Consider the following 72089-nt stretch of genomic DNA (forward strand, 5'->3'; position numbering starts at 1 on the left):
CCTTTAATTTAAAAAATACATGTATTAGTAGGTTACTAAACTATCCCTTTTATTATCTATATTAATCCTTAAAGACTAAATAAACACTTCAGCAAAAACTAAGGGGCATATTTAAAAGAAAGTGGTGCATCTGTCCCGATGCGCCACTTTTCTTGCGGCCCCCCTAACAACACCATTATTGCACCGTATTTACAATACCGCACACCATAGCGGTCCTTACCACAACAGCATCAAAATTCTTGTGCTGTTGTGGCGCTTTGCTGCACTAGCGTCAAAAATGTTGCAGCTAGTGCAGCAAAGCACAGGGAAGCTCACAGACCAATACAGGAGCATCACTTTAATGCCTGTATTGGGCAGGCGTTAAAAATGATGGAAAAAACGGCACAGTGATATCCATGCATTGCGCCACTTTGTAAATATGGAGCGGGGCTATGGCCTCCTTAACGCCACCTTAGCGTTAAAAAAATTAGGCTAAAGTGGCACAAGACTGCAGTAGGGGCTTGTCAATATGCCCCTAAGTACAGCAAACGAAAACCACAAATTCCATATTCGTAAACCTGGACAAAGGCACTTTCAAAGTAATTGAAATAAAAACAGGTTTGAAGATAAAACAACACATATATGTTAAACTTAAATATGAATCCACACCACACTCTAAAACTAACCAACCCTGTAGTTTAAACATGAAACTAAAACAAGCATTTTCTCACCAACAGAAAAGGAATGTCTACCTCATCCAAATCTCAGCTATATTTAATAATGTAAAATATTTGGAAATGTTTTTAGATTATACCAGCAAACATAATAAACCTTTTTTACATAAGTATTAATTTAAAACTTATACTAATTTTAGACAGAATGGCCACATATCATGTCACAGAAAGGCTTTCAATTTCTTTCCACATGGAATACACATGCAGCGAGGACATGACAAGCACTGAGAACGTGAATTGGAAATGTACTAAATTATATGTGATTGTAATTAATACCAGAGAACACAACCACTTCTCAAATGTAACAGAGATAGAAGCAAGGCATGTATTTCAATTTTTAAAAGAGGCAAGCATTAGTCCTTATTATTTCCTATGGAATTTATATTTCAGGGGCGGGATATCTGTCACTGTTGTGATGGAGTAGACTATCCACCAAGAACTAAATCAGGCCCAAATTCTCCAAAGTACTGAAGTATATCACAGGTCAGCTACCAGAAATTCCTACTTTAATACTACTAATATCACATACTAAAAAATTCACAAATTAAACCCTAGCTTCCTCTAGACCAGAAGTCTTTACACAGTGGGGCCTCTTCCCCCATGGGTCCATTGCTGCATTCCCAGGGGTGGGGATGCAAATGCCTCAGCAAACACATGTAAATGAAGATCGACTGGAACTGTGACCTTCTTTTTTTTTAGTGCTCTAGGCTGTCTTCATTTACAAACAGACCTTGAAGTGCATAAAAAAGTATTGCAACTGTTATCAGGAGTGCCAAGAGGGCAGGAGTCATTGAATGTGGGGGCAGGGTCAAAGAGGTCGCTAAAAAGAACAAAATATTCTGTTAGTACTTTAAGTTTTTTTTTGCCTTCACCTAACTGCAGATAAAATGACCGCACACAGTGACATGAAAAAAAAGTCTAAGCTAAACATCTTAAGATTCTTTGTTTTTGGGGCGTGGCCAAGATGGCAACCGGTGTGGCAGCATAGTTCTTGAGCTCCGCACCCGGTCCACGTAACTCCTGAATCCAGGCAATCGCCGGCCTTCCCCGGTTGATCGCCGTGATCCCTGTTGCCCTTGGGCCACCGCCGGGAGAGCAGCGCAGTTGCAGAGCAGATTTTGGTGCGGTGGCGGCGCCGCTGCTGGGACGCGACCTGGGCCTTGCCTTGGAGGCCCGTGGAGACGAGGCACGCTGCCTCTGTCGGATGCGTGGAGCGGCGCTGCTGTGGCAGGACGTAGCCCCTATAACTGTGAGCACCTGGAGGCGGCTTGGGGGCCTGACGCAGCTGGCGACAGGAGAGGCACGTGTTTTGGTGCCTGGGCAGCCTGAGATCTGGGGCGCAGGACGTGGGCCTCTGCGGCGCTTCTCGGGCCGCGGCAGGCACTGTTCCTGGCTGCTCCTGGTTCGGTTGATTGATGGCACCTACCGCCCACTTTAAGGGGACCCTACAGACACCGCGGCACTTGGCACTTTGGAAGTGCGGCTACTGGGCCGTTGTGAACTTTTGCTGGGCCCAACTGGGGGAGCGCGGTGGGTGCCCTGACCCTGGGGCCCGGTTTCAGGTCCCTAGATGGCCCTGCACTGAGGGGACCCCACAGGCTTACGTTGTCCTTATGTCTCTCCAAAGGAGCTGAGGTAAGCACCCACGAAGATCTGCCAATTAGTCTGAGCTGCAGATTGAGCACCACGGTCCATTACTAGTGCTGGCCACCACATGAAGAGCGGAACTTGGCCAACAAGAATCAGGGGCCCACGCCGAGATCCGCTGTTCGCCTGGGATTGCATGCTTCCGCCTCACTAGGCGAGTGCGGTCCACACCACATTATTTGGAGTGTTAATAGTAGTGCCACCCACCCAGGGAGAGCTCTGGCGTTTGGAGCTCAAATGGGCAAACCGAGGCCTACCTGACCGCCGCCAGCGACCATGACTACCCCAGACGCCCCACCTGTGAGCCCGGACGTGACCTCTCAGGCCTTACAGCAAATGGATGCCACATTACACATACACACATCGCAGTTTGACAAGGTGCTGTAGGCCATATTGGACACCAAAAACACTCTGGAATCAAAGATCGACACAGTGTCACTAGATGTTAACCTTCTGAGAGCGGATCACCGCACGTTGTCTGAGAGAGTCACAGAGACAGAGAAAGTGGTGGCTGAATGGCACCCAGCCATGAAGGAACTCCAAGAAAAAATGCTTTGCTTATCTACCGGAGGTAGACACACTAAGACGCAGAGCGGAGGACGCAGAAGGGAGATCACGGCGTAACAACATCCGCATGGTGGGCTTCCCGAAGCGGGCGGAGGGCCTAAACGCAGAATTATTCCTGAAGCAATGGCTTTCTGACACGGTCCTACAGGACAAAATTCAGAAAAAAAATTCAGTGGAGTGGGTGCACCAACTTCAGGGCAGGGCCCCTCTGCCAGGTGCCCCCCCCGCTCATTGATTGCCTGCTTACTCAATTACCGGGACAGGGACATGGTGCTGCAGCTTTTCCAAAAAGAGGGTCCGCAGAGATTTGAAAATGCGCTTATCTCTGCCTACCCTGACTTTACCACTGAATTCCAAAAGAAACGCGGCTCCTTCTACCAGGTGAAGCAACGCCTCCATGAGCACAACATAAAGGGGGTCATTCTGACCCAGGGTCGGCGGGAGCACCGCCGACTGACCGGCGGTGACCCGCAGGGCATTCTGACCGCGGCGGTTCGGCCACGGTCAGATGCGGGAAACCGGCGGTCTCCCGCCGGTTTCCCGCTGCCCTGCAGAATCCTCCATGGTGGCGGAGCGCGCTCCGCCGCCATGGGGATTCTGACACCCCTTTACCGCCATCCTGTTCCTGGCGGGTCTCCCGCCAGGAACAGGATGGCGGTAGGGGGTGCCGCGGGGCCCCTGGGGGCCCCTGCAGTGCCCATGCCAATGGCATGGGCCCTAAGGGGCCCCCGTAAGAGGGCCCCACAAAGTATTTCAGTGTCTGCTATGCAGACACTGAAATACGCGACGGGTGCCACTGCACCCGTCGCACCTTCCCACTACGCCGGCTCAATTCTGAGCCGGCGTCCTCGTGGGAAGGTTGATTTGCCCTGGGCTGGCGGGCGGCCTTTTGGCGGGGGAACTTCCGCCGCCCGTCGAAGTTAGAATCAACCCCAAAGTACGCCCTCCTGTACCCTGCAAAACTGCGCATACAGGATGGCCCCAAGGTACAAATCTGCGCCTCCTCGGAGGATGCCTGGACTTGGCTTCATGCTAAGGGGCTGGCTCAACCAACAAGATAGTGGGACTCGGAGGAGCGGTGGACATCCCCCAGGGGGACACGCCGGAAGCAGACGAGAACCGGGCCCTCACCGGCCCAGGCGGTGGCGGACCACTCTTGCTTGCTGCTTGAGACTTCACAGTTTGTTTCCAACCCATTTACTGCCGTGCGAGAGCCCGAAGTCACAGACAATGATCAGGGAGACCGCTCCGACTCTGTCCGATCACTGTCCATTGAGGGTGGTTTTAGGTCGGGCCGTCCAAACGCACGGATATCTACATGGCGCTGACAGGTAGAGGCACTGTCTGACCCCCCCTTTCGCGCAGAGCTCGCCACATGTTTAACCACGTATTTCACACATAATACTAACACTACAACACTCCGTGCTACAGAATGGGACGCACATTAAGTGGTGGTGCGAGGTCATTGCATAGCTGTCTCCCTAGGGGTCTGGCGTACGTTGGTCCGGGAACTGACCGAGTTGGAGTCGAGCATGCGATCGGTCGAAACTACCGTGGCCAGGGGTGAGATGTCCCTTGAGGAGCTTCACTCCTTGCGGACTAGATACAGGGAGGCTGACGAGTGCCTAGGCAGACACGATTACAGACACTACATGACACGACAATACACAGAGGGTGACAGATCAGGCCGCCTGCTGGCATGGCTAGTCCGCGATACACCATGCCATTCATCCATTTGGGCTATCAGGTTGGAGTCGTACGTAATAGTGAACATCAAGGCAGCGATAAATGAAGCGTTCTACACCTATTATCAGGGGCTGTACGTGCCCCCTCCCCACCCCCCATCGGGGCGGGTGTCCGCCTTCCTGGACTCTCTTCCCCTGCGGCACATACAAACGGAGGGGGCAGCTGCGCTGGACAGCCCCGTTAGTATGGAGGAGCTGGGTCTTGCACTTTCCCAAATGGCCGAAAACAAGGCCCCTGGCACGGATGGCCTGCCAATCGAATATTATGTGGCCGAGCCGAGTCATCTCCTGCAGCCTATGCAGGATATGTTTAATGAGGCGTGCAATCGTGGACAGCTACCCGCCTCTCTATGCTAGGTCTTGATACCAGTGCTTCCGAAGGCTGGCCGTGATCCCCTAGATGTCAGATCATACCAACTGCTCTCTTTGTTAAATACAGACTGTAAAGTATTGGGGAAGATTCTAGCCAAAAGACTCCTCCCATTTATTCCACAGCTGATCCATGAAGATCAGTCCGGATTTGTCCCGGGCAGGAACACTTTCCAGAACTTCAGGCGACTGCTTCGAATATTGCATAATAACTCGGTAACCTATCATCGGGGAGTAGCTGTATCATTGGATATTGAGAAGGTGTTTGATACTTTTATCTGGGATTTCCTCATTAAAAACCTGGGCCCCATGGGATTCGGTAAGGGGTTCATAGCATGGATTACTACCTTATACTCTAACCCTTCGGCTCGGGTTAAAACTGGGCAGATTATTTCACTCCCCTTCCCCATACACAGGGGCACTAGACAGGGTTGCCCGCTCTCTCTACTTTTGTTTGCCATAGCCATAGAACCCCTAGCCGCTAAGCTTCGTGAACATGCACACCAATGGGGCATCCCAGAATTACATACATTCCATATTATGGCAGTCATTATGAACACGGCGGGAAAGACTGCCGACCGCCTTGGCGGCGGTGAACAGAATCCTGCCGTTGACGGTGAATGGAAACCCACCATATAATGAACGAAAATCCCAACCCCGCCAAAAATCACCAGACCACCACTCCCCGCCATGACTCTGTCAGCGGGAATCCCAGACCTCCCCACCCTGCCACCGCCAAGCACACCCACATCCCACCATCCAAATAATGATGCACAAATCACCTCGGCGGACAGTGGAGTTCGGACGGCCATTGGCGGCTGCGACCGCCACTGGCGGCAAGTGGACTCAACAGCAAGAAGTGCACACATTGGATAGGCGTATGACCCACACACCTGACACACATCCAGAACCCCTTAAAACACCCCCAGACACACCCCACAATCCCTTGCAACGAAAGCAGGACAAGAAGACGGAGAGCACCAGAGGCAGACAGCGAACACCAGCATACAGGACACTCACACCGACCCACAGAAGAGCACCCTTACCTCGCTCCCAGCCCCAACACCATTCCCAACAATCACCATGTCCCCCCCAAACATCCACGCTTCACCGAAAGGGAGTTAAGGACCATGGTAGATGAGATCTTGAAGGTGGAGCCCCAGATATTCGGGGCCTAGGTGCAGCACACACCCATCGCAAGGAAAATGGAGCTGTGGCAGACCATTGTGAACAGGGGCAATGCAGTGGGACACCATCCATGAACCAGGGACGACATCAGGAAGAGATGGAACGACCTGCGGGAAAGGTCCGGGGCATGGCATCAAGGCACCACATCGCAGTGCAGAAGACTGGGGAAGGACCGCCACCAACGCCACCCGACTACACTGACTGGGAGGAAAAGGTACTGGCCATCCTGCACCCAGAGGGACTCACTGGACTCACTGGAGGAATGGACTCAGGTAAGTGATCTACAATTACCCCATATCCACCACACCTGTAATGCATGCACCATCCCACACCACCCACACCCACCAGGACCTACACCCCACCCAGGAATCAGCCACTACATCCACCCCCCTGCATGACCACAAACCCACTAACAGGCCCACATCCCTCCCGCTGTGCACAGTCACCCACCCCTGCACGTACCCACAATGGAACGACACCCCCCACCACAATGCAACCCCACACTGGCGCAAAAAGCAATGTCAACCTGTCAAAGGCACACTGGAAGGCCACTGAAAGTAACACCAGCACAAAATAGCCCAGACCTGTTCCCCTCAAACGTTCATGCAGATGTAACAGACATGTCTATGTCCCCCAACAGGCATCACCACCCATGCAACCCTAGCGGAGGGGACAAGGAGTGCCAGTGCCCTCCAGCGATACAGAGGCACCTCACAGGACACTGGTGAAGGATCCCTGGACACTGATGAGCAGGCAGGCCCCTCACACAGTCCTGGACTCTCACCATGCAGCACCCCCACCCAGGAAACCACTGCCACCCCTACCACCCAGTCAAGACCAGCATCCCAGGGCAGGTGTCCCCACACCAATGTACCCAGGGCACAGACTGGTGGAACACAGGTACAGAGGCCACAGTCTCCCACTCCCAACATGCAGGAAGGCGAGGGTCCCAGTACAAGTGGTACTGCCAGACCTGTGCAGGGAACACAGGCACAAGGGGCTAGGGCAAGTCCAAGGGTCGCAGTGGGCCATGGAGGAGGCCACAGGATGGATGCAGCAGCCGAGGAGGTGATATCAGAGGTTTTGAGGGCCTACCAACATACCCATGACTGGTTGGCACAGATTGTGTCCACCCTGGAGCACAGTCAGAGGATGCAGCAGGAACACCACCAACAGGCCATGGAGCAGTGGAACGAGCACAGTGCCACAATGGCCACCATCGCAGGAGCACTGCTGCAGCTGGTCAAAAACCAGTCTGACACCCACCCCGGACAAGAGGCCCCCACAACAGCACCAGACAACCAGCATCAGATGACCCCGGCAGCAGAAACATCCCAGGAACTACCCTCACAGGAAACGCAAGGGCCTACCATGTCATCCCATGAAGCTCAACAGCAGGCGCCCAAACTGACCCTCAGGCCAAGATATGGCACTGGAACCCCAGCTAAGAACAAGGGCCCCTCCAAAAATTAACTCTGCAACAAATGCAAAGCAACCATCCCACCCAATCACCAACCACACATTGCTAAGAGGCAATATGAAGTACTGTTAGGCAAGATGGACCCATCAATACTACCAACAAGGCTGCCACCATGTTGGTCTTGAGGACCCCCCACCCTTACCACTTCCCATCACTGTAAATTGCACAATTCACTCACTTCAACCAATAAAACACTTTTCACACCTGTAACACTGTCCCCTGTGTTAAATTGTGGACAAAGTGGAGTATGGATGCAACTGGCAGAGAACAACTTTATTGTCGAATCTGTGCATGATGGGAGTCCTGTGTGCCCAAATGGTGGCAAGGAGGAAATGAGTATATTTTCAGTCAGTACCATGCAGAAGTGGGCCATGTTTCGCCTATCATTACTACCCCCCCCTATATGACAGAGCACACTGACAGCATTAGTCACTAACCCCAATGACAGGCCTAAGTCCCACACAGTTACTGGAAGTAGAGTTGTATCAGTTGATTCCTGGAATTGACATCTTCCCCTTCCTCATCATCACCATCACTCTCCTCATCTCTCTGATGTAGCTGATCAGGACCTATAGCACTCTCCACCTCCAAGAGGGGGATAGAATGTCTCACTGCCACGTTGTGCAGCATGCAGCAGGCCACCACTATTCTACACACCTTATCAGGACCATAGGCCAGGGAACCCCCAGAGATATCTAGCCTTCAGGAGACCTATAGTTCACTCTATTACCCTCCTAGTATGTACATGGGCCTGTAATTTCTCTCTGCATCCGTCCTGGGATTCCTCACTGGTGTCAGGAGCCAACACAAGTTTGGATAGCCAGAATCACCTAGAAAATGGTGCAATACAGACTCGTCATTGGTATGACCCTTAGTCAGACAGGCTGGTTTTCTGCAATGTGTCAGTTACTGACAGGCACACTTACCTATGATCCACCCTCTGTCCTCTTGTAGTTGTTCCATCTTCTGTGGCACACTACTGTTCCTCAACACAAAGGAATCATGGACTGAACCTGGAAACATGGCATTCACATGTGAAATGTACTGGTCTGCAGTACATACCAATTGGATGTTCATGGAGTGAAAGTTCTTTCTGTTTCTGTACACCTGTTCACTCACTCTTGGGGGGATGATAGATATGTGGGTGCCATCTATGGCACCTATGACATAGGGTATGTTGGCAAAGGCATAGAATTCTGACTTGATGGCAGGTAGGTCAGTACTTTGGGGAAACCTCATATAGGACTGCAGATATCAGACAAATGCATTCAGAAATCTTGTCAGTACCTGGCTGAACATTGGCTGTGAAAAACCAGCCCCCATGCCCACTGTCACTTGAAATGAGCCCGTGGTCAGGAAATGGAGTGCGGAGAGCACCTGCACTTCAGTTGGAATGGCATGCTGATTACGATTTCCTGGAGTTAGTGCATGATCCAGTAATGCACAAAGGTCCTGAATAGTTGCACGTGTGAGTCTGTAAGTGATTATGATCTGATGCTCCACCATGGGCCCCATAACCACAAGTGGTCTGTACACCAATGGTGCCCTTCCTTGCCACAAGGGTCGGTACCTATGAGGGGTTACAAAAAGGAGGGATGAAGACACATACATAGGCACACTTGTCATCATTTGTGCACTGCATTGTTCATTGTAGCGTCTCTACAATAACTGCTACCTGACAGATATACATGCACATCACAAGGAGGGAACAGAGTATTTCATGTGTGCTACAATACTGAATGGACAGAGGCCTAGGTGCTTCATGTGGCTAGTAGGGCCTGCATTGTGAGTAGTAATTAATTCTAGATGCGTAGGTGATGGCAAAATGTCTGTCCACTGTAGATCTGCCCTTTCGTTGTGGAAGTGACCTCTTACCGCTAGTGGTTGACGTCACAGCGTAAGGCGGTGTTTACCGCTGTTCGCACTCTCATTGGCTAACATGGATGCCAATGGGGAATCCTGGCGTATCATGATCGCCGCCGGCGGTGACGGTGCATACCGCCGCAGCACATTCGCGCGTTCGTCATCGTTTGATCACTTGACTCCCTGATCTCGTGCAGACAGGCACTCCACTCTGTGTACTGCTGTGGCCTGCCTCTGGCTATGGATGTGCCACGTGTTGCAGCGGAAAGTGCCCCGGCCTTCACCCAGGAGGAACTGGAGAAGTTAGTTGACGGGGTCCTGTACAGACGGCCAGAGGTACAGGTGAGTCTGGGTTGGGGGGGGCACTGTGTGTGTGTGTAATGGATTGTGTTGATTGCACATATGTGTGCACCTCTGAGCCTGCATGGGCCATGGTGCATGGCATGCTGCTGTGACTGTCCTGTAAGTCTGAGAGTACTGTCTGTCCCATAGTGGACATTTAGCAAGCTGTTTCTATCGTGCAAGTGCCTGACCTCTGTGTTCCATTTCTGTGTCACCCTTTTAGGTCAGCACCCACCAGAAGAGGGCACATTGGCATGCCATCGCCAAGGAGGTGCGGACATTGGGGGTCTGCAACCGGCAGAGCACCCACTGTAGAAAGAGGTGGGAGGACCAGTGGTGCTGGGCGCGAAAGATCAGTGAAGCCCAGCTGGAGAAGTCCTCCCACGTGGAAGGGGTGCCCGTCAGGCACTGACCCCCCCCCCTCATGCGATGGATCCTGGCGGTAGCGTACCCAGACCAGGATGGGGCATGAAGGCTGCACAGCAGTCACAAGGGGGTAAGTACTCATTTCACATACTTCAGTCTGGAAGGATGTCTGGGTGTGCATTAGGGTTCATGCTGCTTAGACGCAGGGACTTTGACTGGTGTCCATCTACTTTATGGTCCCCAAAGGGTGTAGGGGTGTCTTTGTCAGGTCTCCCATACGTCGCTTCCTTAGGTAGTCCAGGGGATGGGTGTAGAGCAGTATTCTGGTCAGTAGTCAGGGGCATGGCCATGGGCATAGTGAACGGTGCTGCCTGTTGGGTGTGTCTTCTGGGTGGGTGTAAGTCTGGCCATTATGTACCTGCATTCAGCTATTTACAAGTGTCTCTCCTGTTTTGTCTCCCCATCCCTGTTCTCTTGTGTTAGTTTGGTACAGCATCAACATCAGGCGAGGGAGCTGAGGCACCGGCAAGTGGGGAGGCAGCGGCCCAAGGATCCTCCAAGGCAGAGACACCCTACGCCCAGGGGACCAGTGGGTGGGAGGGCGAGGGGAGTTCCACAGGGGAGGCTACTACCACAGGAGGTAGTGACTGTGAGACCTCCGATGGGGCTCCCTGGCGGTGGTGAACCCTAGTGCACACACCACTACCGCAACATCTTCCACCACCCCCATTCCATCACCGCCCTCCCTTCTGCTCCCCACCGAGTTGCCCGTGCCCGCCCACCCAGAAAGGTGGGCGTCTCCTTCGCCCCAGGCACCTCCTCCCCTGCCCCAGTCAGCCCTGCTGCCCTCACAGAGGAGGCTATTGACCTCCTGAAAACCATCTCTGTGGGCAGACAACCATTGGCAATGCCATCCAAGGGCTAGCATTAGAAGTGCAGCAGACTAACGCCTATCTGGATGGCATTCACGGTGCCATGTCTGCCCTACAGAGATCTTTTCAGGCTCTGGCCTCCTCGCGGATGGCAGCCAGTTTCCTTGCCCATTCCGTCCCCCCTCCAACTTCCTCTACCCCTTCCAGCATCCCACTCCCTTCACCCGTCCAAGGCACACATTCAGACACCCAGTCAAGCACATCAACACACAAGAAACACACTTCCAAACACAAGCACCACACCTCCCACCACAAGCATTCACACAGCCAACAGACACCTGCACACACAACAACGTCCACTTCCCCCAGTGTGCCCACTTCTTCCGCCTCCCTGTCTGTCCCCTGTACATCCACACCCTCATGCACTGCACCTTCACTCACTGTTGCTGCTCCTCTTCCTGCACTCACCACAATAGCAGACAGCCATACATGCACCCCATACACCTTACCTGCACTCATCACCACTACTGTAGTTGGCACATGCAGCACACTCACCAGACTTGCAAACACCCACACAACATACATCCACACTAGCTGTCTGTCTTCTCCCACTGTGTCCACCCCGCCTCCTCCCAAAACACACAAACGCACCAAGACACCCACCTATCAGACATCCACCACACCACAGCATACTGAGCAGTCACCTGCACCCACTACACGCACCCCTACACCACATACATCCACACCCTCTGCATCCACTCCCACGCCCTCATCCATGCCCACCCCAATTGCCCCAAAGAAACTTTTTCTCTCCCTTGCTGACCTCTTCCAACCCACTGGCCCACCCTGTCTTGTCCCCAAACGTGCTCACCTCCTTGCCCTTTCCGTTCCTTCCACATCACAGCCCACCCCTGTCCGCCTTTCACATTCCTGTGCCCCTTTCCCAGATTTAAAAAAAGGCCCGGACTGAGCCTAGGCTATCTAGCTCCACCCGATCCAAACAGCCCCCACCCCCTTCAAAGGACAACCCACACCCCTCCACCTTCCAAACGAAAGTCAAAGGCCCACCCCCACCGAAAATCCCCACCCCCACCTCCCTCTGCCCCCCTTCCGTGAGGTGCCTGGATGCCCATATGGTGCCCCATGACGTGGAGTACCATGCACTTGTGGGAGTCAGGTTGGGCCCATTGTCGCCCATGGCAATTGTTGCCATACGGACTGGCCATTGGCCCCGTTTAGACTGTTTGGCTCAGTGAGCTTCATATTAAAGTTTCTGTGTGGCCTGTGTTTGGGCTGCACGCCGTTGAACCCTGGTCTTTTGTTTCATTTGTTATGGGTGTGGGGCATTTGTATGTACTATGGTCATGTTGGATTAGCCTTCGGTCGGGTAAGTACCTCTTGTTGTGGGGGGTATGGGTTGTGCTGCTGTGAAGGGTTGGGGGGGCGTTGCAGGGTAGGTGGAGTGGGTGGGTTTGTGACTGTGCCCTTTCTTCCCTTGTTCAGACGGTTGCGGTACTTACCGTCGTCATCTTCGTTAGCGGTCTCAGTCGTGGAGGTATATGGCAAGGAGCAGGGCTGGCATGATCTGCAGCTCTCTATCCATGTCTGACGCGGCGTGTTCTGCGGGACTCCGGTGAGTGTTTCCTTATATTTGGTTCATTTCCGCCTGGCTTTGTGTGGCGGTGGTTCCCGCCCCGGAACTGGTGGCGGAATGGTGGTTCATAATTTGATGGGCGGGTTGGGACTTTCCAAAGGCTTGTGGGTGGACTCTGCCGTCATCGTCGGCACTCCTCTGCTGGCAGTGGGTGGTCCGCGAGATGCCTGACTTTCGTTTGGTTCATTATTTGGCGTTCCGGCCCGCTCCTCTGTTGGCGGATTCTACCGCCACCGCCGGTGGAGCGGACCGGACTGCCATGTTCATAATGAGGGCCTATATCGTTATATTCAGATGATGCTCTGATCTACCTACAAGACCATATGGTCTCTATTCCCGGGATCATGGAGGTACTTTACTCATTTGCTGTAATATCTGGACTCCAAGTCAACTGGTCTAAAACCTGCATATTCCCCTTAATACATGTCCCCCTGGATCTTCAACCAGACCTACTGGTGTACCAATTGTCTTGGTGCCACACCACCTTTAAGTATCTGGGAATTCAGGTGTATCACACCATGGAGGTCATTAAGGAGGGCAACATAGACAGAGTAATTTGTTCAATAAGGTGCTCTCTTCCCTTCTGGGGTTCTCTCCCTTTGTCGCCCATGGGCAGAGTGGCCATAGCCAAATTGCTCATCCTCCCTAGACTATCATATCATTTTGCGGCGCTGCCGGTAGTTCTTCCCCGCTCACTTTGTCAGTCCCTACAGAGCATTCTAACGAACTGCTGTGGAGGATGAACAGACGTCGTGTAGCGTTAACCACAACACAAAATACACAGGACAATGGGGGTCTAGGTATGCCTAACCTCGAACTATATTATGCTGCTGCTCAATTGCAGTGGCCAACTAGCTGGCTGGGGGGGTCCCTTCTTAACTGAGAGGGAGGTGCTGATGGATTTGCTTGCCCCGACTCCGCCGTTGGCTTGGTTATTGGATAGAACATGCCCGCACCTCGGAGTCATATCATATTAGACACTGCTAATACATGCTGGCTACGATATGTTCACGGTAAGGGCCCTCACATACCATACTCACCGTTGATCCCACTGCTGCAATTTCCTGGAGTCCGCGACCTACTGGTGCACCACAACATGGCCCCTTGGCGGGAGGTGGGGCTCGTGAATGTGGGCGACTTCTATTCGGAGGCTACACTACTGACGTTCAATGAACTGGTAGAAACCACAGGGATACATACCTGTGGGAGCTTTTTTGACATACTTTTCAATACATCACTTACTGTGCCTCACTTGGGACTTGGGGGATGACGAACCGCGGACATCACAAATCCTCACGGTGATTCTTTCCTTCAAGGGCACAAAAAAAAATGATAACACAGATATACAACAGACTACTGCCTGAGGTCTGTCCGAGCTTGGAGCGCGCTCGTGCCCGCTGAGATGCCTCTCTCCCTGCTCCCCTGTCGCTAGCAGCTTGTAACACTGCACTTGCTTCCGTTAGGCACGTCTCACAGAATTCCAGACTTCGCTATACCCAGTTTAATTATCTACACCACACTTATTTGTCTCCCTCCCGCATTAAACGCATGTTCCACCGCTTCAGACCCATCATGCCCCCGAAGTGCGAAGCCACTAGCAGACTTTTACCACATGGTCTGGGACTGCCCGCCGCTGGTGGAGGCATGGGGACATATCACTACTATAATAGCGGAAATCACTGCTCATGCCTTGACTCCATCTCCGGAGTCCTGCTTGCTGGGGCTGCGTCGTTGTGCGGAGGGAGACAAGCATCTCCATAGATTTGTGGACTTGGCTTACATCACGTTTAAATGCCTTATAGCAACTCATTGGAAGGCCCCACGTGCCCCCGCACATACAATTTGGCTGCAGGACTTGCTTCAGCGGTCCCAGGCAGAAGTACAAGCCTTACGACTACTACATTCAAGGGGCCTGCTAGATGGTGGTTATGAAATTTGGGATGCATTCATAGTACACAGTAAAGCCAAAAACGACACACACCCCCCCGAATGCTCTGAGACTACCTCCATCTCCTTTTGAATATTTACGAGGCCCCCCTGCACTCTGGTCCACCATGCCCCACTGGGGGGCCTACGCTGGTGTTCCCTGAGTGTGCCTCCCGGCAGTGTGCTCGTCCCCCCCAAAAGGACCGATAACCGGTCTCCCTCAATGGCACGTTCGCGCATGCTGTGAGCCGCTTTGACCCCCGTGGGTTCGGTTCCTCAGGAGTGCTTATGCTCCTCTCGGGGGTCAAGTCCTTATGCTGTCTCACTATAACACATTAGACTTTGGTGATTGGGTTGTTGCCCCCCTGATTTACTTGTCGCCTGCATCTCCTGTAGGACTATTAATTTACGATACGTGGCACGGTTATATGTTGTATCTGACATTGTTTTGCCTTTGTTGTTTTTCTACCTTTTATTTATTGCTGTGTGTGGTTATTTCTTGACTACGCTACTCTCAATAAACAGATATATGAAAAAAAAGATTCTTTGTTTTCCATGATATTCTGTTATGGAACTGGCTCAATAGACCTGTCAAGCAGGATTTGACACTGTAGTGTCAAAAGGATGCTTACAGCCCTCATCCTGCATAGTCTGTAGAGTTTAGAGGTGTCATTAATGTCAATTTAGGTCAGGCTATTCTTTGGTTCTAAGTGGCATTGCACACCTTTTTTACACCTCTTCAAGGCTGAGCACAGGCTGAAAGCTTGCTGAGACTTAGGGCCTAATTACGAGTTTGGTGGTCACACCGTAGTACCACCGCAGCAGCGGTCCAAAGAAGACTACTGTGCCAGTGGTATCCTGTTACTGTATTAAGATGTATGCATCCTAAACCGCTGACCAAGTTGAAGGAATGCTACCTGTCAGTGTCATGGCCACAGCTAACCACCAAGCTGATTACGAAAACACTTTTGTACTGGCGGTCCCTTTGCGGCGGTAACCTGACAGTGGTAGGCTGTCGAGGCAAGGACTCAGCAAAGCACCAGAACAGTGCCTATTCGATGGATCCAAAAACAACACAACTGACATCCACTAGCCCAAGTGGACACACTTGCAAATCATACTATAAAACACACCCCATCCCAGACCATGATCCTTTGCCGTTCCACTGCAGCACAGCAAGACAGAAACCACACTTCATTATTTTATTTTTTGTGAGATAAGGTAGCCCTTTTTTCCCATCCCATTTAACACTTTCCATGTATTTCTTCTCTCTTCCCTAATATCAGTTGTCTTGTTTTTTTGTCCTTGTCACCTACTTTAATTTATAGTCATGTCACGTTCTAAAAATCCATGTATTTTTGAGGCTGAGTTGACAGTCACGGTGGAGGAAATCATAAGAGTAGCTCCACAATTGTTTGGATCCAAAACCCAACATACTCCTCTCAGTAGGAAAATGGAAATGTGGCAAAGAATAGTTGACAGAGTGTGTGCTGTAAGCACCACCTTGCACACAAAGGAGGATATAAGAGGTGGAACAACCTGAGGGAAACGGTGCATTCCCTGGACTCCAAGCAACAGATGGAGGCCCAGAAGACTGGTGGTGGTCCTCTCAGCACCCCATTTCGACTCTTTCCCTGGGAGGAGAAGGTCTTAGCCATCCTGCCTTCTTGAGGGCTTGACAGGAATAGCTGGAGGAGCTGAGTTTGCTAAGTTACACCACAACAACTATTACAAAACATTCAATGTCCTGTATGCTCTCATACTAGCTTTTGCCATTGTGTTGTCCATCTACTTTCCTAACATGCATTACCTGAAGTATCAAAGACGTTAGATTGTCAATGTGCATTGTTGTATATAAGATGAGTTATATAAATCTACATTACATGCCATATATTGGAATGGAGTCTGTAAGTGTGTTACTATTAAAATATTAACCCAGGACCCATGGTATGTGTCACTATGTAAATGTATGGCCCAACCTAACTGCAGTTTGGTAACAGGTATGTAAGACTAGCCATTTGTCAAGTAGGAAGTGTGACATGACGTCAACCACCATGAGGTCCAGTTGGTGTAACTCAAAACGAGAGGCTATTGCGCTCTTGCCGATTTTCACTTGTTTGTAATGTCACAATTGATGTTCACTTATCATGGAGTTTATCATGTGCCTAGTGTTGAGAGTTAGAAAGTGACATGACTACAACTACAGTGAAGGCCTGTTTATGTAACTCAAAGCAAGAGAAAATTGTGTTCTTGCCCATTTTCACTTCCTTGCCATGTCACAACTAATGTTTACTTATCATGGACTGAGCAATCTACAAATCATGCTCTACTCAGAGATGTGTTTGCCTACCTAGCTTGATGTTGTCCTGGTCTCCTCAACTGAAACTATTGATGGCATGAATGACACCTTACCAAGTATGTACATCATTTATTTGTAAGGCATTAAGCTGCTTCAGCCGATGGAGGTGGCAGGTAACCCATTTACTCTGCACAGCTCACATGATGATTAATGCTACATATACAACCAAGTTGTGTGTTCACTTGTATCGTTCACAACTAGGCCTTGGAATGTTCAAATACACATGTTACTTCCCCACTGCATTGGCTTAACTGATTTCTAGTTGTCATGTTCATTTCTTCATCTAAAACACAACTTATCAGCACATCTAATGAGCTGTTCAATACTAATACATTTTGCAACCTCTACAAATGTCTTGTCAACAAGTTCAATACCATGGAAATATATCACAATATTATGATTTTCCAGGGACTCTACTTACTGTGAGACAAAACATTTGGATGTAGATTCCACACTTCCACCAATAACAATGTTCTCTATTTCACAACAGGTCAATCTGGTACAGCATCTGGGCAGAGATTATTCACCGAACAGACTCCCAACCCACCCCCGGAAGAAGTCCTCAGTGATGACAATGCTCCTGGACATGTGGACATGAATGACATACCTTGCACATCCGGTCAGTCTGAGCAGACGCAACAGTGAGTCTCACTGTGCCCACACCAACACCTCCCACCCCAGTTGCAACATCTCAGCCAACATTTCCCCCAATCTGTGTACCTAACACAGTTAGTCACATCTTGTTCCCCCCCAGTCCTGGATCCTGAAGTGCAAATCACCAGCCCTGACACAGAGGGACCAGGACCCAGTTGAAGAGGGTACCCTGGGCCAAGGGCACAGGCTCGTGGAGTAGGGTCAGTGGGAGGGATGCTGTGGGCCAGCAGAGTGAGGCCATTGGGGCCACTTATGACCAGGACACGATCAGCCAAGTCTTGGGTGTCTGTCAGGAGTCCTAAGACGAGATGGGCCAGGTACTTATCGAACTCTGGGAAATTAAGCAGCTGCAGAGGGACATGCACAAACAGATGGAGGCCCATAACTCCAACATGGGATCCCTAACAGGGGCGCTGATGGACATCGATACAACCCTGGGCAGGGTATTTCCACCACCATCTACCTCTTCCTAGTAATGCAACTACATCAAGCCTATCTACATATGTGGCAGCCACAGGAGGGGAGGCTCTGCCAGAAGAAGAAACACCTTCAGATACCTCTGCCTCTGCAGCCCCCCTGCCCTCGCAAGAGGGGTTGTCCATGTAAATATCCAGGAGTTCTGGATGGCAAGACACCCACCACTGCCAGCAAGAAACCTCAACCTTAATTTCCCCCATTGTGTGTCACACATTGACTCTGTGGACTAATTCTGTGACAATATTCAATTTCTGCTGGGAGAAGTAATCTGGACTTTGGATTTCAGATGATTTGCCATCTACATCTATGGTTTCATTCACCATGACTGACTACTTCACTTTTTTATGTTTGTTTTTGCACCAAGTATGCCTTCACCTTTACCACTTTAATAAATTCACACGTCACAAACTCATTGTCTGCTGTAGTAAATTTCACATTTAGCAATGTAGATACATCATACCATGTGAACAATACAATGACAAAACATGCTACATGTGAAAGCATGGACATGTTGCATGTTCACAATGTTTACCTCAGGATCACAACCATGTCACACCAACACATACATACAAGTCTCTTGTCTTATGACATTTTTTATTACATTGTTCCAATCATAGGGTGGCAAGATGAAATATAGCAAATGACTGAATTATACTGTGTAAGTGATCACATTTTTATGTACAGACTTCCAGAACAATGAAGGAAGGGATATATCAGACACTGTACAGTAGAATAGGTAAAAAATGAAGTTGGTTGATGTCATCAGCTGGAGCCATATCGCCTACCTCACAAAAGGAATCCTACATCATGTAAAGCAAGACTTAGAGAGATGACAGTACAACAGTTTCTGATCACAGTGTCATTACAATACAGTGCTTCTGCATCTGGTGGTATGTCACAAATAAATGTCAGTGATGGGCCACATGCAGTTTGGCCTACAATGATAAAAGACATTAACAGCTACATACAGTTCATACAAATGGAGTATTTAGCTAATGTGAAAGGAAACTAACATGAATTGGGCCTACAGCTACGTATTGTCTAAGCACATGATGACACACATAATTCATTAAGTCCACCACACGACAAGGAACAAGTCCAATGGAGTTTTCTTAACTTCCATCCTATCACTGTGCAAGCTGTCTTGGCACAGGTTTTGTAAACCCAAAATCTGTGACATACATTCCCTGTAACAATCCATGCCCACTTCGTATGTCCCAACTGCATCATCTACCTGCTAATGCCACAACTCTGAAATGAGCAAATGAAGGTGCCATGGTGAAGGTACCTAAAAAACACCAAAACAGAGAGACAACTTGCACATTGATAGAATGGAAGTGCTTCCTGTTTTGATAGACTTGTGCACTGGCTTGCGGTGTTACTAATGCAATATGCGTGCCGTGAATGGCTCCATCCATATATGAGAGGCGACCACATCCATAGAAGTTAACCTTCACATTGGGTAAATCCTCACATTTGAGGAACCTGATATAGCTGTCGATGTGTTTCATCATTGCTGATAGCACGTCTTTTAATATTCTACTGAACATAGGTTGTGACGTACAACCAGATATAGCTACTGTATATTGAAAGGATCCTGTGGCCAGAAAGTGTAATACTGCCATGAGTCTCACAATAGGTAGTATACATGTTGGATCAGTGTTTTGAGGCACGAGGTTAGACTCCAACTGACAACATAAATCTTGTATTGTTTGCCTATTCAGATGAAACTTCTTTATAGTATCCCTTTCTTCCATGTTCTGAAGTTCTGGAAATGGGTGGTACACTGGAGGTTGTCATTTCCTCCTCCTCACCGTGTACCTATATGTGGAATCAGATAAACTGGATCACTGGTCACATTGTCCAGCGTAACATATATAATGTGTAAGCCAAAAGTCATGTGGCAAAACATAACTGGCTCAAAAAACATTACACATATTTCACATTACATTTGTCTACTACACAAAATCCAGCTATAATCCCTATTGTGGTCTATTTATGTGTCTACAACATATATGTGCACATTATACACCTAAATGTTTCCCATGAGCACCTTGATATTGTAAAGTTTGTTTTGTTCTCTCAAAATACCATCACCTGAGGTGAATAGTGCCCTGCTGTTATATGGCGTTTATACCCAGTAACGCACAATCCTGATGATTTTATGAAAAAATAAATTACCAATCATAGGAGTAGTATATATGTAAACATGTTACAACACATTTGTAGTGGTGGTGATGCATTTACCAGTCACCAAAACCGTAGTTTCAACCACTAAAATGGCGGATGCCTAACCTCGTAAATTGGACTTTGGAAGCTGCCGGCGGCGGCTAAATTCAACCGTGCAGTAGGCGGTTTCATCCACGGCTGACCGAGCCACAGGCTAATGTTATTGACTGTGATGGTTGCAGGCCAATGCTGTGCCCGCCTCTGTGGATGACTTTGTACGTGGCGTACATGTACGCCGTGGTTTGAAAAATAACTCACTTGCCTCTTGACAATGCTGATAACAGTCTCCACTTTACCTGCTGTCTGCCCCCTCTGGGAGAAATCATGCCAGGCCAAGCAGGTGAGAGGGCCCTGCTTTCTCTCCAGAGTAGCTGGGGAAATGTGTTGAAGAGGTCCTTCCCCTGTATGATCAGCTCTATGGTTCACCAGAGGAGCAGGTAACTATCTCATATACACATTTGACTCTGTTCAACACCATCCTTTCCTTTCTCACAGGCTACAATATGCTTCTGAGAGAGATTTTTAGATTACTGTGGTTACATTTTGTGGTCCATACATGGATTGTGGAGCCCTGTACTTTGTGTTGTGTGATGTGTGAAAAGCCATAGATCTTCCTTCTGTTGTATTCACATATCTATCCAAGTATACTGTTTAGGGTACCTATGATTTATTTGATGATCAGATGATTATAAATGAGAAAATAAATGCAATTGTATTACAGCATGAACTGTGTATGTATATTGTTAGAAGTAGTTGAAGAGGATGTTAGCTATTGGTACAGTCCCACACACCACTCAGCCCAGATCAGGCCTTGGCAAACTGTCTGAGATCTGGCTAAATTTCACTGACCCCTTCAGAGTGCCACACAACCTTGAGCTCACATATAGGATGGCAACAAGTAATAGAAATGTGATGTTCATGTGGTTCGGTATGCTCAACTAGCAGAAAGCAAGGCCTGACAAAGACTTTTGCCCATTATGGCTGGGGCAGAGTTACTGTGGTAATACAACTAATGCACACAGTAATCTCCCTATAGACCTACAGATCCTTGCATGTTCCCAAAATGAGTCTTTTGAACCAATACTACCCCTGAAAACTTTTACATAGACTAAATTTGGAATGGTGACTGAGGTAACACCCTGACCTGGTACATCTTTCCATTGACCCACATTGTCAATGTGCGACATTTACTAATGACAGGCCCCTTACTCCCACAGGTCTGTTGTCACATTTATCAGAAGCCATGTTTGCACAAGTGACAAACGTACAGTGCAGATAGTTGGTTAATTCTGAAGAGATCATTACATGTGAATCACTAGCTTTATTACATTCAACCAATCGAACAAAACATATTTTTTTTTAAACAGATTTTATTGGTTTTTTACTTCAACAACATTCAATTACCGGGAATGGCCCAGTATCTGTATACATATATCTTCAATCACTGAACATATTCTGATAAGTTCCTTGTGGCATTAGCTGTCATCACATAGTCACAAAGCACGTGAGTGAGGTTGGAAGAAATATATAGCATTCACTCCGATGTCCCTCTAATTATGCCTAGTCTCTGTATACGTATGCATGAGGGAAACTTTAATGTGTATATAGTTCTCTTACCAATAAACCAGGATACAATGATACTCAGTGCCATTCAACTCTAAACTACCCCCGTACCCTCGCCACCCACCTGCCCTCAACCCTATACCATGGTTTCTTAATGCGCCCAGGCTTGTATTGCATCATGGTGTCACTCAGATTGCTCAAGTCTATAGGTCCCTTACCAATCGAACAAAACATACCATGGTATTTTGAATGTCATCTCTTTAACAGTGCCACATATGGTAAAAGGTGTGTCCTGCGATACCAGTACATACCACACAAACTCAATTAGACATAGTATGATATTCAATAGTCCACATGTCCACACATCCGCAGAGAGGAAGCTCTCAGTTACACACATGCCAGCCCTTTCATTGTGACCTAAGTCTTGGGGGGTAGTCTATACTATGGTAGTAACCTGTTTGGACCGTATGCAACAAGTCAATGGACCTGGCTGTAAACGTATCTGTGCAGTCATGCACAAGTAGTTTACCCTTCAGAAGGTCACAATGGTGTGTGGTGTTTCATGGTAGCTCACATCACAGTACATGTCAGTTGGGCCTGGCCTTCATGATGTTAGTAGGCTGGCTTAGTCAGTGTAGGCCATGACCAGGGTTAAGGACAGTCAGCAGATGACTACAAAAGTGTATATTTATGTCCCTGTTCTTTTCAACATGTGTAAATTACACATGTAGTGTGTTAACAGTTTAAAAATGCTGGTGCTAGGTATATACAAAATGTGTGTTAACTAAACAGATATTTTAAAATATGGAATTATAATCTGTTCATTCATCTATTGCATCCATACAGGTCAACACCCATCAGAAGCAAACCATTTGGAGAGCCATCGCCCGAAGGTTTGGACCCTGGGACTCTATCGCCGGCGCAGCGTTCATTGCCAGAATAGGTGGGAAGACCTGAGATGCTGAGCCTGGAAGATCACGGAGGTCCAGCTGCAGCTGTCCTCTCAATGTGGACGGGGCATGTGCCAGACTCTGGCCCCCCTCCCCTAATAGCCTGCATTCTGGTGGTGGCCTACCCGGAGCTTTATGGGTGGTTGAGGGACTCACAGCAGCTACAAGGGGGTGAGTTCTGGCCAGAATCATACATGTTACATTGCACCTTTGTGTGTTACAGGCAGACATCTCCCCAGCAATACTGGGGGTGGCCCATGTGTGACTCACAAGAAGAGTATTTGTTTGTGTAGGTCTGGTAGTAGGTGCATGCTCATGTGGGTTGCCTATTGTCCTCATTACCAGAAACACAGAAAAGTCCAGTCCAATTCCAATTTACTGTCTTGAGCAGACACATGGCTGAGAACAGTGATTAATCAGCTCATCTTGTATGATGCTGTGGGTGACATTTGTACCCAACATGCCACTTGTCTTCAGTGTGTCAAGAGTGATGCTACCTCACTACTGTGTTTCGTGTGATAGGGGCCCTCTTACATGTGACATAACATATAGTGCACTTTGGGTGCAGTCACTGAGCAATACTTCCTCTTGGTAAGTGGTGAATGTACAGTTACATGAGTTTGGTGCCATCAGTATTTGTGCCTACATGTCGGTGTATGTACCTTTCACTTTTGTACTATCATTTGCACAGCTGTTTCACACATGATCAACATGTCTTCATAGGATGGTATCTGATTCCATCACATATGTGTGTGTAGGCCAAATTGTACTGGAAAATAGTTATATGTGATGGGTATACAGTTCATGTGTTCCCACAGACAGGACTGTGCAAACATGGGTTGGTGGGTCACACATAGCCCAAGCCATTACTCAATGTCATTAGTCAGGTCCAATTTCTGAAGCAACGAAGAACATGAAAGGTAGACCTACATTATTTTTTCACAATTCAAATTTCCATGTTTATTTGTGAAGGTTTACTGTTGACATGTACCAGGGAGTAACATGCAGAAATATGGCAATCATACGTGAGTGTGTACACTCAGTAATACAATAGAATTTGTGTTTGCATGAAAAAGAGGCACAGTGATGTGCCTTCCCAATTAGGAAACAGATTAAACCACCTCTTCAGGTAATGGAGATTCCCTGAGCTACAACATTCAATTGACTATTGGCTTTTAGTTATGCAATGTTAGAAAGGTGTTCTCACCAGTAGCAATCAGGACTGGTGATTTCCCTAGGCCTAGCTGACTCATTATGCTCTGGATATTTGTAGACAAATCTCCTCAACGTTTTACCCAGATCTTCTCCAGCTGGTTTTCTGTGCAACATGTGTGACATGTAAAGCTACATAATTACAACTTTCATGAGACTATTCTGACAATGGACATATTAGGAAGTAACCATTGGAAAGTTTCGACAGTTTGACATCAGGTTTTCCGTGTCACCTTATTCCTGCTACTGCACATATTACTGCAACATAGCTGTATTAGTTGACCAGTATTTCCTCATGATGTAGTATTGGGTATATGAACATTTGCTAATTGCTGGGCCTTGTGTGGAATTCTGTAGGAATGCATTTGGCATTGCCACACTATTTGATAACATCAGGTTACTGAGGTATGCTAAAAGAGCCAAGCTATCCAAGGTGATGGGGTCTTCTCATTGATATATGGGTATTGTGATTAGACAACTTCACTCATGCAATTGAAGCTGTCTGTGATTATGAAGTTACTTTGATTAACTGTTTACAGGTCATGTAGCATGCATGCATCTGGTCTTGCTAATGTTGAAACCACTTTAGTGGACCTTGTAGCTGGGGTATACTGTACATTTTAGTAAAGTTCTGTAATCAAAGCTGTTGGTCAAGTGTGTTCTGGCACATGCAATAAACCTATGTGTATTTGTCATTTCAGCATCATCCCAGGCAAGCGGAGGAGACAGGGGTGACATCTGTGAGGAGGCAGCTGGCCACAGTATCTCTGATCATGACACAACAGACATGGAGGGACACAGTGGCCCGAAGGGAGGGAGCAGTGCCACAGAGGACACAGACTCAACGTCTTTATCATCAGAGTCAAGCTCCAGTGGGCATTCCATAGTGGTGGTGGAACACAAAGGACCAGTTCCTACACATTCTAGTCTGCCACCCACACTACCATCTCCAACCTCCATGTTGCTCCCCACCCAATTGGTCGGGTCCGCTCACCTAAGAGGGGAGCAATCTCTTTTACTCCAGGCACCTCACCCCCTGCCCCTGTTACCCCCGCTGCCCTGAGTGAGGAGGCTATTGACCTCCTGAAAAACAGCGCTGTGGGTCAGATGGCACTACTGAATGCTATCCTGGTGCAGGGCAGCCATCTGCAACAGATGGTGGTCTACATGGAAGGCATCCACATTGCTATGTCTGCCCTACAGATATCTTTTCAGGCTCTGGCTTCATTCCTCACTGCAGCCTTCAACCCATCCCAAACTTCCACCCCACCTCCTGCCTCTTTCTGATTCTATATCCCTTTTATCATACATGTCCCAAGCACACTCACACATAAGTATGCACACACCTCAACAGCCCCAAGCAGCACATGATAAAAGAAACACCACAAAACATACAAGTATGCAATCACTCACTGGACACTCACCACTACCACCCCCAACATATCCCCAAACACCACACCTACATCCACAGACCGAAAAAAATCGAACACCACACTCACCCATACAACAGACACCTACAAAACACAAACATGATACTTCAGACACACACAGACAGCAGCACCAAAAACACACCCACCCACACATGGCACTTCCACTCCCTCAACCTCCCAACCCCTAATTTCTCATGGGTATCCTACTCATTTTCCCAAGGAGAGTTTATCATTTGCCCTTGCCCCTACCCCTGTCAAACCCATCCCATCCCAAAGCCAAAGGGATCTCTTCCACACCCCAACCCATCCGTTCCAGATCCAAATCCTCCCCTGGGAAACCTGATCCCCACCACAAAACCTGGCCATACTCCACAGAAAATCAAATTCCCTCCAAAATCAAGCACACCCCTCCCAAAGTCAGGTCCACTCCTCCAAAACCCAAACCCACCCATCCAAAAACTGACCCCACCCCTCCCAAATGACATCACTTCTTGGGGAGGTTCCCATGGCAGTGTTGTGAGAGGCAGGTTTAGTGGCACTGCAGTGTGCTGGACCACATATTGTATTATTGGACTGGCCATTCGTCTTTAATTTAGTATGTGTTTATTATTTTTAATAAAAAAAGAATTTGCATGTTTTCGTACAGATTAGTCCTGCCATTACTTTTCTACCATTTTGATGTTCATGCATACTTTGGGATGTATGACTACAGTTGTGTTTGTTTCACCCCAATAGATGATCCATTTGATGTGGTTGGTATGAAATGACCTTGAAACCAGTACTGGAGTCACCCAGGAGAAGGGGAAATGTTCAGTGGATTGATATGTGGGATGTAATCCAATTGGGGCTGACATTTCATTGGATGGTATTTCACATGTTAAGGATTCCATCTTGGCTTGGCCAATGTCAACATCTATTGGGTTGCATTTCTCCATATGATGTAGGTTGGATATTTGTTTAATGTGTGCAAGCTATAGATTTGTTTCTTCACACATAGAGGGTGTTCAATTGCCATAACTATGTGTCCATTTTAATGGACATGTGTCCATTTTCATGTGTGTACCTTACACCTACTTTATCTAAATATGTGACTAATGCTGTTACTGCTGTGTGTGCTTTCATGACTTGCACTTACACATTTCCAACATTTGCATGGCCCTTGGTTATATTATTTGTTGTCCCTGATATACTTCAAGCCACAGGTCCTGTGCACATAGACGTTTTGAGGCATGTGAAAAGTGTATTTTGGCCGAGGGCACCAGCCTTCCAGGGGTCCCCCTGGCAAAGGTATACCTATTCTGCAGTGAGTATTTACATTGTGACCTTTGAATGTTTTTACACTGATTATTTTGCATCCCATTTACTGAACATGACCTTGAAAAGTGGGTGATATGTGAGAGCCCATTACAGAGATTTAACAGAGAAGGTGTGTTTCTGTTTCATGACACATCCATACAGATGTATCTTTGATATCACAACTGGCCAACGAGTGCATCATAGAGTTGTGATTGGGTCATACATTGAGAACAACTCCAAACAGGGGCGCACAAAATATGGTTGGCCAAGGGGCCACAAACCCTTTGCCAGGTCCATGGCGGGGAATCTATTGGCTGCGGAGCTGATGGAAAAGGGTAAGTGTTTTACAGTTGGTTGTGTCTATAAAGGTATCGGTTTTGGGAATCATCAAGCAGCACAAGCAGCGCAGGTATGTGTACTATCAGTTCCATGGCGGCACAGGATGTGTGAAGCTGAGAAGAGATGTGTTTCTGCCTTATATCCCTCCTTTCCGCCAGAAGAGATGTGATGGTTGTACCACCAGTCACGTCTGAGGGAAGGCACTTTGTAATTGGTCCAGCGGTAACACTGGCGGTCTGCCCTCCGACAGATGCATTGACCTATCTTGATGCAGCCGCGGTCTGGATTTAGTGGTAGTGTAGGTGGGACTACGGCGGCCTTTTGTCTTTGTAAACGCATGCATCATAATATCGCAGTCAGACTGCCAACATTGTGGCGGTGTAACCGATGCCGCTGCCACGGCAGTACCAAGACTGACAAACTTGTAATCAGACCATTTTGCTAAATAGCCTTCTGACAGGTCAGGAAGTTAAGGGGAAACTTTATACAAGTTACCTTTGTTTAACATTTTAAAATATAGGTCTTAGCCATCAAATTGGATTTTTAATAATTATTAAAATGTGTGGTTTTCATTATTTTTCCAGCTAGTCCCATGCCCAAGATACTGTATTAGTATTTTAATATTTCAATTTGTACTTTGAATTTCTATATATGACAACTAGAACTTCCACATTAAAAACTGTTTTTAGGGCCTTGTCGCTGTAGGAACATAGTAGCATTACCTTCCTAGGTGTCTCCCATATAAATACCATGTACCTTGTGGGAAACAAGATTTACATACTAGCATTCATTTTGACAGGCATCTTTTGCCAGTGGCTGCTGGTGACATTTGAAAGTGGTGGGTGTAAAAGTCTGGGTATGACTTTTATCTAGCGAATGAAGTGAGCAGGCTCATTGGACAAATATGGGGTCCAGAGTGGGTCCTCCTCCCAAGAAAAAATTTAAAAAAGTATGACAAATGGTGCATTTGAAAGGAAATACATTTAGTGAGAAAGCAAGGTTTATAAAGCAGTGGGAATGTATAGTCTTGAAATATTAAACACATTACAAACTGCCCCATATCTTACTGCATTAATATGTTCACCCTTGACTTTAATGTGCCAATTGTACAATGCAACAACTTCAGGCCCTTAAGTGTGTGCTTACTCAGTGTCTTGCACTGCATGCAGCATCAGCTTTGGAAGAAAATGCTATAATTAGGCATCAGAAAGTACCCACAGCTGCTGGCTGCAATCAGTCACACATAAGTATGTGCTGACAGGTCTTTAAGTGGGATTTAAAAAGTGGGGACTCTCTAAAAGAGAACATGCAAAATAAATTTCTGTGATTCCTATTGTGCGCCACCCGGCCTGTATTTTGGTTTCTCTCTGAGATGTTATTGCATCCAGAAATATAACACAACAACTGGCATACACCTAAAACCTGTCAGTACTGTTGGCCTTGTCAGTGGTTGTTAGCTGTTTAAAATAAATGAGTAACAATAATGATTAGTTATAAATACTTAACTTTGGAAACATTTCAATTCTGAAATTGTGAGACTGTGAATTAAATATTATTGAGGAATATGGAAGGAGTAGGGCCTTCAGTTATATGTGCTTTATGTTAGATATGTTTGCCCTTTTGCTCTTCACATCTCATTAATCTACCTTTCCACCTCCTCTCTCCTCTTCAGCACCCCCTTTTCACTCTCGCCTGAATGCACTTCTTTGCATCGCCCTCATTTTATCACCCCATACACTACACTCATTCACATTTAAGCACTTTATTTCCTTTTGCTTTTGCCCCTTAAATATTTTTACCTCTGTGCACCCCTTCACACACACTGAATTTAAATTGTAACTGGAATACATGACCATTGTCCTGTGTGCTCTGCAGAGATGCCAACACACTGACAGTTGTCTTGCTTTACCTTCAGCCTCAGCACCAGTGCTCTCAATCAAAGCCCCTCATAAACACCTGGCATGACTCAAAGTGTGCACTATGCAAGAGTATTAAAATGGACGAAAGAAATACGGAAACAGAATTTGATGAAACAGCTAACTCTCTTGGCAAATGCAACATTAAGCAAAATGTGAAATAAGAGAGTAACTAAATCACTTTTTAACATTCATTGTTTGCATTTCAATCAGTGTTTGGCATTAATGCTAGGGGCATGACAATTGGGCCAGTTTTAAAGCCATACAGCAGATAAGTGCCTTTACTGTAAGCACATAGTTCTCTCTTTGCACTTGAGTCTGATATTTGGATCAATTTCACAAAGCAACAAGAACCTTGCTTGTCTTTTGGATCAATTTTGTGAGGGAACAAATACAGCAGCTCCACTTCTAAAGGAGCCTTAGGTGTCACAGTCGGGGAGGTTAGCGTGACAAGGGGTCTCAGTACAATAAACTCCTGATTAGCGTTATAACACTTACCATAACCGAAGCCAAGGCACTAAATCATGTGCTTCCATCCATTCCTACTGCATGAAGGACGGGCAAAGGGCAGGATCTATGCATGTGAATGACAGACGGCTGTCCTCATGCAGGGATGAAGACTCTGCCGCCCAAAATCAAATTGCAAAAAACATCACTGGCCTATATTGAACACTGTCTTAGACCACAATGGAAATGAACGGCTTTAGAGCAGTCAGCCCTGCATTGTGTGTCACAGTGTAGAAGATTAATTTACTGCCTGCCTTCTGTCTCCTGCTTTAAGGCGAGGCGGGCCAGGCAGCCTGGGATAGACAGCCCAGACTTAAATGCATCGAGTTGTTTAGAGTTACAATCCCATCTCTGAACAAATCAATCTATTTATTATTTTTTGCTATAAATGTGTAGGACGTTCAGTGGGGCGTGGGCCATCAGCCCTAAAGGAAACACTGCCCCTGTTTTTCCACTGCTACAGTCAGGCAACAGCGGTAGCCCTGAAGCCATGTTTGCAATGCCACTATAGTGGCTGGCATAATAGATGCTGCAGTCCGCTAGTGGAATTTAACATCCAGGCCCTTGGGCACATTTTGTGCCATAGACTAGGGACCACTAAACAAGTTAAATATACCAAGTAGGAGTACACCAATACGACCATGTTTAAAGGGGGGTGCAGGCCCTTTTACTCCTAGCTAGCAGTGGTGAAGTGCAGAGCTGTAAAGCCAGCATAAATAAAGGGTCCAGTAAAAGGCAAAAAATCTGGGTTGACCATGCAGAAAAGGTACATTTCCTAGAAGCCTTTAAAACAAGACAGTAACTTTACACACCATTTACATGTATCTGTTTCGCAGAGATCTTCCTGAGAAGATTGACACTGTGTCTAAGGACTTCCGGTATACAGATAGCCAGAGAAGAACGTTTTTAACTTGCATCTTAACACTGCTACAGGCAGCACACCACCTTCTGCAGTCTGCTTTTCAAAAATAACAAGTGTGAACTTTTTTATGCAAGTGAAATCTCACCAAACGCCGAGCTTGTTTTCGCACATCTCACATCATTTTTGTTTTTCTCCTTGTTATGTTTTTTCGCCTTCTTCGTAATAGCCTCCCTCTCGTATTTTGCATGATATTTGTAAACAAGGAATGTTGTTGCAAATGGTATTCACATGCAACTAGTACAATGTGTTTCACATTATAGATGTAATTTAATTTTCATCAAAATTATGCATATTATCTAAGTAAAAGAAAATGTTTTCCCCACCCCTACTTTCATTGAGCATTTACCTCCCATGCCCTAGTTTATAATACTAGTATTGCTAACAAGAAAAATAATTGTACAATGCTCTGAAACAATGATTTATGCTTTAATTTGTAATGCACTTTAACTGTTCATTACATTTTTTAGGTCTGGTGTGTGAGCCAAGACCTCTTGATTTTTAGTTCATGCATTTGCCAAGACCTTTTGATATATATGTAATATACTTACTTATACATCAAAGTGTTATATATGATATACTTATTTGTAGGGGCTTCAGCCATCCCTCTTCACCTTAGTCTTTGTCATTCACATTTTTCTTCTGCCTGCCACAGCACGAGGCAATGTGTCAACCTACTTCAGTCTTTGGCTGATTTACTGAGTGACAGTGTTCGGCTCTTTCTGTGAACTTTTTCAGATCAAACATTTTTTTTTGCTTTTAGGCAAACTTCTTTTTTTTATTAACGATTTCCCAGCAGGTCCTCCCCCCTCCCAAAAACAAATGTTCTACAAAATCCATGAGGGCTGACAAACCAAGCATTGGCAAAGCCAAAAGGCAGGCAGTTAACACCAAACTTATTGACTTTGCCAATGCTTGTTTCGGGTTAAGCATTGAGCAACCTGAACTGTCCCTTCACCTCAAGTAATCAACCAAAATTCATAAATAGAAAATACATACATCTATATACAAAGGTTTGGGAGCATTAGGACAGCCGCATTCCTCTAATCGTCTGTTCAACTGTCATTCACATTTTGCTACCATCCTCTAGCATTCTTCAACCATTGGTTCCGGTGCACAGCCGCATTAAGAAAAGTTCACTTCAGTGCAAGGTCTGGTGGGCCAATACTTAACGTTGCAGACAATTGTTTCATTCCATTCTTTATCCTTTTCTATTTTTTAGTCGTTCGTGTGTTTTTAAACTATGACTTCAAGTTCCAGTAATTCTAGCCACTGATGTCTTTTCTTTGCACGGTAAGACCTGTTTTATCCTGTGATGTGCATTAAAACTAAAAATAGTTTACTTACCTTTTCCCAGTGCACCAGTCTGCTAGGAAGCACCCATACCTTATTTATTTTTTTGCAAGTATATGGCCGCCAGTTTTGGAGGAGACATTTTTTTTCTTCTTATTTTTATGTCTGTGGTGTATGCTTGCAATAAAACATAAAAAGAATACATGCAACAGTCGTACCAGCTTGTCCAAGCCAGGCCTATTGGATTTGGCAATGCTAGTGCAGATATGCCAGCCACTCAGAGTGCTGCCGTTTGCTCCTGTGGTGACTTTCCGGGACCTGTGGAGTTACTTTCCAGTTCCCGTGCGCCTCTGGTTCATGCTAAATGTGAATAGGACACAGCACTCTCTTCGGAGTGTGGACTCCAGAACGTTGGCTGATGCCCGAATTGAGATAGTGGTGCTCTGTTAATCCCGCTGTGATGTTTATATCTGTTTACCGAAAGGCTCTGCCCGGGTGGAGCACCATGAAAAAGTGTGCCTTGTGTTCCTAGCCGAGTATTAGACTCTCCTGATCAGCGGCTTTAAGGTGCTGCCTCCCGAGGCGTGGGTTGGGTGATAGGTGCTTCTTGACGCGTGCTCCTGGATTATCCAACAGCGTCTTATTGTTCGTCTGTACCTATCCTGCTCCGCAAAATGTTTTCTTTTAAGAGATCCCTTAGTACCTCCTTTGCTCATATGAACTACAGGTTTTCAGATGAGTGGTCTTACTCTTATGGGATGCTTTAGGGATGATTGCACTGGAAACACGCCAAATATTAATTAGAAAAAACGGAGTCGAAATCCAGTTTTGCTGTTAATAATTCCCCTGGTTGAGATTGAGTTGCTTTTTATGGCTATTTTAGCGCTGGGAACTCCTACGCTTATGAAGAAACAGCTTTTTTCGCACTATGAAACTGAGGAGGACAGATGGTGCCTTAAGGAGACTAGAAGAGAGAGCGAATGACCCCCTACACTGGCAGACGGGTGAGTGAAATGTAGAATGTCAGTACTCGCGGTCCTATCATTAAAATGTCAGTTCAAGAGCCACCGTAACAGTGCGGGAAAGTACCTACTCCACAGGGCGCACAGGTCCACTCTTGATGGTGTAGACAGATTGCTACTCAGACGGTGCAGAAGGGTAAATACTCCAACAGAGCAGAGACGCCCCCACTCAAATAGTGTGGAGGACCCCTAGTGTAACGGTGTACAGAGTTCCCCATTAACTCTAGAGATGTGAACACACGTACAGCGCAGAGAGGCCATTCCTCTAAGAGCGCGAAGAGGACAACCAACCCTCAAAGTGGCAAAGTCTCCATTCAGGCTGTGCAGAGAGCATACTTAGAGGCTGCAGAGAAGTTGAGGTCCCCCCTCAAAAAGTGCAGATGGGAAAGCACTCATACAGCGCAGAGAAGTCAACACTAATGAGCCATTACTTACCGGTAATCTTCATTAAGTTCCTCCTCGTCCCAGTCATTACAGTATGAGGCTCAAGGATGTCTGCATTGAGGGGTGTGATTGTTTATGTGTGGCAAGGTGTCCCTTCCTGAACATAAACAATCATTCAGAATGACACTTTGGCACTTCTGTGGTGCCAAATCTCCATTAGTGATTGCTTATGTGCAGGAAGGGCCACCTTCCCACACGTAAACAATCACACCCCTCAATGCAGACATCCTTGCACGATGGTGCTGGCAGCTAAATTTAGCTCCCGCGCAGGGGGCAACACCGGGGTGCACCGTATTCAACTAAATACTGCACATCCCTGCATTGTGAAATTGACAGAGCGCTGCACTGCCAATTTTGGTGCAGTGTCGCACTCGGTCATTCTCCCATAAATATGGGCCATAGTGTGCAGCGAATAGATCCAAAGGACAACACCAAGAACACCAGAAAAAAACAGGAAGAAAAATGGAACTGCAAAGAAAATGCAGGAGCTAATGCCAGATTCCATTAGGCAGAAATAGTAGAGAGGGAGACGACACCAGGAAAACCCTAACTCCTCCACATAACAACCAAAGAAATGGCCAACCAAAAAGCCATCCCAACAGAAAACCACAACATGCCAGCCTCAATCAAAGGGCCAGAAAAAGGGCTAGAGGAGACCCGAAGAACAGAAGGCAAGACCCAGACTGGAACATTGAATAGAGAAACTGGGTGTCGAGCCACAAACTCTGTAATAAATGACCCACCAATGGGGTAATCCCAGCCAGAGCAGCACCAGACCCCAAAAAGGTCATATAGCAGTCCACTGAGCAGCCAAAGTAGAGGGGACCAAAGCAACGAAGACCAACAGAATCTGCACTAGAACCCACAAACTACATACCAGTGCACAAAGGGACCCCTGCCTGTAGTGCATGAGGAAAAAGTAGAATTCTACAGGACTTCCAAACAACGGCTGCCAACAGAGAAGAGCACCCCATCGGCCCAGATGCCAAGCACCCAAGAGCCAAGCCGTCAAGTACAGGTAACAGGGCAAGGCAGCAATGGAAACGGAAGTGGGGACCGGAATACCAGACACCGGACAATGGTCCCCCAAAGACAAACTGGAGCAACAGATGAAACCAAAGGTGTTGAGGCCAAAAAGGGCATACAGGAGCACCGTCATCATCTCCGCCCACATCCACTACTGCACAGAACTCATGAGGGCCAAGGAAACAAAAAAGCAGCCATCTGACCAAGCCTGGGAACAGACCATCCACAAGCAGAACTACGGAAGTAAGGCCGTGTGGGCAGAGGCAAAGAGAGTGAGCCAAGAAAGCCTGAACAGGAGACAAAGGACCCTGTTAGGGGCCACAGAAACAAAAGAGCAGCCACATGACCAAGACTGGGAACAGGCCTAGCCAGAGCAGAACTATGTAAGTAGGGCTGTTTGGGGAAAGGCAAAGAGAGTTAGCCAAGAAACCCTGAGCAGGAGATAAAGGACCCTAAAAAAGGGACAGAGGAGGGTAGGTTGTGTCCCTCAACAATAGCCGAGAACAGCCCTTTAGGAAGGAAACAGCACACAGTGCTAGGAAAGGAGACACCCTCCAGGAACAAGCGGGAATGGCAGATGATCCAGAGGCACCCTGAGGACCAACCAGGTGATGCGAAAAAGCAACCAGCTGCCAGAATGGAGGATGCGTTAGCAGAATTGCCCCCGCAACTGGGACAGAAACACTGGAACCATCTTCCAAACTGCAGTCAACTCCCACCAACTGTAGGGATGAACCCATACGCTCTGGGACCATGGACCACTTGCCTCGAAAGACCTCAGAGTAGACTCCCAACCCGTAGATGGGTGGTATTATTTCCTGGTTCCATCATGTCTTTTCCATATGGCAATAAGCTCATGAAGCACCAAGACTGAAATCTCTTGGTGCTTCCACCCCATCGAATAGCAAGCCTTGAATCATAATGCGTTCCGAGTAAGAAGAGAAGAACAATAAACACAGTCCACCTAGATCATGAGCTGTTCAACAAACGGGCCTTGTTATCATGGATTATCATGGGGCCTAGCAGACCCAAGATGGATTCCAGGTAAAATGCAATTCCACACAATTTAGATCCTGATGCACCACACAATTCTTTTGAGGAATTTTGAGGAAAATCCTCCTGTTGATTCTGTTGATTCTAGTCTGATTTAGTCTCTCCATATTTTGAGCAGAAAGATTGGTCATTCTGATATTGACAATTGCCCCAGTTGCACTGAAGACACATTCACAGGGCACACAGGCAGTAAGACACAATGGATATTTTATTGCCAAGCTACTGAGTTCTACATATTGTTGTCTGATTTTCTGATTAGAAACACTCTTCAGAACCCATTCATGTACTCAACTGTTGTTCTTCTCTAAACAGCAGAAAAATAGAAGATAGTCAAGCTTTGGTATTTGAATCGAGAATGGCGACTATCTATATGCACACTACAATTTGTACCAACTACCAGTTGATGAATCAGTGAGCATACACGCACATATGTTTGCCTAACATGAAAAATATGAAGAACATAAATCAACATGAAGAAATAGCAGACCAGAACAGCAAAGATATGAAGCTGTAGGAATGCAGCGTGCAGACAAAATGGGAGCTCTCTCTACAGTACAACAAACAGCTAGATGTACACCTTATGAAACTACAAAAAACACTGTTGGACTCAACACAGACTGGAAAACAACACACACACAGCCCTCACCCCTATGAGTCCGGTACAAAAAAAACCATTGTCTTTACACCAGGCCTTGTGATTTCCCTTCAAGACAAAGGCTTGCCCTTTTGTGTGCACCCACTTTGCAGCTCCTACAGCAATGAACGAAAAACAAAATAATACAAACAAGAAACGCAATTGGTGTCCCCTATGTAACAACCATCAGCCCATCTCACATAAATTTCATAATAATGAATGAAAACTCACACGATTATTTTACAAGAATGCAGAAGTATGATTCAGAGTAAGAATGTTGTCCTGCGTGATCCTTTCCTTCTAGAAGACCAGTAATAGGTCACCTAGCAGGAGGGAGGAGTCAGGAGGACAGAAAGAGGAAGTTGGGATTTTATGTACAATACTGCCAACATCAGGACAGTGCGCGCTCTACGGGCGACAAAAATGCAAAAACCCAGCCTTTATGCAAGAGCATAATTCATGCATTGTGTTTATATGCAGTATACTAACCTTTTGCATTGCAGACTTTAACCTTGAAAAACACTATTAATGATGTTTGCAATAACTGTTCATTTGTAAGGTATTGCTGCAGACTGACTGAGTGTGTTAGGGTGTGGTCCCTTTCTAGGACCTTCTAGAAGCTCCTATAGAGGTGAGACTCCTCAAATCATAGGAAGTGATGCTAAGATGCACTGAATAAAGACTTGTTGGTTGACATGTTCCTCTACCAGATTGTGATGACCCTCACCACATGTGTACTGGACTATGTGAGAGAAGACAGTACTGTGGTATATCTTGTACCCCGGGTGGTGGTAAATATTGATAATGGGATGTATGATGTCTGCAACAAAACAATGTGAGCAGGGATGAAATGGCAGAACCCTTTTATGAGGGGATAGAGAGGGGTGAATTGCCTGTTTCACTAAAGTGACCCCTGAGAGGCGAGACCCAGAAGAGGGTGGCAGAGATACTGTGATGTCATGGGTGTGGGGGTTGATGGTCGAGAGACCAGAATGCTACATCAACTTTCAATAAACATGATAAGCCCTGAGGCAATATCTCTTAAAGAGAGGAGGGTGGCTTCACTAGGGTTCCCAGGGTTCTCATCAAAGATTGACAACACAGCTTCAGATAGGTGTGGGCTATTGAAAGAAGGCACAAGAATGGGCAGACATAGGCCACTGAAATCTGGCGGAAGCTCCGCTGACGAGGACTCTCTGACTGGTAATCCAACTCCAGCTGAAGACACAACAACAGCACAGGATAAACTGGATGCTATCCTGTTATTGATAAAGGAATTCGGAGACGCATTAAAGAATAGCATTGATGCAGTGGCTGTAGACCTGAAGTTACTGTGGACTGATCAAAAGAATTCATCAAAAAGGGTTACAGCCAATGAGAAAATCATAGAAGAGCTTCAACATTCAGTGATAGAAATTGTCCAGCAGACGTCTGACATCGAAAGAAAGTACACGTGTTGAAAGCTAAGGCAGAAGATGTAGTTGGACAAAGGGCCACAGCATGGTCACCTCAGATCTACACTAAAAGCATTGAAGACTGCAGTTACTTTTATTACGATGAAGCATCTGCAGTTAACACAAATGCAAAAGGACTACTGGAAATCCCTGGATAGGTTGGGCATTTATCAATTCATGGAGTGTGTGCAGATGTGAATAATAAGAATACTCTTGTTCCCCCGAATACATCGAATCGGTGCCTACAACAAAAAAAGATATATTGATATTGTTTTTCTTCAGGAGACACATCTTGTTAGGGACAAACAGAAAAAATTGTGTCATAAATGGAGTGACCTGCTATTTAGTACTATGCACTCTTCCTAAGGTAGAGGCGCACTTGTATGGCTAGAACCTTTTCACCCATTTGAACTAGGTAAACATGAATGACAGGGAGGGCGTATACACAATACTGGACAGTAAACTGGATATAGCAAAATAATTATAGGTGCACTGTTCCAAGCTAGAGGGCATACAAACACATCTCACAGGTATACAATAATACTGAAGCAGGGGCCCTCAGGTATCATCATCGGGCTATGCTCCACGTCAGACCGGTGCTGCAATGTCCGACGGGGCCTCCAGAGGGCCACCAAACTGTAAAATGGGTGTGAATCTCAGTACCAAAGGTCTTGGGTTACTGAGAAACAGCTGGAGAGATACATAATAAAATTGGCTAGGGCACCTCCTCTGTGAAGAAAATTTCTAATAGACGAGCGAGGACCCGGTCAAGATTAAAAACACATGTAGAGTGAAAGGGAAGTAATGGTCCCACACTTTACATAATCACAGGCAAAAGCACAATAACTTTGACCACTGTAAAAAGTCAACAGGTTTCACGCCTAAAACAGTCCAAAACGATCCACTGGCGCTTCATCAGGACTTGAACAAAACTTTCTCCAGAACATCAGGTGTGTAAATACACTCTATTCATTCAGTGATGAGTATGTGCAAAGAAAAAGGAGTGAAACTTTACTCACAAGCGTTCTGTGTGTACTAGCATAAAACTACGGGGAACCGGCCAGTATGAAAGGAAGAGCTCCCAGAGAAGACATATGTCAAAAATCATTCGGAGGATATCAGCGCCGTCGAAATTGTCAGCTAAATCTTCGCCTGGGCTGCGTTCTCGAACATGTTTCATCACTATGAATATTTGTGTATAACACTGTTGAATAATGGCTTGTTAAAATTGGGTGTTGAAACGGTTGTACATATAAACAGAATTTCAAAGGGGCATTTCCAGCCTGCTGCCTTCTTAGACACACCATATAGATAGCACTCCGAACTGCAATCAAACATTTTTTCAAAGAAAATGCAAGCTCCTGCCGGGAGATGACCATTGCGAGGAGAGCGATTAGGGCCAGATGTATGACCTTTTTGTTTTGCAACATGCAATTTGTGATTTGTTATGAATCACAAATTGTGAGTGGCAAAACAAAATGTACAATTATGTCAACCACACTGTCAGTGATTCTCAAATGGGTCGCAAGGGACCTGCCCCATCAATATTCATGAGGCAGGTCACAAATTGTGACCCATTTGTGAATGGCAACTATTACAGGGATGGTGGGCTGCTGGGATCAGCAGATCACCATGTCTGTGATTGTTTTGTCAGTAAAGCAATTTTTTAAAAACAGCCCGTTTTCCTTAAAGGAAAACGGGATGCCTTTAAAAAAGAAAAAGAAAAAGTTATCTTTTGATTTTTTCAGAGTAGGCAGTGGTCCGTGGGACCACTGCCTGCTCTGAAATATTGTCGGTACCCATATTCACAAAGGGGAAGAGGTCCTGTGGGGACCCCTTCCCACTTGCAAATTGGTTACCACCAGTTTGAAATTGGTGGTAACTACATATGTTTTGTGACTGCATTCATGGTCACAAAACAATCATACATGGGCCTGCGAGTCGCAATTAGGAAGGGGCACCCTTGGAACACCCCTTCCTAATTGTGAGTCGTAATCCTTATTTTGGTAGTTGGTAACAGGATTCCATCTCTCAAAATAGGGATAGTACATGCAACAAGGTCATTTTGTGGTCGGAAAAGGCGATGTTAGCACTTTGCGACCGCAAAATCGTGTCTTACATCTGGCTCTTAGAGTACCGACAACAGTGTAGAAAACATCTACACTGGCTGCCTGTGAAGGAACTTGTTAGGTTTAAGGCCTAGGGCCAGATGTATCATCATCCCGGTTTGCATTTCCTAAATATCAATTTTTAAGAAATCACTATTTAAGAAATGCATATTGGGATATATGAAAATTAAGATTCGGTAATAGCGATTTCTTAAAAGTCGCAATCGCTATTACCGATTCGCAATTAGGGAATGGGACTCCATAGGTGCGAATGGTTTTGCATTACCTAATTTGTGAGTTTCTGTTAGGATTTAGCAAATTAGGTAATGCAAACCCCCGGGTGCCGGGGGCCTAAGGCCCCCTTTGATACACCCCAAAAATATATTTGTGGACATGTAAAGCGCACACATGCCCAGGGGACATGTGTGCGGTACATATCATTTTTAAAAATGCATTTGTAATGCATTTTTTAAAATTGCACGTTTACCACCAAACTTGAATTTGTGGTAACTGCATTTCCTAAATGCCAAATTCACACTTAGAAAATGCATGATACGTGTGCTTTGGAAATTGAAAATAGGAATTCCCTATTTGCGATTTCCTATTTACATTTCCCTATTTACACTCGCAATTTTAGGGAATCGCTAAAAATTGTGATTCCCTAAAATTGCATTGCACTGCCTTTCATACATCCTGAAAGCCGATTTTGCATTAGCAAACGGTGGAATTTACAGCTTCGCACCGTTTGTGAATGCAAAATCCTTTGATAAATCTGGCCCCTAGTTCAATAGAGCTTTTTATTGTACTGGCCCTCAATACCTGTCCAACAGGTTCATCCTGTATCAACCAACTAGGTTACCTCAGTCTTCCAATTCCTTGCTGGTGGTTATCCTCAATTTAGAAAGAAAAAATGAGTTGGCAGCTCGTATTCCTATTTGGCTGCTAAGGAGTAGAATGCTTTTCTACCTCAGTTCTGGGCCACAGGGGACATTTCACTTTTTTTAAAAACTTCTCATAAACTGGCAGTTTGGGTCTGGCTTTCAGTTTTTTTTATTCATTTGGGTTGGATTTCACTGTTTAGTGCCGGGACACTTGTGGAGTTGCTGTTGCACTATATAAATCCATTACAAATATTAATTAATAATAATAATAACAATAAGGGACAGTTATATGGAAATAACCCAGGGAGTACAAAGGGACCTGGAACAAAGCATAACAGCACTGGAAAGTGCACTAAAAGCATTGAAGACTGCAGTTATTACTGATGCAATGAAGAGTCTTCAGCTGACACAAACTGGGTCCTTGGGTTTGCCCATGGGTTTGGGGGGGGTGGGGCTTGGCTTTTGCCTTAATCGTAGGCTCTTTAAGGTTGTCCTTGGGAGGGGAGAGCTTGGGTTTGGGGGGTGGGGGGGTTGATTTTATGGCAGGGGAAGGGGCCTGGGCAACACCAGGGGGAGCAAGGGAGGACTGGGAGGTGGAAGGGCTGGGGTCAGGGAGGGACACAGTGCCCTTTGGGGAATTACGTGGTGGGAGAGTGGTAGGGAAGAGGGAAAACTCATATAGGAATCTTTTCTTAGGGACACAAGGGCAGTCATGAGAGAAGCGTTTGGGAGTGAAGGGAGAGGGAGTGGTTGTGAGGTATGTCTGTGTAGGTGCCATGGGTGCAGGTGCATGGGTGAAAGGCACGTGTGTTCTGGGTGTCTGTTGGGTGTGTGAGTGCGGGCTTGTAGGTGTTTTGGGAGGAGGGTGTGAGGAGGTGCAGGGAGATGCCATGGTGGATTGGGTGACTGTCTTTTGGGGTGGTGCCCGCAGGTAAGGCGGATGTGCTGCATGTGGGGGTGTTGGTAGTTGTGTTGAGTGCGCATGTGGTGAATGTGGTGGACGTATGCGGGTCTGAAAAGTGTGGTGACTGTGGGTATGATGGGACTAGTGGTTGAATCAGGGAGTGTTGGTGTTGTGCCAGCAGGTGTGAGTGCTGTAGCGTCTGTGAAGGAGGTGGTGGTGTGGGGGTCAGTGTAGGGAGTGGATGTTATTGTGTGTGAAGCTGGCTGTTGTCTGTGTCTGTGTGCATGCTGGTAGTGGGTCTTGTGGTGGCTGTGTTTCTCACGGCAAACTGTGTCTGTTGAGGTGGATGAATGGTGGTCTGACTGTGTGCTCTGGATGGGTGTGGGGAGAGGGGTAGCAGAGGTAGCTGGAGGTGAGACAATAGAAAAAGGGACACTGGCTGCCGTCAGTGAGGAGGCCAGAGCCTGAAAGGATCTCTGCAGGCCAGCCAGGGCACTGTGAATGTCTTCCAGGAACGCATTGCTCTGCTGTACCTGAGCTGTCACTCCCTGGATGGCATTCACAATGGTTGACTGACCCACAGAGATGGACCTCAGGTGGTCAATAGCCTCATCACGGAGGGTAGCAGAGCTGACTGGAGCAGGGGCAGAGGTGTCTGCATCGAAGGAGGCGCCCACTCTCCTGGGCGAGCAGGCACAGGCAATTGGGTGGAGAGCAACAGGGAGGGCGGTGCTGGTAAGGGGGCTGGTGGACAAGGACGGTGCTGGGCTGGTCCCAGATGGGTCCGCCACCGCCAGGGAGCTTCCATCAGAGCAGGAATCCAGAGATGATGCAGATGATCCCGTCTGCCCCGTGGCACTCCCCTCGCCCTCCGTCCCACTGGTCCCATCAGCTCTGCAGGTGTCAGCCTCCTGGGTCCTGTGGGCTGCTGCTTCCCGACTTGCCGGTGCCCCTTCTCCTGCTGATGCTGATGCACACAAAGACAGAGGAGGAGAGGGAGGGAGGGAGCGAGAGAAGAATAGGGTGGAAAAGGATCAATACCTACCTACCTACCATTAGCACAGATCAACATGTGCATCTCTCCAATTACATTATGGCATGCCATGCCATTACAATGACACTGCATTTCAGAAAATACACACTGTGAATTGTAATATGCAATGCTCATAAACCAGCTATTGTCTGAACATTTTGACTTAGTGAATTGGTCAAGGCTGAAACACTGCATAGCAGCATTGTGATTGCTAGGGCGATATCATGCATTACATTTAAACAATAGGGTTACACTCCAGAGACCTCCCAGGGGACTTACCACACCTACTACCATACCATAGTTGGAAAGGCTAGACCACAGAATGATAGCTGCTGCAATGGATTTTGCTGTGTTATTTGCCCACATAGAGTCACATGTAGCAGAATGCCATGGTTGTTTCCCTACACATATTCTACACTCTTAGGCCAACATATGTCAGTATGGTAAGGAATCGTCCAAAATACTGTCCCATTGAGGCCATCTATGTTGAGGACCCCTGATGCCACCCCCACAATCAGTCCATGGCAGCTACTGTGCAAGATAGAGATAGCCTCAGTCACAGTGGCAGACACATAGTGATGTGATAGCACTTACACCTCAGGTACATTGATGCTGGTCTGTCTGACCTGCAGCTGGTCTGACACAATGCATGCGGTGTCCACGCTTACCCAACCATCAAAATTGTACATTGGATATACACTGACAGCATTGTATTGCCACACATAACCGATTCAGAGCCTGGCAGGGTGACTGATACCCATTGTCGATATGCATCCACCACTGATCACATGCACATCTGTCCACAAGTAAGCCACCCTATCCCAAACAAGGCCTATCATGTGGGAGGTGGGAGCCTGTACTTACCCGCTTGTGGCTGCTGTGCTGCCCTCAAACGCCCATCTACATTAGGGTAGGCCACTGACAAAATGTGGGCCATTGGGGGGTCAGGGTCCGACGGGCAACCCTCCCTTATTGAGAGGACGTCCCCAACTGGGCCTCTGCGGTCTTCTGGGCCCAGCATCTCCGGTCCTCCCACCGCTTTCTGCAGTGGGTGCTCTGCAGGCTGTGGACCCTCAGGGTCCGCACTTGCTTAGCGATGGCATGCCATATCCCCTTCTTCTGATGGGCGCTGACCTGCATGGATGACATAGAGAGAAGGAAAAAGTAATGTGGAGGGGCAACACATCAGCAGCAGTGGACTATACACATCATACACATCACATTCCCACACTAATGTGACTTCAAGGCACAAACGCATGTACTACATGGCCCCTGAATGCATCCACTCCCTGTGTGGCATACAAACGCCTTACAGCCTCACACACCCCTATCACACAGGCCAATGGAATTGGGCTCACCTGCCCTTCTGGTGTTCCATACAGCTGTCCATATAGGGGTAGGATCCCATCCACAAGCTTCTCCAGCTCCTCCTGGGTGAAGGTTGGGGCCCTATCTCCTGCAGGACGGGGCATAGTGGCTCCCAGAGACAGTACACAGCAGCTGACGTAGTGGAGGTCTTGCTTGTAGGAGTGTCAGGAGTCAAGACAGCCAGGCGGCCGAAAATGGACCGTCACAGTCGGCGGTGATCATCATTGGCTCAAGTCCCCCATAGGCAGCAATGTGATCCACTGCCATGACGACATACGGCGGAGGAATTAGGTCACTTCCATCTGTCCAGTGCACACAGGACAGGTGGCTGCCATTTTAGGCACATATGATGGTTTGTAAAGAAAAAATAAGTGCGTCATGTTTGACATATGTACCGAATGTAGTGTAGGCCTATGTTCAGCCATCATGGCTAGGCCCAGAAATGTGATTATTATGCCACATTGTTGTACGATGGGCAGGTGTCAAATCCAGGGTATGACCAGAGGCTCGGTACCTCATAGGTGGTGTAAACATATGAGGCAGTGACATTTGTACATATTTGGGACGTGCTGGACAGATATGCAGCTTTTACATGGACCTTTGGACATGTTATGTGTGTGACATGCTTTTGTTTAGGTTCTGTAACGGGCAGCTAGGTTGGTTTACATGGGCCCTCTACATGGCCATAATGGTATGTGGCGACTATTGGGGCCTGTCATAAGTGTTTGTTGTTTGCAACAAGGATGTTGTTAGCTAGCATGTTTTGAGTGGTCATCAAGTTGTAAATTCTCTGCTCTCAATCCTAGATACCCGGTATTGGGGAGAATGAGACATGCACCAGTGTACCACCTCCTAGTGGACCTTTCAACCCTGAAGGAGCGACACATCATCCAGACCTATTGTTTGAATCGTAGCACCGTAATGGAACAATGTACCCAGTTGAAGCCAGATCTATTGCCTGCTATACGTAATCGCTATGCCATCCCTCCCACAGTAGAGGTCTTGTCTGAGCTATACTTCCTTGTCTCTGGCTCTTTCCAGATTACAGTGGGTTTGGCAGCAGGGATGTCACAGCCCATGTTCAGTCCTATGTTGACAGATGTACTGTCTGCTTTACTGAAACACATGGACAGCTACATCAGGTCCCCGCAACATGTGCATTTGCCTACTGTTAAGGCTGACTTCTATAATATTGGACGCATTCCTCATGTGATTGTGGCCATAGATGGCACCTACCCCACATTGCTTTGGTCCCTCCCAGGGCCAAAGAACAAGTTTATAGGAACAGGAAAAACTACTCCTACATCAATGTACAGGTGGTGAGTCTCGCGGACCAGTACATCTCCCAAGTGGCGGCCATGTATCTAGGATCTGTGCATGACTCCTTCATTCTGAGGAACAGCACATGATTGCACAACTAGAGAGAGAAAGAGCATGGCTCATTGGTGTGTTTCAATAGAATGTGTGTCACTATGTCAACTGTCATCCCATTCCGCCCTTTGCCTCTAGCGGTATTGTGACAGGTCCTACCTTTGTGCACCCAGGTGACTCTGACTATCCTAAGCTTCCCTGACTTCTGGCACCAGTGAGGTACCCTACCAGGGATGAGGAACACTATTTCAATGAGGTCCACGGCACGACGAGGTGTCTTATAGAAAGAACACTTGGGCTCTTGAAGGCCAGATTCAGGTACCTCTATGTCTCTTGAGGTGCCCTCCTCTACACTCCCCTAAAGGTATGCCAGATCATAGTTGCCTGCTGCATGCTTCACATTCTGGCCCTGAGATGTCAGATTCTATTACTGGCTAATGAGGAGGAGACAGCTGGACCATTGGCTGATGATGGGAACATAGAAAGTGATGAGGAGGCTGATGAGGAAGGTGCAGCTGAATCTAGGACTGAGCTGATCACTCAATACTTCCAGTAACATACAGGTATGTTGTGTGTGTATTGTTAGGTGTATTATTTCCAAATTGCCTTATGACAGTGCTGCTCATGGTCAGGTACATCATTGGAGATGTTCAGTGTACCTATTCCTCAGTGTGACTTGAGGTGGGAGACAGATAGCCTGTCATGAGCTCTGTTACTGATGGAATCTCACTGACGTGTGGTGAATGCAGATTGGTAGGTTGGGAGTTCCTATGTACAGGCATGTGGTGTGTCATTTGTCCAGCAAGCTCCTGTGCAGATGTTTTCCCAAATGATTATTGTGTAGTGTGTCTCACTCCCTATCAAAACTGTTGGCTGTAGCATTCATGGACATTGTCCTTCCCTAACAGTAATAAGTGTAGTTATTTACCCATTTCAGTTGTGATCTACTGTGTAATAGTCATGTGATTCGTGATCTTGTAGGTGTGACATTGTCTTCTGTTGTCCCCTGTGTAGTTGCAAATCCACACTGTGCACAACAACAATGTACTGCATTTGTGCTGTGGCTCCCACCATGCCTAGTATCCTGGTGTGAGTCCCTGTCTTGGTCTATTTGCAGGTTGGAATTGTTGATCTACTCCTGTGTGTGGCTGGGCTAGTGAATCCCTTGCAACTGGAATTTGGACCCTCTCTGGTGTAGGGTGTCACCTGCCGGGAATGGCTCCCTCTGCTGTCCATGTGACATACTTTTGGTGAAGGGGGAATTACCAAACACTTCATTTCGCTAGGATTGACATTCATACATGTGACAATAATGACACGAAGACAGTTCCTGTGTTCTATGGTGTTTATTGTGCACAAAGTGTGGAAGAGTTGATGAGTGGGGTCATGGTTGGAGTAATTATCACATTAGGTGGCCTAGCTGTAGCCAGTACAGGTCCAGTATCCAACAGCCATGGGAAAATGGAGTAATGACATTGAACAGCCAACAGGGTATCTCAGTGGCACACAAGGGAGAATTTTCTGAAGAGGGTCACTTCCTGACAGTGGGTTTGGTCTTGGAATCTGCTCCTGCAGGTTGTCTTGATGGACGGCCAAGTTTCTGAGGGGGGTTCCTTAGCTGCAGAGGGTTGGGTTCCTCTGGCAGGGCCCCCATTCCACTAACTGAGGTTGATGGCTTAGTTGGTATCTGGCTAGTGGAAGGGGCCTGCTGGTGGGTGGAGGTAGCACGCAGGATGGTTGTGAACTCCTTCAGCACCCCTGTAATGGAGGCCATTGTGGCATTGTATGCCTGCCACTGCTGCATGGCCTCCTGGTGGTATTACCTCTGCATCCTTGGGTTTTCCTCCAGAATGGTGAGTATTTGGCCCATCTTGCCCTGGGATTGTTGGTATGCTCCCAGGACTTGGGAGATGCTTTCCTGGCCAGTCGGGTCCCTTAGGGGCTCCACCTCCTGACCCCTTGTGCCTCTGGCCAGTGTGCCTACTCCCAGTTCGCTTCATTGTCTTGGGTTTGAGGGGTCCATGTCCCTGTACTGCGGAACACACTGCTGATTGACCAGTTCTTGGGACACAGGTTTGAACAGCACGGTTTGGCTGAGATGTAGATGCCAGAGGCTGGGGGTGGCGGGTTGGATGTGGGCAGGGTGAAGCTGGGAGTGGTGGGCTGACCAGGTGTCCCAGATAGGCCAGGTAAGTTGTCTATGTTCAGACATACTGTGGCGTTGTCATCACTGGGGCCTTCATCCTGGGGAGGGCTGTCTGTCTCTGGCATCCTCTCCATGGTGGCAGTGGCAGGTGTACGTGTGAATTAAGTTGGGGAGTATCACATGGTGGGGATGTGAATGTTGGTCTCTGTGTCTGATGCCTACAGTGGCTTAACTTGGTTCCCAGTTATGGCAATGACAGGTGCAGCACTACAGACATTGTTTGTGGGTAATGTACAGTGAAATGAGTAGCATGTTCCATTGAGGGTTGCTGTATGAGAATTGCATTTCTTTCATTGCCATATATAGGTCCTCAGTCATAGCATCCTGTTGGTGTTGCAGGTGTGATAGTTGTACATGCAGGTGTTGCACTGTGACGTGGACAGATCAGCTTTTCATGTGGATGCGCAGATGTATTGTGGGAGTTGTAGTGATTGTGTTTGGCAGTGCTATCCGTCCAGTGGCTATGGACTGTCTGACCATTGTGGCTGGATGGTGGGGTGGCATGCAGGGGAGGAGCTTTAGGTGATGGTGTGGGAGGAGTAGTGGAAGACAGGGTGGCTTGGAGAGTGATAGGGTTGTGGGGTAGCATGCTGGAGGGGCCAAATTAGTGCTAAGGGCATGTGGGTACATTACCAGTGTCCAGTCCTCCAGGTATTTCAGTCAGGCCCTCAGAATGCAAGATGTCCAAGACCTTCTCCTCCCACGATGCAAAATCCAGGGGAGGAGGTGGGGGCCCACCGCCAGGCTTCATCACAGCAATTTGGTGCCTGGATGCCATGGAATGCAACTTCCCCCGTAGGTCGTTCCACGTCTTCTGGATGTCCTCCCTTGTGCGTGGATAGTAACCCACTGAGTTGACCCTGTCGACGATTCTCTTCCATAACTCACTTTTCATGACTATGGATGTTTGCTGGACCTGTGTTCCAAGCAGTTGTGGCTCGACCCTGATGATTTCATCTACACTGACCCCCAACTCATCTTCTGTGAAGCGTGGGTGTTTCTGATGGAACATGGTGGTTGTGTTGTGAGTGGAGGTGTGTGTAGTGTGTAAGGGTGTAGTGTGCTTTGTGGGGTACGGGGAGCTTAGCTGTGGGTGCTGATTGTTTGTGGTGTTTGTGGGCTATGACGATGTGTGTATGAGTGTTGTGTGTGATAGTGCGTATGGTGTGCGTGTGCAGTGTCTGTGGTTTGTGTGGTCCTCGCTGTTGGTGTATTTCGTTTTGGTTGCAAAGGGTTGTGGGATGTGTGTGTTTTTTTTATAGTGGTGTGTGTTGGTGTGTCTAATGTATGTATGTGTATCAGGTAGGGGAGTTTGATTTGTTCAATGTGGTGGTGTGTTCTGGTAGAAGTGTGTTTTTGGCTGCGGCGGTTCACACCGCAAATGGTTTTCCACTGTGCAATGACGGCTGTGCTGATTTGTGGGTCATAATAGGGAGGGAGGTATTTGTTCGGCATGGTGGTGCTGGTGGAGGGACTGCCTCTATCTCGAGCTCGGTCATTCCGGCGGTGTTGGATTTGTGGCTGTTTTTGGGTGGAATACTTTGTGGACTCAATACGGCAGGCAGGATACCGCCAACACTGGTGGTCTTTTGGGGCCCGCAATCTCAGCGGTCTTGCTGAAAGACTGCCAAACTCGTAATGAGGGCCTCACTGTCATCAACAGTACTATCCCACAGCTAACTTTCACTTGCTGCAGCCAGCAGAAATATCCCTCACTTGTGAAAGACAGCAGAGTCCAACGTAGACAACAGAGCTGCCCATTACTTATCACTGACAGCAGAGCTGTGCCTTGCACCTCTGATTTATCCCTGCATAGTGGCATGCCTGCATGTCTGTCTATCTATCTACCTAGCAATTCTTTCTGAGAGTCATACTACCTCCATCCTTCCCCGGGAGCCTTGGGACAGAAAAACTCAAATACATGGTCTAGAGAGACAAGGAACCATGGTAAGGAGGCATTGGGACATGGAACCAGAGACACAGTGACCCTGGTTGGACTAGGAAAACAGAGACATGGAGACTCAAGAGCAGGGAGACTCTCCCACAGAATGGTATTGAACTGGGAAACACTAGAGATAAAGGCCCAGCGCCTCCTTGCGTTACATTAGCATAATTATTTTATGCTAATGTGGCCCAACAAAGCCAAAATTGCTGCGCCAATGCATGCATTGTACCACTTTGTAACCCCTTGCGTCACATTATGCCTCCGCCAGGCATAATGTATACAAGGGGGCCGAAAAAATGGCGCAATTTTTTGTGGCAGTTTTAACGCCTGCTCAGAGCAGGGGGCACACCATTATTTATAATGGACCCCTATGTACTGTTCAGTGTTAGCGCCAAATTTTTGGCACTAACCCTGAACAGTACACACATAGCGTCAAAAACGTTGATGCTATTGCTCCCTACCCTGCGGCATGGTACGCTGTATTTTAAATCCAGCACACACATGGTGGCGGTAGGGGGGGCGCTAAAGAGCGCAAGAAAAGTGCTGCTGCACTGGGTGCAGCACCACTTTTCTTAAATCTGCCCCAAAGTGTCCTTAAGGTTTAGCAGCACAAGTCCCCAATGTATATTAGGTGGGCTCCAGTCTCGCCAAATGTGGGGTCGCCCAGTCTCACTATTGAAAAGGTGGCAGAACTGCCAGGTTTCTGACAGCAGAGCTTCAGTTAGCTTCACTATCAGACACCTTTGAGGTTGCCGCATCCACCACAGGGTCACTATTCAAGGAACATCTGAAAACCTTAGATGATCATTTTTCATGTCCAGGACCATGATGCGGTCCATTGCAGTCCCGAGTAGAGAACACAGGAATTTTGCTGACACGCAGGAAAGGCAATCTTTGCAAGTCAGGGGAATTTCTTTTTTTTTTTCTACTTTAGAAAAAACTCCCACTTTCTGGGTTTCTGAAATACAAATGCCAGCCAGTTGCCAAGACATGATAGCTGCTTGGCATTACTGTTTTGACGAAATCACTTGCGGCACTTCTCCTGCCTTAACAGCCAACCTTTATTAACCCCTGGTTAGAATTCCTCGCCATAGCCCTGATGTCTTGAGGTCCTGCATCTCTCTGACCTGCTGTTGTAATGGGGGAAACACTGATTCATCCCTTCTCTGGGGACTGTCTTTCCTTGTTTCCAATAATGTAGCCGTTTGCGCACTTCTTATTTTTCTCCGTGTCAGCAGAGACTTTAATGAACTGTTAACTCTCTGTCAACATAGATGAAAAAATTAAAAGTGTTTAACAGTTCATTGTGCCTATTTGTTTTGCATTTTTATAATGCCCAACTCTGCCAGAAAGGTGTCAACACACTACCGAGAACACCTTGAAAGATGGGTAATCGTTTTACAAAGAAGCCAAGTAAACAACCAGTTAACTAAATAACACGATAAGGGCGTGGGGAAGGCCTGTGTTTTAACAGACAACGATTGATGTTGTGCGGCCAGCAATCAAAGAATGGAGCAAATGAGGGTGGTATAGAGAAAAGTGTGACAAAGGATGAGAAGGGGGTTGAACGATAAAAAAGAGTGTTTGCATTTGGTGAATACTGCATTAACATTTAAAAAAAAAAATTAAATATGTGCTCATTCTCATCAGCTTCATGTAGAGCAACTTACTGGCACCCAGCGGGTTGTCCAGTTCTCTCTTGCTCAGGGCCTGGTTCCTCCTGCGGACTTTCTGACGCTGCACAGTGGCCTTGTCTTATTGAGCATGCCATGAGCATTGATTTCCTCAAATGCCAGGTGTATCCTTGAACCACCTAATGACACCACAATGTTGACCCTGAGTCCCACTGCCTTAGCCTCCCAGCTGAGCAGCGTACATTTTAGACTATAAACAAGGCACCACCACCAGACGTTGCAACCCTCTCCAATAAGACAACCATACAAGCATTTTCATACTTCCAGAATCACTAACATACAATCACGCACCCACCATTGAGTAAATGTCCACACAGCCACCACCATACACCAATACACAAACAGTTGTACACCAACACAGTCACCATTTGCCAAGAATCTACATTGTTAGTCTGGCACTATCATACATACAGCCTTATTGACACTTCCAAACATAATCAGTGACTCTCTTAAATACCGTCGAAAGTACCAACAGGGATGGCAGTTCAAGGTTGATTTAATACACCGGGATAGATAGCACTTTAACTCGTCAATTTCCTGATTTTATTTTTTGGCAAAGTCCAGTCAACCCAATTCCATTTAAAGTTACGTTTACTCTTAATAGTATATAGTCTGCGTGAAACGTATCAATCGATTAGCTAAGTCAGCAAATGTCTGCATGCCAAATTTTGTAGGGGAAAAAGGTATATTTCTTTTCCACTTCCTTCCCTACTTCCCGCTTCTCCGTTACCCCATCACACATGATCTTCGGGCATGTGAAGCCAGGCCCTTCACCCAATACCTTACTGGATGTGATGGCCAACACCCCAGGGGCAGTCACCACAACCCTGCAAGCCTACACAACACCAAACCTATATTTTCTTTTTTTTTTTAAAGTTTCCTGGGTTTCCCATGGGACCACATGGGGGAGCTGCTCTGACTTCTGGTGGAGCCCTGTAGGACTGTGATAAAGCAAAAAAATAGTTTTTCTCTTTTTTGGCCCCTTGCGGGGGCACCTCTGAACTGCTCCCCACACACACACACATACACACAAGGGCTGTGTGGTCAGTGTATCTGTACACTACCATTTTCTATAATTTTTAACACATATTTTCACTGCTTTGGTGGCAGCTGCAACATTTTCTTCAAGGTGCAGCCGCCAATCACATTCTTTGGTCCTGTGGGTCTCCTGTTTTTTTGTTGTTTTACCTGTGGGAGTCTTGTCGTAGCCCCACACTAACAGCTATTGCTATTTTAAAAACTTTAATTTCTCTAAAATGGCTGAACAGAACTACCCAAATCGCAGACGCTCTTTTTGGATAAATATATAGCTTTCTGCCAAATTTGGTGTAATTCTGTTCAGTCAGTTTTTCCTGTATCATTGTCTAACTTTCTGGGGGAAATATTGTTTTGGGAAGTCCGCCTGACAGATCACCCAAATCTTTCCAAGAAGGAGCTGAGGTAGATGAATTTTGTTTTTGGAACACTATGTGAAGATTAGTCAATGGCACAAAGGTTATTAACAAAACAAAAAAGCACTCTTCCTTTGGAATTTCTGACTTATGTATAAACTATTCAGTGGCACTGGTCACTACTCAGATTCATTGTGGTAAATGCAGTGGATGATAACACTCACTTTATTTGAAAGCCTTTAGTATTCACCATTGTTAGTGCGGCCAGTGCTGTGAATCTCCATTATTATTATTCAGTATATTTGTCCTTTTGAGCAGAGATTAACAACTTCAATATGGGGTGCTGACAATGGTACTCACAGTCTTCTCAGGTTTCTGTACCACTCCTAGAGTGGAGGTGCCTTCCAGGGCTCATCAGTTCAACAACTCAGCAAGGAGTCAGTCATAAAAGGGGGAGGGGGCACACTACCTGGCACACAATTCGCCCAGATGGATTGTGGTAAATGCAGTCAGGACTGCCTCAACAATGGCAAAAACTAAGTCTTTCAGCTAAAGTGAGCATTATCATGCACTGCATTTACCATTTCACCTTAATGGGATTACCCAGATGCATTGTGATCAATGGGATAACCTTCTTAAAGATTTCACATAAACTGCAATTTTAAGTTAAAAAGTATTTATTTACGACTGATAATCTGTGTTCTGCCAAGCCTTATGGACAACCCTTCGTAGTTTAGTAAAATATACTACACACATTCCTGAGATAGGAACAGTGGCATACATTCGTAGAGCCATATATACAACATCAATGTTAAATAAACTACTTCCAAGTGGGATACCCCTATATTCTACTTTATTCAACAATCTACGGTGTCTTAAAACCTTCAGCCAAGTTCTCAAAATAAATATCCACACCTTATAAACAATCTCACTGCACAGAATATGCACATAGCACTGTATTACAACTATTTAACAAGAGGACATGCCCAGATAATGCCAACATAACTTTGGCCTTTCTCACAGATTTATGGAAAGGGCTTTGGCTTAAGACACAACCTTCATTCAAACATACCTCTTCAAACCACATCAGGTGTGCTCAGCCTTTATTTTGTTTAACTTGCATCTCAAACTTTAGTGACTTGTTAATGGTGCACCATATAACTTTCAACATGCACAATTACATTTACCTCCACAGCTTACGCTATTTCCCGTCTACGGACCCACTCATGTACACTCATTAACTTTATGATGGATATGACTATGGTGTTAGCAGTGATGTTATCCATGATCCAGTGAATTTCAGTTCTTTTTAGTGTTTTAAAGTCAGTGTTTACCTTATTTCAATACCTAACTATAAAGTCATTTTGGGACATGGCCTGACAAGATGGCTGAAAGGACATAGGTCCTGTGAGCTCTGACAGCTTCGATCTGAGTCCTATGGAATCCTGCTGGGGAAATGACCCTTCCTGCTTCTGATTAATGTATCCCCCCCACCGATGGAATGTGTGCGGCTGGTGGCCTTGGTGAGAATCTGTGGGTCAGAAACTGGAGACTTTGGGGTGCAGCCTTCTGAGCATGAGTTCTGGCTGCCATTTTCCAGCTGGGAGCAACTATGCATCAGAACTGACATGGGAAGGAGGCGGTGGTCCCTGGAGGAGCAAGAAAGTGCTTTATGAGTAAGGTTGGCAGCTGAGACCTGTGACAACGGTGAAGTGGGGCGTCGGTCCTGACACTGTGTGTATCTGCATGAGGAATCAGTTGTCGGTGGGGAAGTACTTGAGGTGCACTTGGCCTAGCTGGAGCAAATCGGCCTGTGGGAATAGAAGCACCAAGGACAGGGTGCTTGGTAATGAAATAGAACCCTGTTTTGAGCCTGAAAGCCAGTGTAAAATAAAGAGAGGGTAGTCAGTGGTGATTCTGTGCGGAGACCCCATTCCTGTCAACAACAATCCCCAGGGAGTGGTGAGCGCTTCAACTAGGTGAGATGGGAAAGCGGCCCTGCCCAGAGCCCTAAGAGGAAGCTTTGGCTCTGGCGACAACCCCAGGTAGGGCTGGGGGTATTGAAAGATGCAGCATTTGGGCCACCTGGGGCAAAGAGATGCAGCAGGCATAGGGGAGTGAAGAGTTTGCCAATTAGACGGAGAAGGCATGCAGAAGGAGTGTTTGCAACCCTAAGACATTGCCCAGGTGCCTTGGAGCCCTGGAGCTGACACCCCCAGCTTTGATCTGAATATGCTGCCTGTTTGTACAGTTACTCAGTGAAGAATCCTGCATTTAGGAAACTCCAAATGAAGAGATGCAAAGATAGAGGACCCCCAAGATTGGTGGCTGAGGACATTTTAGATGGACATTAAAGAACAGTAGTCTTCCATGGCTGGGCAATAACAGAAAACACTCAGAGAAGTCAGTGTGTTGCTTATCTACTGCACCACACAGTACAAGCGGCTCGGTCTCTGAACCGGTTGCGAGTTATACTTACTATAGGGCACAAGTTATAGATAATTGAGGTGAGTTTCAGTGTTTTTTTAGAGTTTAAAATGTTACGTATTAACTGACATTTTCACTTAACTATTATTCCCACCCCCCTGTGGGCTAAAAAAAATTTTTTTAAATGTTCACAGCGATTCACAGTAGATCCACGGATCCAGTGAAACTTTTTTAAAAATGAAGCACGGGCTCCTGTCTTTTTTCAGCCCCCATGGACCACCACCTCCATGGGGCAAAGCAGAAATTATGTGTGGGGGGGAAGCATGGTCCACCATCCCCTGGGGACCACCACCTCCCCTGGGTTAAATGAGTTACTGGCGTGGGGGAGGCCGGCAGGGGACTGTCACCTCCTCGGGCTTTATGAATGAAATTGGGGTGGCGCCCGGCCCCTCTCCACCCCAGGGACCACCACCTCCCTGGGGCTGTGTTAGTGTTCAGAGCAGCAGGGTCACACAGCCCCCTCACTGCCCCAGGGACCACCACCTTCCCGGGGCAAAGATTAAAAAAAAGTGAAAGGGGGCCGTTTCGGATTCCCTGTAGCTTCGGGTACCACTAGCTCCCCGGGGCTATACTTGTTTGAGGGGGGCGCGCGGCACCCCTTAAGGAGTCAATGATGGCCTTGGGGACCACCACCCCCCAAGGCTGGTTCCTGATATGTCCCAGGGTGCCCACCCCCGGAACATAGCTGCTTGCTGTGGCAAGTCACAGAAAACAAAGTCCGCTTTCTGACAGCTGTCAGAAAGCGGAGTTTTCATCTCTTTTCCCTGCATGCAGATATGCGTGCAGGGAACAGAGATAAAAGCTTTGCTCCAGCACCTAGGGAGCTGTTACTTAAAGCAGCTTCTTGGTTGCTGGAGCAATGGGACTGCGGGGGAGGCCTTGAGGCTCTCCTTGCAGTCCAAGATAGCCCATAAAGGGCATGTAATTAAATATATTTTAAAAATACTCAGGGACCGCAGGGAAGGTCTTGAGGCTTCCCCCGCAGTCCCAGATAGCCTGTTAAGAGCACACTATAAAATAGGAAAAGAATCTGCTGGGACCACGGGGGAGCCTTTGAGGGCTCTGCCTGCGGTCCCATATAGCCCATAAAGAGCTAAAAAATATATCTTGAAAAAAAAAACAATAGCTCAAGTGTGAAGGTCACAGACCTTCGTGTTGAGGATTTGAGTCCAGTTGGAGTCGTTTCCATCCTTTATTTTTTTTTTAAATGCAAATATTTAAGGCTCATACTGAAAGGTGTTTTACTGTTTTCAAATAACAAATACATTTTTCTTTTCAAATTGTGAAGAAATATCTTCTTCTAAGTATGTCATACATCAAAGCCTAAAAACCTCTGCATCTCTGTCCCTCTCACTCTCTTTCTTTCTCTCTCATTCAATCTCTTTCTCTCACTCATACACTCCCTCAAAGTCCCACTCAGACCCTTGTGCACCCACTCACAGGCCCACTCAGACCCTCACGCATCCACTGACAGACCCACTTAGACAGTTATGCACCCACTCACACACCCACTCAGACTCTCACACACCCACTCACAGACCCACTGACACCCTCATGCACCCACTCACAGACCCACACACTGACACACCCACTAACACACTGATGTACACACTCTCACAACCAGACAGACACTTTCACAGCCACTCTCACCCCCAGATACACCCTCTCACACCTATTCTCACAACCAGAGAGGCCACGGTCTACCCCCGCCACGCAGGGCCAAAGGGCCGTCCACAGCATGGGCTTGGGTGGTTAGGGGGATAGGCCGCAGGGTCTGGCTGCAGGCCAGGTCTTGTGGGCCACCTGCTCTGCGTGGGTGAAGGCTTATAGGAGGTTGGGCTCAGGGCCTCAATAACTATAACTCATGCCCTAAGGTAACTATAACATGCACCCTTGTCATGCAATGCTAATTATCCTACAAATTACGGCCGTCATGACATCTTTATTAACATAATTGATAATATCAATGTAATATTTGCAGTCAAATTTGTGACAAAAAATCTATGCATGGCCAGGGCGCGAGTTTTAGTTACCGTAGGGCACTAGTTATAGTTACTTGAGGTAACTCTAACTATAACGGGTGATTTTTTAATGTTTTTTTATGTTTAAAATGTGAGCCTAACTATAACATCCCTATAACCTTACGCATATATATATGCACCACTCCTGTACACTGACATTAGTTTACTTTCTTTCCACGTCACCAAACATGGATTCAGAATTTTATTTTCCCAGTGTGCTAGGAATGTCAACTCCCAAGATGACAAGTTTCAAACTCTGTAGGCACTGTTGCAAACATATGTCATCAGAAAATATAAGGTGAAACTCTCTGTTGCCATGCACAGGAAGCTAGGGGTGGGCGGAACTTGCAGAGTTTTACTCCATGGAATTCCGTGGAGTTACATGAAAACTCCTCAAATTCTGCAGGGTTCCACCCACCCCTAGTATTCTCTTATTTGGATGCACGTATTCCCATACGCTTGAACGCTGACTTTAAGGCTGTCGGGCAACCTACTGGAGTCCTGCGGCTGCCCAAAAAACAGCCTGTGTGCCCAATCCCCTTTACACTGCAAGCAATATATGTAAGTCATCCCTCTAGCAGGCCTTCCAGGGTGCATTATATTACGTGTGAGGGCAAACCTGCATGAGCTCATATGCCCCTGCTATGTTCTTGTCGATTCTCAGACATAGTAAGTGAACCATGAAGCCATTTTAAGTACATGTGCTGGACACTGGTCGGTATGAGTTCCCCAGCTACGTGATGGCTTCACTGACAATAGGGATGTTTGGTATCAAACATCTCATATTAATGAACCCTCACTAAATCCAGAGATGGATTTATTAATACATGCAGTCAGAGGGCACCTTAGAGGTACTCCCTGAAAACCTACAACTCTTAGTGTGGGCACTGATTGGTCAAAACCAGTATAGGCACCTTAGACAGAGTTCAGGCCCCCTAAGGTGAAAGTCAATGCTCTTGAAAGCTCAGAACAAAAGCCAGCTCTGGGCAGAGATGTGACCTCCTCTCCTAGGCAGGACGGACATTCCAGGGCGAGGAGCTTCAAAGGCCTTGCTGCCTTTTAAATATGACCCATGCTCTCCAAATGGTAGAGCAGCCGACACCCAGTTCCTGACCCCACTTTTGGCGGCAGGCCTAGTAGGAAAATTAAGTAAATTAGGAGGTGTCCCCACTTCATGCCAGTCCCACCCCTTGGATGGACGAGCTGAAGTGGACACTACTTTTTAAATTCCTCCATCTTGTATGGAAGGAATTAGGGCGATAGAGTTAGGGCTATGCCACTTCCCAAAGGAACTGGTCGTAGGAAGAGTGTAGTCACCCTAAAGGTGAGTAGCTCATTGGCATCCACCTGGCACTACCAGCAACACCCCCTAAATTCAGTATTTAGGTTGAACCCCTGAATCCTAGGATCAGTTTCCTGTTGACCTAAGAAAAGCTGGACAACACAGAAGTCACCCCAGCAGAGAAGACTGAAGACACCAATTGGCTTGCCTCTAGCCCTACCAGCCTGTCTGCAGTCTTCAAAGAACCTGCACCCAGAAGACGACTGTACTGCAGCTCAGTGACCTCCAAAGTCTTGGGAGGACTGCCTGCTTTTGATAAAGACCAAGAAATCTTGTGGACAGTGGACCTTTCCAAAAGAAACCATCTCTAAAGAAAAAGTCAGCCTGAGGAACTGCAAAACCGCCGCCTGGAAGCACCTCTGCACCCAATGCCACCAACCCGAGTCCAAGTGACCCACCAGTCCAGTGAAGGTTCCCCAGTGCTTCTGACCAAGGGTACACCATGGACTGACCCCTGCTGCCTGCAGCCTAAATCCAAGGACTCCTCCTGACCGCAACCTGCCCAGTAATCTTTTTCCAATGCCAAATGATAGCCCCTCACCCGGAGCCCCTGGACCTTGGGAAGCTGGACCGTCCATGTCCCTATGACCCCTGGCATCGTTTCTTACCTCGGAAGCTGTGGGTTGACCTCACCCGGCCTCCTGACCAGAGCCTGCAGCCTGTTTCTGAAAGTGATCTCCTCCATTGAATAATATTGGGTGCCCAACGCTGTGTTGGCACTCTGCACTCTGCCACTCTTGTGCCGCTGAGGGTGTAAGTTTGGTGTTGCCTTGTGGCCTGCCTTGTACTTACCTCAACTCCAGGGGATCGACCCCTGACCCTGCTTTACTCACCTGTAAGAAGCACTACAGCGGATACCCCCTGTCTCCTCTGGATAGCATTGGGTACCCAATGCTGTATTGGCACACTGCACCCTGCTGCCCCTGTGCCACTGAAGGTGTAAGTTTGGTGCTGTCTTGTGGCCCCAGATACTCTCCTTAACCCCCAGAGACCAACCTCTGACACCGCTGATTAACATTGGGTACGACTCCTACTTTGACCTTTGCACTCAGCAGCCCCCGTGCCACTGTGGGTGCACTCTTGGTACCAACCTGACTCTTGCCCAGTGCAAGTCTAAAACCCTGAAGAGTGAGATTGTAAATTGTGTACTTACCTGTGAAACTGCATTCTTGTTTTCCTCCTGTAGGTTAACATTCAAGACTCTGAAAATTGCACTGTGATGATTTTTTGAAACAGCAGAGTATTTTTAATATAAAAACTGCTTACCTTCTAACAAAGTTCTTTGGTTCAAAGCATATATAAAACCAACTGTTATTTTTCTAAATTGGTCTTGGATTTATTTTTTGAGTGTGTGTCTCATTTATTGCCTTTGTGAGTACAACAAATACTTAACCTGATTCTTTGATAAGTCTAACTACTCGCCAACACTACCACAAAAAGAGAAATAGACATATCTATTTCTGCCTCTGCAAACCTTTGGGGATCCACTGGACTCTCTGTACAGTTTACTTCATTTTAGTGCACTATACAGAGAGCCAGCGTCCTACAACAACCCAAAACCTGAGACAGATAATAGAAGCCACCCTCACAAAGGAAATCAATATTTGGAATTCTCTAACAGCACGTGAGGACAGGTTACACAAGCCTGGCTCGGGAGCTCTCCTGCATTACACAGTTATCTGCAGCGCTTTCACAAGCCCGCCACCACCTTTAGCACTGCTGACTAAAGCACTGCATATCCATTGTGCATAACATGACCTTTCTTTTACCAGAACTCTTGTTGACGTCATTGGTGCACGCAGTTCAAAATGAAATAGCACATCCACAATGAACCATGGCGGCGTAGCACCTCCCTTGTGCCCTGCACCCTCTGCTTCACCCCCTGACACCATTTCTGGAGGCTCAGGCCACGCTCAGTCCCCTCCACTCTTTATCACCTTTACTCCTTTCCTCTGCCTGTCCCACGCAGATGGATTGGAGAGCAAATACCTGGGCTGTTGGGAGCATGTGCTGGATCAGCAGGTGCCATGTGGCACCAGAATTCAGGAGTGCTTCCGTCACTGGCTTCCTTCCTATACAGCGCAGAGGGCTGGCTCAAACACGGCTTGAGGGTAGCCTTCCGGAGCAGCTAGGTGGTCGTTCCATTGAGAAGAATTAATTCTGGGAATGGTGGGGTTTCTTTCATCTCTGCAGGTTATTTGTTTTACTAACCAATCGTATGATTTACGGGGGAAACTAAGCCTGAGGTTCTCCCTAGTACCACCCCTTGGCATGTCAATCATTGGAAATCTAGCAATTACCTCCCTCTTGTCTTCATTTATTGAAGTTGGCTCATGTTGGAAACATGGCTCAAACAATCAGATTTCTAGATCGTTTGAAGGAAGGTAAGGCCAACACTGTGTGTTTCCCATATGAATTGCAAAGGCTGGTATGAAGAAATGAGCTAGATTGGTGACACATGGGAGAAATTCACCATGTTTTGGGGAGACGGTTTCCATAACATTTAGCCAGCGGTAGTTCTGATTAATCATCAATTTCCCTGGCAGACATGAGTGGTTGAATTAATTAGTAATTCCGTGTTACAAGAGTAATGCAGAAATACTAAATTCTGCCAGCGGAATTAGAAATTCCACCCACCCCTAAAGAAGACTCAGGGGGTCATTCTGACCCCAGCAGGCGGCGGGAGCCGCCCGCCTGGAGGGAACCGCCAGAATACCGCTGCGCGGTCAAAAGACCGCCGCGGGTATTCTGGGTTTCCCACTGGGCTGGCGGGAGACCGCCAAAAGGCCGCCCGCCAGCCCGGTGGGAAACACCCCTCCATGAGGATGCCGGCTCCGAATGGAGCCAGCGGAGTGGAGGATGTGCGACGGGTGCAGTAGCACCCGTCGCGAATTTCAGTGTCTGCTGAGCAGACACTGAAATTCAAAGTGGGGCCCTCTTACGGCATGGGCACTGCAGGGGCCCCCAGGGGCCCCATGACACCCCTCACCGCCATCCTGTTCCTGGCGGGCGGAACCGCCAGGAACAGGATGGCGGTGAGGCTGCGCCGCCATGGCGGATTCCCATGGGCAGCGGAAAGTCGGCGGTACACCGCCGACTTTCTGTTTCTGGCCGCGGCTGTACCGCCGCGGTCAGAATGCCCGGCGGAGCACCGCCAGCCTGTTGGCGGTGCTACCGCCGACCCCGGCCCCGGCCCCGGCCCCGGCGGTCCTTGACCGCCGGGGTCAGAATGACCCCCTCAGTGTCAGGATCACTTTAAGTCCCGTTCCAAGGCCTGATCCCAGTCCTGGTCCTGGAGTGGAGGGAAACACCTTAGTGGCCGGTCTTTGTCGCTCTTTAAATCCTCCGGTAAGCATAGAAAATACAAGACGTCAAAGTGGAGTTCCACTCCTTCACACCACTCACATTCCCCTGAGAGAGTGCATGGGCTGTGTCAGCTATCATGCTCCTTCTCCACCTTTGCAGCCAATTCCGCAGCTGGTACCGGCACAACCTGAGTTTCCAGAGCCTTCAATGATGCCATGCCAGAAGAAAGAGTTCTGTGCAACCATGCTCCAGCTCTTTGGATCCCTGCTGACTCCGGCATGCCTTTAAGCCACACAGATCTGAGAGTCCTTCCACCTGCTATACCGGTGGCGGGTATGCCCTCAGTGCCAGTTAGACCCTCTTAGCCATTCGTGCCCTCGACTGCAGTTGTGACACTGCCCCTGATGCCTAAACCCATGCCCGGGCCTGGGTACGTCGCCGCTGACCTCTCCCAAAGATGAGACATCCATGACTGTCCTCTTTGAAGCTGAATCGATGCTGGTCCAAATTTCAATGACTTCACGCCAGAATACAAATGAGGCACCAGTTTCTGCACTTGAACTTTCACATGGCAGACAACACTCACTGTGTAAATTCCTCAGCACTGACTCTAACAATGACTACGAGCCAGGTGATGAGTTAGCCCTACAACGAGGACAAATGGTATGAGGACTTGCAGGAATATAATGGGCTAGACACCTCCCCAGAGACAGCCCTTTTCTCTCATCCTGGCCCAGCCACACAATAGTCAGCCTCCCGTGCTATGGTCATGCATAGGGCGTCTGAGGTCCTTGACCTCCAGCTCCCTATCATGGAGGTTGTAACAAATGTAGTGACTGAGGCCAGACTCCTTCTGAGTCCTTCTTCCCTTTCAGTGAGGCCCTGAAAGATTCCTACCCAGGGGCTTGGTGCAAGCCTTGTACTGGCCCTCCAGTTAATGGACAAATCGCCAGATGCCAATTCTCTGCACAAGGTGATCTGGCCTTCTTCTTGCAACACCCTTCTCCAGGGAGCCTCATGGTGCTAGCATCCACCAGTCGTGCCAGCCCCAATATTTTTCATACCACTCCCCCTGACAGGTAAGCAAAGCAAGTGGAGACATTTGGAGGACATTATTTATTTATTTATTATTTATTGGATTTATATAGCGCACAGCTACCCGGAGGTTTCCCGGCGCCTAGGACAATGCAAGGCAAAGGCAGGATTAGGAGATCAACTTGGACGGTTACTGGTTAAAGAGCCATGTCTTAAGCTCCTTACGAAATCTAATGAACACCCTTTCATGACGTAAGTACGAAGGAAGAGAATTCCAGAGAGAGGGAGCTAGGAAGGCAAAAGAACGTCCCCCCATTTTGGCAAGTCTGATTCTGGGCACCTGGAATTTTAGTTGATTGGAAGATCGAAGCAAACGAGAGGGCCGGTAGTGTTGGACCAAAATTCTAAGGTAGTTGGGAGCTAGGCCCGTATTAATTCTATGCATGTAGCATAGGGCTTTGAATTTGGTGCGGTTCTCAATTCTCAGCCAATGTAGTTCACGAAGTGCACCAGAGGTAGGAGCACTTCTGGGAAGTTGGCAAAGAAGCCTGGCCGCAGAGTTCTGAACAACTTGAAGTTTGTGTAGTACTTCTTTTTTCGCACCCAGATAGAGCACGTTTCCGTAGTCCAGTCTAGAAATAACCAGCGCTTGGACCACTGTTCTTTGGGTAGCCGCAGGAAGCATCCAGAGAATTTTACGAAGCCACTTCAGGATAGCAAAGCAGGTAGAAGCTACTTTGGTCACCTGTTGTTTCATAGTCAACTGGTCATCGATGATGATGCCCAGGTTACGTACAGAGAGAGAAGGAATTGGGGGGATACCCATCTCAGAGGGCCAATGTTGGGGGCCCCAGAGTGATTTTTTGTTTCCAAATATGAGGAGTTCTGTCTTTCCTCCATTAAGTTTGAGTTTATTAAAGTGCATCCAGTTGGCTATCTTAGATAATCCTGTTTGCAAAGAGGGTGGGTTGGAGGTTTCTTTGGAAGAGAGTGAAAAAATAAGTTGAGTGTCATCAGCGTAAGAATAGATAGTTAGACCAGCTTGTTCTGCTATGCTCGCCAAAGGACTGACATATATATTGAAAAGTAGTGGACTGAGAATGGAGCCCTGGGGAACTCCATAAGGGGATGCGTGAGTCAGGGAGGAAGCTGTGTGAGAGAAAACCTGAAAAGTCCTATTGGATAAAAAGCTGGACAACCACGAGAGGGCTTTGCCGCCAATGCCCTTGATGTTAAGAATTTTTAGGAGAGAGGAGTGAGATACAGTATCAAAAGCTGCGCTTAAGTCCAATAGGATAAGAGCTACTGTTTCTCCTTTGTCAATTTGTTGGCGGATATTTTCGGTCACACCCAGTAAAGTCGCCTCAGTTGAATAGCCGGCACGAAAGCCAGATTGAGAAGGGTGAAGGATGTTACTGGTTTCCACAAACTGGGTCAATTGAAGATTAACGTGTTTTTCCAAAATTTTGGAGAAAAAGGGAAGGAGAGAAATTGGGCGGAAGTTAGAGAAAATTTCAGGATCAGAGTTAATTTTCTTTAGTAAAGGAAGGACCATTGCGTGCTTCCACAATGCAGGAACATAAGCTTCCGTAAGTGACATGTTAAGGAACTGCATGATGGAGAGAAGTATGGGGGGGTCAAGTTTTTGGAGTATCGTAGTGGGGATAGGATCTTGCGGAGAACCAGACTTAATGCTTGTGAGGATATTAAGAAAAGAGGCAGTATCCATAGGGAGCCATTCATTAAGTAGGTTAGTGTTATTAGCTTGGGTCGTTTCTTGAGTGATAAGAGGAGGTAAAAAGTGGATGGATTGGGGTTTAATACTGGTGGTGGGGTGATTAGAGTAATTGTGAAATTCGGAATAAATTTTGTCAATTTTATCCACAAAGAAAATTGCCAGATCGTTGCATTTTTGGGAATCAAGGTCAGGGGGCTTGGATAAGCGGAAGTCACCAGAGAGTTCCTTTACTACTTCAAACAGCACTTTGGGACAGTTCTGAGATTGTAAAATAATCTCTGTGGCATATTCGGCACGCGCGGTGTTACACAATCGGTGATAGTTAAGAAGGGCTAGTTTGTAAGTAGATTTCCTGTCTGGATCATAGTTTTTTCGCCATTTCCTTTCCAAGTTCTTGCATTTAGTTTTTTCTGTTTTAAGTATTTCTGAAAACCAGAGGGCAGGGGGATGCTGATAGCCCTGTTTATTCTTTTTATTTGATAGAGGAAGACATTCATCAATGGCAGAGGTAAGCCAATCATGGATAACCCCGTCATCTCTTATACTCGTGATCGATGGTAAGGTTTTTTTGAACGTTGAGTTCAGAGTATTAATATCTACATTTTTCCAGTTTCTATAAGTACTGGATTTGGCGACGGATGCGGAGGAAGTCAGACCCTGTTTTTGTGTAATCATAAATTCCACCAGAAAATGATCAGACCATGGGATGGGAGTGGCTTGTTTACATGAAATGGTAGCAAGGTTGGAAAAAATAGGGTCTAATAAATATCCTGCCTTATACGTGGGGCCTGAGTTATGTAGAAGAACATTTAATGCCGCTAAATTAGCTAGAAGAGTATCACTCGTAGTGCAAGATGCATCATTAAAATGTAAGTTCAGGTCACCTAAGATCAAAAAATTAGTGGTTTCTAATAGAAGGGGAGCAATAAGGTCAGGGAGGGTCGATGCCCAAAGACCCGCGGGGCCAGGAGGGCGGTAAATAAGGGCCCCGGAAAGAGTAAAATTAGGTGATAGCAGGAGTTTGAAAAACCCGGCTTCACAGTTTTTAAAATCCAGGTCTACCCATTTACATGTGTAGTCTGTCTTAAAAATAAAAGCTATGCCCCCACCAGTACGATCAGTGCAATTTCTTCCATGATAGGTATAGTTGGGGGGAAGCGCATACGCCATATCAGGTCCGGAACTCTCATTGAGCCAGGTTTCAGTTAGAAAGAGGGCATCAGGTTGTAGGTCCGTAAGAATATTCAGAATATCGCCCTTATGCTTAGGTAGTGAGCGGCAATTTAGGCTGAGAAAAGTGAAGGGGGTGAGAGATAAGTTAGTCTTGTTAGTCTTGTTGGTCAGAGGAGGAATTCGACTAGACTCATAACAAAGGGAGCTCCAATGAAGGGGTGGTGGGAGGGTAAAGCTACAGCAAGAACAGCTGTATGGGGCTGTGTCAGGGATAAGGAGTGAGCAGAGGGGGTTGGGGGCAGGTCGTAGGGTCAGAAGATTATTACGAGTGTAAGCAGCAGAATTTTGGGCAGGGGTTTTGGCCCCAGGCCCCGGACGGCCGCGGACGGGCGCAGACAGGCTTGCCTTTGGCACGCCGGCGGCGCGCCCGCTGCGCGCGTCCGCTGCGCGTCACGGGAAGCATCTGAATTGAAGCTGAATATTCAGCTGTGGAGCTTCTAATTGGTGGGCGACCCGGAAGTCGTAAATCACTTCCTGTTACACTAATCGTCCCTCCACACAATCCAAACAATTGGCGGTGGACCGGGGACACAGTGCAGGTGAGGGGAATGACTGAGTGATTAATAATGTGCTAGCCAAAAAGTTTGTTAAAAATAATACAGTACAGAATAAGGTTTTTATTTTAAAAAGCACGGCGCAAGAAATGCACAGGTTAAGGAAACCGGAGCCCTTTACCAGGCGCTTGTCTATTACCAAGGACTAGGAGAGCTGCCACTCGTCAAGCGCGTCCGCTGCGCGTCGCGGGAAGCATCTGAATTGCAGCTGAATATTCAGCTGTGGAGCTTCTAATTGGTGGGCGACCCGGAAGTCGTAAATCACTTCCTGTTACACTAATCGTCCCTCCACACAATCCAAACAATTGGCGGTGGACCGGGGACACAGTGCAGGTGAGGGGGACATCACGTATCATCAGCCAGTTTTACCCTGTGTTCGATCAACACCTTATGTTTGTTGGACAGTTACACTCATGCCCATTGGGACTCTTTGGCACAAGGCCTCCCTGGTGTACTGGAGAACTTCACCTCGTCTTTTTGCTGGCAGTTCAAGATGGTTGTGATGCGGCCAAGTTCACAATTTGTTGTGGCTTTGACATCACTGACTATGTAGGGCAAGCTATAAGCACCAGGATTTCCATTCGGGGCCATGCATGGCTGCTATAGACTGGGTTACTGGGCAATGTCCAGTCCTCCCTGATGGACTTGACCTTCAATGGGACTCACCTGTTTGGAAACCAGGCTGATTCTGCCCTTGAATACTTCAAAGAGACTAGGGCTATCGCTCGCTCTCTAGGTCGCTCTCTCTCTGTTCAGCCTTGCCATTTACAACAATTCCAGCCTTTTTTTCATGGCTTTGGCATCCCTACCACAAGCCAGTCCAGCCCCAGTAGAGGACCCAGCAGTTTCATGGGAGAGACCAAGGTTCCCACTGCCCCGTGGCTAAGATCAGTGTGTGGCTCAGTCTTCTGCTCCCCTGCCTGCCATAGCTCCACCTGCCAAACCTCCTATGTGTGCCCTTGCAGAGCCAGAGACACCAGATATGGGGCAGAATCCACCAATCCTATCCAGGTTGGCACAGTCACGTCTGATATGGGAGTCTTGCAGATTGCCTGCAAATTTTATGCCTTACCCTTCCTTTCTTCCCCGCCACACTTCCCTCCATCTACCCAGCAAATGACGGAGGAGCATCTCTCCATTTTGCAGTGACTGACGGAAGACCATCTCTCCATTTTGCATCAGTAAGTGCTAGACCTGTTGGCCAAAAAGGCTGTTGAGAGGGTGTCAGCAGAGGCATAGCTTCAAGGGGGAGGAGGGCTTGGGGTGTTACACCTCTCTAATAAATGTATTGTGTTATAAATATTTGGGTACAGGTGCTTTCAGTCAGGTATGGTGAGGTATCTGTCAGATTTCTACACACAGAGGGGGTCATTCCGACCCTGGCGGTAAATACCGCCAGGGCCGGGGACCGCGGGAGCACCGCCAACAGGCTGGCGGTGCTCCCTTGGGCATTCTGACCGCAGCGGTTCGGCCGCGGTCAGAAGAGGAAAACCGGCGGTCTTCCGCCGGTTTTCCGCTGCCCTGGGAATCCCCCATGGCGGCGCAGCTTGCTGCGCCGCCATGGGGGATTCTGACCCCCTCACCGCCATCCTGTTCCTGGCGGTTCCGCCCGCCAGGAACAGGATGGCGGTGAGGGGTTTCGTGGGGCCCCTGGGGGCCCCTGCAGTGCCCATGCCAATGGCATGGGCACTGCAGGGGCCCCCGTAAGAGGGCCCCACTTTGTATTTCAGTGTCTGCATTGCAGACACTGAAATACGCGACGGGTGCCACTGCACCCGTCGCACATCCTCCACTCCGCCGGCTCCATTCGGAGCCGGCATCCTCATGGAGGGCTGTTTCCCGCTGGGCTGGCGGGCGGCCTTTTGGCGGTCGCCAGCCAGCCCAGTGGCAAACCCAGAATGACCGCCGCGGTCTTTTGACCGCGGTACGGTCTTCTGGCGGTTCCCTCCAGGCGGGCGGTTCCCGCCGCCCGCCGGGGTCAGAATGACCCCCAGAGACTAGAAACTCACACTTACAGTCTCCTTCTCTCTTTTGGAAAGAGAATGGAAAAAAATGTTTATTTCACAAAATAATGTGTTTTCTCTTACTGAGTACCCCTGCCAATCCACATTTCTCTCCCTTTCCACTGCCCCTTAAGTCCCTCTTGTACCCCCCCACTAGTTATATAATGTATTTTAACATTATGGGATACATTTCCCAAGTTTTTGCACTGTGTTCGCAAATCGACACAAAATCTTTTTTTCCAATTTACTTTGAAGCACAAAACGTATTTATACTTTGTTTGTAAATATGGCTCCCTCCTGCTCTCGCGTTCTCACGCAGCGCAGTGCAGCATTTTTAGCTACTGCGCTGTGTTGCGTGAGACTTTGGTAAATAGACCCCTATGTGCCAGCGTAATTGTTGGGAAATCTGAAGCTCCCCCACCTCCCCCAAATCTGACTGACCAAGCTACGACCCTGGGTGTCAGCGCCAGAAATATGTAGAGCAAAAAATAGGGTGGGTGAGGTCACGGATCCTGTGCCAGGAGGCCTAGCGCATCTGGAACTGGATGGACCACCAAGGGATCAACCTGGTAATGAACCACATGGCAGGCTACCAGAACACAAGAGCGGACGAGCTCAGCCATTGGCACCTAGCAGATAGCGACTATCAGTTACACCCGGAGATGGCTTCATGCATGGTGATTGAACAGCGTAAGCTGAATGTCTTAGGCCTTTCTCCATATATGCCTGTCGCTGGCCAAGTTTGTAGTTTTTGTGAAGTGCACGCCATATTGACCCCCTCCAGGCCAAACTGTCTAATGTCCTGTTATTTGTTTTATCCCTCACCCAGCAGGGCCTTTCTCTTAGTACTGTTAAAGGGTATTTTTTGGCACTTTCAGCCTTTCTATGGTTGCATGATCAGCCTTCATTGTTCAAATTACTGGCTGTGATGAGGTTTTCGAAAGGGCCGCAGTATTTTTCCCTCTTCATCTTTGATGATGCCTTAATAGGACCTCAATCTTGCCCTTACCTATTTAATGTGTACCCCCATTTTAGTTGTTTCATCGCTGTCCCCTACAGGTCCTCACCATCAAAACCATGTTTCTCGTGACCATCACCTCAGCATAGTGTGTTAGTGAGCTTCAGGCTCTGTGCTTTCATCCACTATACGCTACCTTCTTCCCAAGCAAGCTGATTTTACGAACTAGGGCATCCCTGCTACCAAAGGTTGTGATGTTGTTCCAGGATGGTCAAACCATCACCCTATCAGTGTTCTACACTCTGCCTCCCCCCTCTAAAGAGGTAGAGAGAGTCCACCCCTTGTACCCTAAAAGAGCTCTCAGCTTCTACATCTTACCAAAGAATACTGGGTGGACGATCAGCTCTTTGTGGAGTTCGTTGGAGTGAAAAAAGGCAAGGCTGTACAGAAGTGTACCATCTACTGCTGGATCGTGTTCTGCATTAAGATCTGCTACACAATGGCAAACAATAAGATCTCACGTCTAGGAATCTACACACTTGTCTATCAATTTGCTATTAGGGGGCTGCTTCTGAGGGGGTGGACACTCTCGAAAGCAACTGACGTCAGCTCAGAGGAGTAGTGCCTATATAGGCCCCACACATCACTTACGCGCAGAACAGCGAAAATGCGTGTAGAGGTAGTATGGAAACATTTCTGGATCTACACTGATGCCTGGGGAATGTTCAAAAGGTGAGGAATCTGCTTGTAGATTGATTCTCTACCAGAAAGAGTGTAAAAAAGTTGATAAGAAAGTTGTTCTTTAGGGTCGTGCCTGTGAGTGCATGCGCTAGCGCATGCATCTCGCTTCTGAGACTCTGTTGTGCACAGTAAAGGGATTTGAGCCGGTCTGTTGCTCACCATTTGTTGGCTTGTGTGACACACTTCTTTACAGCCTCATAATTCGTCACTGCAAGTCTGCAATCCGTTACCCTGTGTGGAGCAGGGACCAAGCACTGATTGATTTCAGTTAACCAATGCCCATCTGCTGCTCATGACATGACTGAGGTATGTTAGAAATGGGGTTTCTAGTTGGCTAGGGTATGCATCTAAGCCAGACAGAGCCCACCCACTCTAGTCAGGGCAGGGAGTTACACACCCAAGATAGCCCCTGCTCACTCCTTGGTAGCTTGGCACAAACAGTCCGGCTTATCCCAGAGGTTATGTATAATATGTTTGCACAACACACACACAACACATGTGACACAATAGATATAACGCTAGGAAAACACCACAACATGTATATAAATAAACTGTATTGCATAAAACATCATTAGACCAAACACAACATTTATCAGTAATACCCTGCTACACAAGCAGTTGTCAGAACATTACACAGGTTACTGATAGTCTGTGAAAATAATCAGTAGTCAGGTAAACACAAAGGTTACTAGTAATACTCTGCAGCACAAGTAGTAATCAGGTTGTCATTATCACCGAAAATGCACATAACAGGATAAACATATTATCAGAGATTCCAAGACATAGCCACAAATGCACATGAAAGGAAACATTCCCATTTGGCACACCATGTCTGAAAACAATGCTACCCTCCCCATACATGCAATTTTCAAACCTGAGGTAGGTGTGCCAGCATAGGAGCTCCTGCGCTCCTCTTATCGCAACTTCGTTAATCTGACCACGAAGTAGGGAGCAGACACAACTGCGTACCTACTGGGGTGAATATGGTAGTCCTAAGGATCTGAGGAAAGGCACCCATGTTGGCGGGACGTCAGTGGCAAGATCCACTTCAAACTGCCACCAAGTTCATGTGCCTGCCCTCTCAGGTATTGCAACGCAAGGGGCGGGAAAGCACACAGTGAAATTGGCGAGAGGACCTCACTGGGTCGCCCACGGAGAAGCAATGCAACGCAACTGCCCACAGACACGAGGAGCGGCTGCCTTTTACTATAAGGCTCGTACCTCCCGGGAGGGGGAGCAATCACATTAGTAGACTCCTCTCGCCTGGGAGCCTAGACGGCAATAGCATTGGCGCGGCCAGGACCGGAAGAATGGTGAGGGCGCTCCCCTCAGAGATTACAGTAGGAAACCCGGAGGTCTTTTCCCGCCTGTCAGCCTTCGTGCATCAACTGGTGCGGCACCAGGGGAAAATCCTAGCCGGTCACTCTCCTCTCTACTTGGGCGGTCGGGTAGGGGGAAATCACTGCTGCCGCCCGGGTCCTGAAGGGTGATGAGCAGTTAGAGGGGCTTCGCCTTGGGTTTTGGAATGGGGCCTCGGGGGGGAAGAGGAGGAACGAGGAGTTCCCCCCCCCGGGTTTTTGGGGCAGGTGGCACAACCCGGGATGTGGTTGGGCGTCCGGGGTGCCATTTTGGGTGGGAGGGTTGGCATATAAAAGCGGACATTTTAGGAAACCAGACACCATTTTGGATAAAGGTGACCTGGTGGCCAGTGTGTAGGTGACGGGGCTCCAAGTTTTTCTTTGCCACGTGGTAGTTATATATTAGAGTGCAGGCCTAGTTTGTGAAGTCATTGCATTAGTTGCTTACCGGATTGAAGAATAGTTGTTGCAGGCATAATGCAGGACGAGAAAGTCTTGAAGGCTGTGGTGCTTCTGCAGCAGGCCAGCCGATTGGACTTATTGAAGGATGAGGCCGTCGCGCTGGGTCGTCCGGCGCGCAGGGCCTCGGCGGGAGTCGCTGCGGCGGTAGCCGCGTGCTCCCCGCCGCGTGCTGAGCGAGGCCAGGTAAGAGGAGGCTTCCTGGTGGCGGCGTTGAGGGGTGTGTCGAGGGTGGGGAAGGGGAGGGCCGGGAGGCGGGCGCGGAGGCCGGCATCCCCGAGGGCTTCCCCGAAGGTTTCTGCGAGCTGGGAATCAGCTCGGAGAGTCAGGGAGGGGCCGCAGAAAGTAGCGCGGCCTCAAGGGAGAGGAGTGCTGAAGGCGACAGCGTTACAGGCGCGAGCTGCCGGCAAGGGCGAGGGGCAGTTGGGAAACAAAGGGAGGAAG

This window comes from Pleurodeles waltl, chromosome 3_1 (genome assembly GCF_031143425.1).
Source record: "Pleurodeles waltl isolate 20211129_DDA chromosome 3_1, aPleWal1.hap1.20221129, whole genome shotgun sequence".
In the NCBI taxonomy this organism is placed as follows: Eukaryota; Metazoa; Chordata; class Amphibia; order Caudata; family Salamandridae; genus Pleurodeles; species Pleurodeles waltl.